Genomic DNA, 72,089 nt, shown 5'->3' on the forward strand with positions numbered 1-72,089 from the left:
TCCTAAGAAGGAACTTTTGTCCTCTACAGTCTATAGGACTATTTGTGGAAATAGTTCAGCACTTTCTCTTTTAGCACATTTTCCAAAGTATTTTCTGCCTTGAACTTCCAACACAATGTGGCATGACTTTTTCTCTTTTCCCCTGCCATAGTCAATAGTGGTTTGCAGCAAAAAAAATAAGTAAAAATCTGATGGAAAGCCACCTTAAGTCAACCCCAAACCCTTGAGGAATATTATCCATATGCAAGTTCATAGGAGTTTTAAATGGTACTGCTTCCAGTTACATGTCATATATGGGTCCTTTAACACACAAACACATTCATAACAAACACACACACACACACACACACACACACACACACACACACACACACAGACTTCAAAGAAAGTGTACCCTGTGGCTGCTTTCTGGAGTCCTTGAAGACTCAAGGACTTAAATTTAATATGATGAAAAGTAGTTTTATGGGTTGCTAATTTGGAATTCAGTGGGTATAAAGAAAGGGTGATTCTTGCCACTCAGACTTGTTCTTCCTGCCAGATAAGAAGCACAAGGGTGCATCTCTTAGTTCTCAGAAAAGTTGGAAAATGGATTCATACATAAGCTAAGAGTTCATATCATCTCAAATAATCCTATGCTTTTGATGGAACTGTTTCCTTTGGCACAAGAACTGGTAAACTACAGAAAAGCAGGTGGCATTGTACTCTTCCTCAGCAATAAATAGAAGTGTAGCTACTGTATTATTGCAAAACCACCAGCAAAAGAAACAGACATGTAAAAAGGGAAGAGATAGAGGAGGTGGGAGAAGGGGAGGAAGAATATTAAAAATATAATAAATATCTGGGAAAGACACATGGGGAAGTGATGGAACAAAAGAAGTAATTTAAAAACATTCCAAAGCAGTATCTGCATACTGATCTGTTGTTCAGGTTGACAGACATTGAGAAGATAGAGAGCAGATACCCAGCAAAGAGAATTATTCATAAGTCCTGATAAATTAAAAATATCATGGGCTATGGTCAGTGGAAAAACTCCACATTAACTGGGCACATATCCTGAGATCTGCCAAAAAAATATAAACTGCAAGAAAATCAATGATGTACAGATAGTAAAAGGCCAGCAGCATTATGAAAAAGAAATCCACAAATATCTCTCTACCCCATGACAGATATTATACAAACCTAGGAAAAGGATATTCAATGATGGTATTATTTTCTCAGCTTTCTGATATGAGTTCTGAAAGTATTAGATTTGCAGTCCAAGGATACAGTTGCAAATTCTGCCCCTATATTTTATTAGTTAATATGACTTTTGACAGTTTCTTGATCTGTAAAATGAGATGAGACTAAAACGATGGGAAAAGTCCCTTTCAACTCTTCATCTATGATACTATCAACTTGTGTTTTCAGTTTTCTAAATCCATCTGCTTGTGAAGCAGAGTAGATGGGCTGGGGCTCCCTTTACAACCTTCCCTCTAACCTTACATCACCCAAATGCCTGGTATCACCATCCTCTCCTTCACCTCAGTCTTACACAACTTCTCTCTATGCACCAGCAATCCCATTCTAGATCATTTCCTACAGCAGATTGCTGCTATATCATTCCCACTCTTTTGCTTATCTTTTATTTCTCCAGGTTAATTGGATGCTTTCCCAATGTGTACAATCAGATGTAGGTTTTCCCAATCTTGAGAACAATCTGATTGATCCATCTATTCCTGCTACCTATCATCCCAAATCATTTCTCGTTTTTGTGGCTTGCAATCTACAAAACTATTTTCTTTCATTTCACTTTTCATCTATATTGTATGATACTATATGATACTACACAATACTATGTTATACTGTACTGTACAGTACTGTACAGTACTGTACTATACTATACTATACTATACTATACTATACTATACTATACTATACTATACTATACTGTACTATACTGTACTATACTGTACTATACTATGTTATACTACATACTGTTTTATCTCCAATGTGATCATTCAAATGAAATTGTTATCTCCAAAATAACTAATAAGTTATTAAGTACCAAAGATAATGTGTTTTTTCCTCAATGTTCATCATTCTTGATCTCTCTCTAGAGCCATTGACACTCTCAGTCTCATTCTTATTCTTGTTAAAGTACTCTAAGTTTTTGTGGCACTACTCTCTTACATTTCTTTGAATTCGATGGACAACTCCCTTTCAGTTTTCTTTACCAGGTCTATTCCTACACAACATCCCTGAAAACTGTGGGTATTCCACAGTGATCTGTGCTGAGCCATCTTCACATCTTCCTATACACTATTTCATTTGATGATCTCAGCAGCTTCCCTGGGTTCCATCTCTATGTCAAAGTCTCTTAAATCTACTAATCTAGCCCTAACTTCTCTGCTGACCTCTAAGCTTATATCTTCAGTGACATATTGGATATCTAGAACAAGATGTCCCAAACCCTCCACATCTCTATATACTCATTACTGTCAAGAGTACCAGAATCATCCCAGACCCCCAATATTCCAATTAGGGAATCATTTTTGACTAACTCTCTCACCCACACCAATCTCCAATCTGTTGTCAATTTTACCTTCTTAAAATCACTCATTCACTTCCCTCTCATCATCTCTGACACTATCACTTCTGATGCAGGCCCTAATCACCTCTTTCCTGAACTACTAAAACAACCTACTGGTTGGTGTATTTTCCAGTCTTCTTCCTCTCCAATCCATTTTACTCTCAGTTTGGTCTTACTAAAGTAAAAAATTGACTATTACATATCATCTCCATCCCATCTTTCAATAAACTCCAATGGCTTTTATCAGTTTTAGAACCAAATGGCATTCAAAACTCTTCATAAACTTTTCCTACTTTTCTAGTCCAGTTACAAATTTTCTCCTTTCCACCCTCTAATCTACACATTCAATACTCAAAGTGGCACTGACACTGGCCTATTTAGTGTTACTTCCATAAAACTCACCATATCTTCTCACTTTGTTCCATGTCTTGATTTCTTTGCTTCCTCATTTCTGTTTCCTGACTTTCTTCTAGTTCTGACTTAGTCAAAGCCTGCAAAAACGCTTTTCCAGATTACCTGGGACTTCCCTTTTGGTTACTATCTCCAATTCATTCTTCATCGAATTTGCTTGTTATTAGTTGTTTGCATATTGTCTTCCATAGTAGACTGTGAGCTCCTTGAGGTAGAAAATATCTTTCCCTTTATAACTCTAGAGCCTAGCATAGAGCTTGAGATATAGTCAATGTTTAAAATATATACAAGGATTTTTGACTGACCAAAAGCATTTTTACATATTATATTTGTGTTATGTTTAAATAATACATACTCACATTAGATATATTCATGTATATATATATATATATATGTATATATATACATATATATGTGTGTGTGTATGTATGTATGTATGTGTGTATTTTTCTGTTTACATAAAAACGATGCCTGGCAACAAAACTTATCGTCCTGATTTCAAATTGAGCCTCCGACAATTAATAGCTATTTGAGCTGTATAAGAACATTAACTTTATTTGATGCATTGCTTCATCTGTAAAAATGAACTGAAAATGAAAATTGAAAACAACTCCAATTTTTGGACAAGAAAATTCCTAAAAGGATCATGAAGAGTCCAGATATGACTGAAAAATGGCTAATCAGAAATGAATTCCTAGATGAGAGAATTTTTTTTATCAAAGTGGGTCAGCATTTTGTCTGAAATAGAATATCAGAGAATAGATGGAGGACTAAGCTAAAATTCTCTTACTAGGATTACATACCCAGTAAGTTTTGAAAGCAGAGTTTGCATCCTGGTCTTGTGTACAGCAGTGTATTCTGTATATCTCTCAAAGAAGTGAAGAAAAAGTAAAAGATGAACAAAAAAATTAAGAAGTTCAAGCACAAGAATAAGAATAGCAAGAAAAAGGAAAAGAAGAGGAAGAAGATGATGAGGAACAAACATAGCAAGAGCAGGAACAAGAAGAAAGGAGAAGAAAAAGAAAAAAGAGCAACAGCATTAATATAAGTCTTTAAGGTTAAAGAACAATGAAAACTGACATTGATTTCTTGAAGATACACTCTAAGGAAAATGGTTCAAGCTCATTCCACTTAGTCCAGAAGAATCAAATTTTGAGAAAAACAGTATAACCCAATATCACAAATAAATTTGTAAAATTAGTATTTTATTAAGCAAGCTATAAGAAAGAAGCTAGAAAGCTGGCTGGGCTTTACCCGGTTTCCCTCAGAAACAACATTGAATCAAACTGCTAAGGTAATTTTGGAGCAACAGAACCCACAAAAACACAGAGTGAAACAGTTTTGGAATCCAATATACCTTTAAAAAATTCATGAATACTCTTACTTACTTGGGTAAAAAGGAAGCACAAGTCTGCACAAGTGGTATCAGGTCAAGCCAGAATGAAGCTCTTAGCAAGACCACAGATTAACAATCAAGATCCCAAAGTCCTGACTTAGCAAATCAGTAACAGAAAATGGTCAATTGTAAGGACCCCAGCTCCAGTGTAGCAGCCAAATTCACAGCCCTGGAAGCAAGGGCACAACAGGGGTGAATAGACACGGCAGGTACAGCACAGTGGGCAAGCTACCAGCCCCAAAGGCACTAGGGTACAGAAAGCTAGAGACCAATCCCACGGCCCAAAGTGCAAGACTTTTGGTACAGGTCTCCCTATACCCCAGGAGCTGAGCACAACTTTTTACAATCAAGATTAAAAAGAGCCCAACATAGAAAGCTACTCTGGTGGTAGAGAATATCCAAACACAAACTCAGAAAAGGACAAAAATGTCGAAATGGTAACAATGCAAAGTCTCAAAGGGGAATATGAATTAATCTCAAGTCCAGAACGTTTTCTTGGAAAAGCTCAAAAATAACTTTAAAAACTGAGTTAAATAAGCATAGACCCACACCTATACCAAAATAAGATAAAATGGGTGTAGGATTTAGATATAAAAAGAAACAGACCACAAAATATCCCATCAGTCAGATCTAAGAAAAGGGAAGAAATTTATGACCAAGCAAGAAATAGAGTACATTATAAATTACAAAATGGATTATTTTGACTATATTAAATTTAAATGTTTTTGCACAAATAAAAACAATGCTGCCAAAATTAGAAGGAAAAGAGATAGCTGGAAAATAATGTTCACAGCTAGGGGTTCTGATAAAAGTCACATTTCTAAAATATAGAGAGAATTGAATTTATGTGGTTACAAGTCACTCACAACTTGATAAATAGTGAAAGAATATGAATAGAGAGTTTTCAAATAAAGAAATTAAATCTATATAGAATTATAGGAAAAATGTTCTAAATCATTATTGGTTAGAAGATGCAAACTAAAAAAAACTGAAGTTTCACCTCACACCTATCAAATTGACAAAGATGACAAAAGGGGAAAGGATCAATGCTAGAGATGTGGGAGTATTGAGACAGTAAGGCATTTTTGGTGGCATTGTGAACTGATCCAGTCATTCTGGCATTAGGGAACTATGCCCAAGAAAACTGATCATGCCCTTTGACTCAGAAATTCTAATACAGGCCTTTATCCAGAAGAAATCATAAAAAACTGGTAAGAGTTACACATGTTTCAAAATGTAGCAGTTCTTTTTGTGGCAAAGAATTGGAAATTGAGAGGATGCCCATCAGTTGGGGAATGGCTGAACAAGTTATGGTATATGAATGTTATGGAATACTATTGCTCTATAAGAAATCATGAATGATCAGACTCTAGAGAAGCATGGAATAAAGTACAAGTTATGATGTTGGTGAAGAGAGCAAAACCAAGAAAACATTGTACAAATGAACAACAATGTGAGTTGATCAACCTTGATAGATGCTGCTCCTCTCAGCAGTTAGAGAGCTAGGACAACCATAGTAGACCAGTCATGGACAATGTTATCCCAAGTCAGAGGAAGAGAAACATAAGAAAACCAAAGAAACACTTCTGAATCTGAATGAACACTAGATTCACTTTTTAAAAATTTCTCTTATGTATTTATTTCCCCTCTCATGATTTTCATTCTTTTCTCTTAATCCTAATTTCTCAAACCAAAAATGACTAATCTTTAAACAGGTTAAACATGAATTGATATGTTCAAAATTCACCCAACTGTTCACTGCTGGAGGAGGTTGGTGGGAAGGTGGGGGGGGGAATGAATTATGTAATTTAAAAGCATGCCTATGCATGTGAATTAATGTTAAAAAGTTCAAAACATATAATTAGAAAAATTAACTTAAATCTCATTAACAAACTAAATTTTTTAGGTAAAAAAATAGAAAAAGAAATGAGAGTGATCCAAGAGAACTTTGAAACAAACATTTACAATTTGGAAAAAGAAGCACAAAAATTTTTGAAGAAAATAATGTCTTAAAAAATACAGTTGTCCAAATGGAAAAGACATTAGAGGATAAACTTCCTGAAAAGTAAAATTTTAAAAATGGAAAAGTAGTTTAAAAAGGTAACTGAAGAGAATAATATCTGAAAAATTAGAATTGAACTAGTAAAATCTAATGAATCTAAGCGATATCAAGAATCAAGCATATGAGGGACAATTGGGTGGCATTCATTATAGTTACAGAAAAATTCATTATACTTAAGGATGTGTGAGTGATTATTGTAATAAGAGCAAAAGATTAAGTCTGCTTTTATTTCAAAGTCACTTGATAAGGATACTCTTTAATATGATTGTCTAATGTATATGTTTCAAGCTCAAGCAAATTTAGCAATTTTCAATGAATTTACTTGTGCAGTGAAACAATTTTGTGGATATTTATTTTGTTAAAATGAGGCATGTATATCAGTATGACAGTGGGTAAGTCAAAATGTAATTTGTTATGATCTAAGAAGCTCCGAATTTTAGTGCCTAGTGATGAAAATATGAGTATTGATCCGATTAAAATGTTCTGGTAACAAGGTCTTTTTTTCCAGAAAGGAAGGGCCCTACAAATCACCTGAATTGGAGAGGATGTTTTGGGGAACAGACTCTGAAGATTCAGAAGGACATCAGAAGTCTCCAGAAGAAAGAAAATTGCACAAGAAGTTTATGTTACGTTTTAGTATATCAGATGATAAATTGTACTGATTATCACAGGGATTGCTCCCTTTTAATCTCTGTAACTTTCCCCTTAATTCTGAAAGTGCATCATTCATTCTTATGCCCCCCCCAGAAGATAAATCTCATGTTTCTTGCCTGCCCATTGCTAAGAAGTAGAGTTGGGATTATCAAACTCAATATATCTTCCCAACAGACTCAAAAAGGTACAGGCAGTAATAAAAGTCATCACCATCCAAAGGATAAATGTATAGATAAGGCATGAAGAGGATTGTGATTTAAGAAAAAAATCACTAATAAAGTGGGGAACCCAAATTTTTATTACAAAGACTGGTAGCTGGCTGTGACTCTTGGTGCATAGATACATCTATGGAAGACAAAAGAATTGACTCCAATCTGATCAGACCTAATATTAGATCAGGTGTCCTCCATCTGGTCTTGAGTTAACTTAGGGTACTTGTCCTTTACATAAAATTATATATTAGTGCTCATTAGTCTAAAAGCCACAGAAGGGAAAACACATTATTAGAGAGGAGTATAAGGGGTTAATTTTTTTAACTTGAAAGCAACTGAGTTAAGTGACTTGCCCAAGGTCACACAGCTAAGAAATTATTAAGTGTTTGAGGCCGTATTTTAACTCAGATCCTTCTGATTCTAGGGTCGGTGCTCTATCCACAGTGCCACCTAGTTAACCCAAGGGGTTAAATTGCAATCCTGACCAAAGTAAAGGAACAAGTCTGTCAAACTGCACATCTGACTAGACAATTCCATGCCTTTCTCATTAGGAGAAATGGTTCTTTTCTGCAGAAAAGTTTATTAATACAGAGTTATTTTAAGCACTCTGCACTAAGTAGTTATAATTATGAGTCATTCATAAGAGTTTCTAAGATCCCCTCCAGGTTGAGATATCTGATCCTGTAATGGTTGTGTTCCAAATAAGATTTTCACATGAAAATAATGCAAAATTCTTTATTCTCTGCTTTACACTCATCTCAGACCTGATGTCCTAGAACCTCTGCTCTAAGTCCCAAATCAATTACAATTTTTTGTGCTTCAAGATCTAAAATCCCTTTCTCAAAAGAGATCTAGAAACACAAGGAGCTCCAGATGTTGCTGACAGAACAGTGTGGTGAAAATCAATTTAAAAATTTAAATCGTCTTTTCCCCCAAAGGAAGCAGAGGTAGAATGGAGACCAAATAATTACCTGGTGTTTATCTCTAACAAGGGGCTAGGGGAATTGATTCCCTGGGTCCAGGGACTCCTTGTAAAATACTTGCAATGATGCCCATACATTATTCCTAGGCAACAGAATAGACTCCTGCTCTCCTACACATTACCTCCTAGAAGAGTCCACAGCTTGGGTTATTTACCTCTTTGAAACTTATCTGTCACTAAGGGCCCAGAGAAAACAACACCTTGGTCCTTCAAGAACAGAAGAGAAGGCAGAGGTCAAACACCCAAGTAAGTGCAGAGAGGTAAAGGGCATTTTCTGTTCATTTGAAGGTCAGTCTCACACAAAGGGTTTCTGAGAATTTGTCTAAGAAACTTATGCCTAAAAGAAATTTGAGAATACAGAACGTTAGTACTAGATGAGCCGTTGGAACATAAAAATAACATTTCAAAGACATGAAGGACTTAAATTATGAATCAGATAGATTCAACCTTAATATTATAAAATGTTCAAACTCAAAAGGTACTTAAAACATTGAATGTCAGAACTGCATTGGGCTAAAAACAATCTGCTACTTATTTTCTTTTTTTTTGGGGGGGGGGGTTGCAAGGCAAATGCAGTTAAGTGGTTTGCCCAAGGCCACACAGCTACATAATTATTAAGCATTTGAGACGGGATTTGAACCCAGGTACTCCTGACTCCAGGGCCGGTGCTTTATCCACTGCACCACCTAGTCACCCCTGCTAGTTTTTTTCTAACTAAGATGGACATGAAAATAGAACTTGACCTCTTGCTTCAACTTAGTTGTATCATTTGTAAAATGATACACTGGTTCTGAGGCTAAATAATTTCAAACTTCAAGACAGGGAGGATTGTTGAAGCAAAACATGTCAAATTTCTGACAAGATAAAATGTAAGAGCCAGAAGGGGCTTTGATCAGAGCTGTCAAAACCTCATGGCAGGAGACATATATATGACTCACAACTCTCACAAGTACTGTCTGAGCCAAATTAAAACACAATTGGCAAATATTAAAAAGTAAACAAATAAAATATAACAATAGATAATAAAACATAAATAACATTACAATTTGAAAGTTAGTCATTTTGCAGCCTCTAGAAATCTTTATGAACCCATTTCTACTTCAGTTTAGCTTCATCACTTTAGAATAGATGTAAAGGCCTTTAGAACACAAAAAAAACTGAATGTCAGAGCTGAAAAGGACTTGAAACCAGGAAATAGAGAATTTAGAACTGAAATATCAGAGATGCATGGTACTTATACATTAGACTATCAATCATGGAAAGAATCTAAATATCAACTTAGGAAAATTGAGATAACAGATACAAAAAAGCTAAATCAGTTCACAAAATCTATTAGTAGAAGATCTGAGATTAGAATCTAGGTCTCCTGATTCCCATTCCAGTACTCTTTCACCCACACATTGATGACGTTGTTTCTCAAACCTCAAAATTTAGAGAAGAATACAATGTCTAGACAAGGATGAAGAAATTATCATTTTTAAAATCTCCTGGCATATCTCCCTCCTAGTCTACCTAAAGAAAAATCCTTATTAAGCAACATAATTACCTTCCTTGGGTCAATTAGCACAAGAGAAGAATGAAGGACTTTTCCAGAAACTACTTCAAGTATCAGGTTCCAGTTGACAAGGTCTGATGAACAGAACTGTATGGCATGGAACTGGAAACACTTGGTCTCAGTTTCTATGTAAAATCATACATTTATTTCACCTATATTTTAAGAAAGGAATTACAAAGTTTCTCATTCACATTCCTGTGGATAGCAAGCAGAGATGTGGATTGAGATACTAATACAAAAATATTCTTCCTTGGGATATAAGTCTCTCCAAAGGTCTTTACTTGAAGGTGACAAGACCATTTAAGAGAATATTATAAAGGGGATTTCTATTCAAATGAAGGGGGACTACACATTAAGACTATGATACTAAAGTTGCCAATTTAAGCCTAAAATCTTGAATGGTGAAAGCATAGAGCCCAGGGATTTTAAGGATTTATTATATAAGATTCATTATAAAAGCCTACAAAGTGTGCAGATTAAAATCTTTTTCTTCACCTGGAGAAGCAGCAAGTTGTTGGTAAGCTGATGGAGGGAATGGAGAAAAACAAAAGAGTAGGCAATATTTGTTTGAGAGAGACAGACAGACAGACAGAGACAAAGACAGAAAGATAGGCAGAGACAGTGACAGACAAGAGAACTGACTGGATTGAGACTGGACCTAGTATGCAGGCCATGAGGGGAATCCAGCCCTGGCTTTTATAGTCTTGCCCATTCTCTGGGTACTGCGGGCAAAGGGGAAAATCACCCCCTCTACATGACTGTAACTAGGTAAAAGTCTGAAAGTTGGTTATGTGGTAATGAGGAGACCTTACAAATTTACATTTAACAATTGAACAATAGGAGTCAATTTCCATCACATGAATAGATAACATTTTCCTTACTAGACAAGTATTTCTGTCTTTCTCCTCAGACAGAATTTAACAGTGTAAAAAAATGCAGTTTTTTTTTCCCAATTACAAATCTCCTATGTCCACAACTCCCTGTGTCATTTGCCCATAACTCCAGGAATCTATAAGAGTTGAACAAATTCAGGAAACCTTGGAGGTGGAGATGAGGAGGGAGAAAATGGCATATGGAACAATCAGGGAAAATGCCCAAAATCAGAATGATTCTTCTGTAAAAAACAGCAAATGTCATTGGGTCACATAATGAAGAGGATAGGAAAGTAAAATGTAAGAACACTAGAAAGGTAGAATGGACTGGATTATGAAGAGCTTTAAGCATCAAACAGGATTTCACATTTGATTCTAGAAATAACAGGAAGTCATTGGAGTTGTTTGGGGATTATTTGTTTTGGTTTGGTTTGTTGTTTTTTTTTTAAATCCTGAGGTGGTGACACTGTCAGTCTGGCATTTTAGTATGATCAGTTTGATAGCTCAGTGGAGAATGAATGGAGTAAGGAAGGCTAACCACCACCTGATGAAGGCAATATCACAGGGAAGAAAGAGATATATAAGAGAGATTGACAGGACTTGCCACAAAATATTTTATACGGGCTAAGGTGAGATGAGAGTGAGGCAGGAGTGGGACCTGGGAAGAATGTAGTTGTGCCTTTAATAGTAATAAAGAAATTAGAAAAAAAGCAAAGAAGATACTGAGTTCATAAATGGACATGGCAAATTTAAGATATCTTCCCTAAGTTAATAGCTATGAGTCCATGGGCAAATCACTCAACCCTGTTTACCCTCATTTGTAAAATGAATTTGAGAAAGAAATGGCAAACCACTCCAGTATCTGCCAAAAAACACAAATGATGTCAGGAAGAGTGAGACATAACTAAAATAATTAAACAACAAGTAAGAAGACATCTAGTTCAATATGTCCAGTTGGCAATTGAATATGGGAGTCTAGAGATCAGGAAAAAATGTGAGGGCTAGAAGAGAAAATTTCAGAATCATCTGCAAAGTGATAATAAATGAATCTCCCTTGTTCCCTACATCTCTTTCTTAGATTTCTTTGAACAAAGATATTGTCTAATTACTTAGTGCTATTGAACATGCATTCCTTTCTGTCTTTTGTCCTTTTATATAAGGTATACCTTATTAAAGTCATTATAGTCAGGGATCTTTCTCCACCAAGTCTCAGGGATACAATTTAAATTGTGTATCCTAATGCAAGAATCTCTAGTTCATCTTACTACTCAGCTACACTTTGTTTATAGACATATGAGGCCATAGTCTTGGCTGTGTAACCTTTGAAGTTATTCTGTGCTGTGAGTTATTGGTTCTCTACCGCTCTTATTCTTCCTGGCTCTAGTAATAGCTCACACACTTTTAACAAAATGCTAAGATCACTTCTCAGCTATAATAAACATGTGTGTATACTTGTCTCTATGTGTTCAAGTCCAGTGCTTTCTCCAATCTCAGTGGATAAAACACTGGTCTTGAGGTGAGGAGGACTGGAGTTTGAAACAGGTTTCAGTCACTTGAGACAAACTGTGTAAGCTTGGGCAAGTCACTTAATCCTGATTGCTTTGCATCTAGTACCATCTCCAGTCATCCTAATTCAGATCTGGCCATTGGCCCATATGCATTGATAGTAGAAAGTGAGACTTGTGTTAGCCCAGCACCCCCACACTCAAATCCAATTCATGTGTTTGTCATGCCATCACCTTCCTGTAGTCATGGCCCTCTTTTAAACCAAAGAAGAAGCACCACCATCATCCCTGAAACACTCTACAATGCTCCACACCAATAACATACTCATGAGGTTGAAATGCACCTATTTTTGGTCTCAAAACAATATTCACTGCCAAAATCAAAAGATCTCAAAGTTCCCACAGTGATGCATGGAATTGGTGTATATTAGTCAAGAGTTGGCACAGTTTTTGGTAATTTTTATCATTCATGATTTTTAATAATTTCCAAGGCACAATGAGTGACTATTGCCATTACAGTCTTATAATCTCAAATTATGTGCAGTCCCTTTTACTGTAGAAGCGGTTGAGTACACATGAAGTAGTGCTCAACTGCATGCTTATCACTTAATAGCTATGAGTCCATGGGCAAATCACTCAACCCTGTTTAGCCTCATTTGTATATATATTATGTTATATTTTCAGCCCTATAATAATTTGGGGGCAATTATAATGATAGTATAATTATATATTATAATGATAGTATAATTATATATTATAACAATCTTATCTAATATCATGATTATAATTTACATTATAATAATTTTATAATTAATTTTTTCTTTTTTGAGATGAAAATTAGAGATCACTAGTTGAATCAAACCCCTATGATTACTAAAGTACATTAATGATCTATCATCTCATGTTCATGTAAATTAAACATAGTTTAAAAATCTATATCTTCATTGAGTGATTATTAAAAAAAATCAACATCTTTGGAACAATTGGATAAGGACACTCACAATTCAAATTGACTGGTCCTTAAACATTAAACAAACATTCCATAACCACAAAATACATTTCCATTCCCTCTTTCCAGACTGAAACCTGAATTTTGGAAAATAAAAACATTTAAGTAAAAACAAGCTATAAAAAATTAAGGTGATGGCTTAAGTATTATTCTTAACTATAATCAAATAAAGTGCATTTTTGTAAAATGTAGGAATGATGAAACTCAGTTTTGAATGAGCTCTATAAGGTCCTCATTATTTTTCAATGATGTTTCTCTGGTTTGATATTCATTTTGTTCCCCTTGATCTACATACAAAGCAGTCTTATATAATAGACAGAGCATGGAACCAGCAGTCAAGATGCTCAGATTTAATTCTTTTTCTACTACATCTTGCCATTATGATTGTGAACTAATCTTCCTGTTCCTTACTTTTCTTATTCATATGATTTAAAGAAAATTATTAAGGGTGAACTTCTGAAAGTTAGATACAATAATAGCAAATACCAAGAATCAATAGCCATTTTCTACTTTGTTTTCATGTATTTGTTAACATAAAAAGATGGTATCACTTTATTTTCATGAATTCTTGAGTTTTATTGCTGCTTTTGCCTTCCTTGGGAAACAAGCCTGGTATTGATATCATTGATATAAAAAACATGAAGAGTTTAGTCAACTATATGGAGAAAATTCAAATGAAAATGATTATGTTTGCACTAATTCACAGCTCTCCCAAATTGAAAGAATCATGCCTATCTTCCAGCAGTACCTCCAATGCTGATTATCCTTCTGTTTTGTAATCCCCACCAATGTTCAGAGTATGAAGTAAAAACTAAAAATTATTTTCATTCAAATTCCTATTATTGGAAGCAATGTGTTTAGTGTAATTATCATTTGAAATTTTCTGAAAAATAATTATTTTGTTAATCCTTTTCCATTTTTCAATTGGCAAATGCCTCCTTGTGTGGGGCATCATTTCTTGATCTCTCTCTCTCTCTCTCTCTCTCTCTCGCTATACATATATATATATATATATATATATATATATATATATATATATTACATCAAGTTCTATTAACTTTGATATTTTCTTCCATAAAAATATGCTTCAACTATCCTATGTCTTTTAACTTTATCTTCACTGATTTTAATTTTTAAAAATTTTAAATAAACTTGCTTTAAATTTTTATTTCTTTTTTCCCACATACGCTTCCCAATAGATCCATGGAAGGGGAAAATCATTCAAGAGTATCTGAGTTCATTCTCCTGGGCCTTTCAAACCAGTCAGAGCAGGAGAGCCTCATGTTCATTGTATTCCTGATTATATATATGATCACAGTGCTGGGGAACATTTTCATCATTCTGGCCATTAGAATTGACTCTCGTCTCCACACCCCCATGTACTTCTTCCTTACCAACTTGTCACTGGTTGACATCTGCTTCACCTCCACTACTATCCCCAAGATGTTGTTTAATTATATATCTGGGAACAAAGCAATTCTTTACATCAGCTGCATGGCACAAGTGTTCTTCTTTGTTTGGTTTGTAGGATTAGATAGCATCATTCTTGCCTCCATGGCCTATGATCGCTACATGGCTATCTGTGCCCCATTACACTATACCACAGTCATGAACCCAAGGGCTTGTGTTCTTCTGGTAGCAGTGTGTTGGCTTTGGGGTTGTGTTAATGCTCTTACACATACTATTCTGCTGACCCACCTCTCATTCTGTGGACACACAGAAATCCCTCATTTCTTCTGTGACCTTAATGTGGTAATAATATTGGCCTGCTCAGATACCTTCATCAATAACTTAGTGATCTATACAATGGGAGGACTGACAGCTTTAATTCCCTTCATTGGCATTCTGATCTCCTACATTCAAATTTTTGTGTCTGTGTTGAGAATCCAATCGAGTAAGGGGAAATGGAAAAGCTTTTTCCACCTGTGGTTCCCATCTCATTGTGGTCTGTCTCTTCTATGGGACAATCATTGGAGTATACTTCAGTCCAACAACCACACACACAGCACAGCAGGACACAGTTTCAGCCGTGATGTACACTGCTGTCACCCCCATGATGAACCCTTTCATCTACAGTCTAAGGAACAAAGACATGAAACAAGCTTTGAGGATTCTCCTCACCAGAACATCAGGTCTCTCTTTCTAACTATGAATAAAGATATTGGGCTTTCTCACACTGCAATTTCACTTTGATGAAAAAGGGTTTTCATTGAGTCCTCTCTAGTCTAAGATTTAATCTGTATGCCCCTAATATTCTCAAGAGGGAATGCAATGTGATGAACGGAGCACAGAACCAGTTGTCAGAATGCATGGTTCTAGTCCAGTTATCTCTTCCTGGTTGTGTAACTGAGTTACTCTGGTCTTCAGTTTACTTATTTATGAAATAAAGGAACAGCTAGTACAATTGTGCTTCATGTTGTTGCTCAATTGCTTCAGTCATGCCAGACTCTTTGTGACTACATTTGGGCTCCACATGACAGTGACCCTGTACAGTTCCCATTTCCTTCTCCTATGGTTTAAAACAAACAAATGTTAAATGACTTCCCCAGGATCACATCTGGGTCAGATTTTAATACAGGTGTTCCAGATTCGAGGCTGGTGATTATCAAATGTACCACATTTTTACTAAAATTAGACAAAATAATAACAAAGTTCATTAGAGCTACAAAATATATAAGGATCTTGAGGATGGGGCAACTAGTGGCCCAGTGGATGGAGCATCAACTATAAAGTCTGGGGATCTGAGTTCAAATGTGACCTAAACCCCTTAACACTTACATAGCTGTTTGATTTTAGGCAAGTCACTTTACCCCCATTGAATTGCAAAAACAAAAAAACAAAACAAAGAGATCCCAAGGAAAATAATTATTTTTTCAACTTCAAAAATGATGTCAAAATAAAGGAAGACTAGTTAAGTTATGAATAAGTTTAAGCTTTCTGGATGGCAATTTAAAATCATGCAAATGAAGAAAGTAAAGTATCTTTGAATCAGAGTTTCATATACAACAATGAATCAGAGGTCATATACAACAAAATATCAATAACTGCCATTCTACAGTAGAAAGGACTAGAAAACAAAGATTCACATCAAACAAGGAATCTCTAAACAAACAGTTCATCAAAAATAATCTATTAATTATGATCAATCATATAAAAATTGTGTTATATTTTAAGTGGGGAAAAAGAAATGAAAATCAATACAAATATGAAGCTTTCTATCATACCCAGCAAATTTGAAAGAAAACAAAAATGTGAATAGCTAGAACTGGATGTGCTATGGAAAGAAAGGTACAGAAATACCCCATTCATGGAAATGTGAATTGACCACCATACTGCACAGTTCTTTGGTCCATTCAAAGTATGAATGATAACCTGTACAGAAAGATAGAGTTAGGAAGTGGAGAATGATATGTAAGGAAACAGCAAAAAGATCTATTTGGGTGTATTGAAAAGTGATTGAATGAGAATCATGTGCAATAAAGCTAGAAAGGTAAATTGGAGTCAGGCTGTGAATTGCTTCAATACCCAAATCACTAGGGATTATTGAACAGAAGAATCAAATGAAAAGATCTGGGATTTGACAGTATCAAGTTGACAAGCATGTGGAAAATTGATTGGAGAAGAAAGCAATTAGAGACAAGATATCAAATTTATGGTAGTTATCATAAGAATCATATTGTTATAACTATCCTACCCTAGGGTGGAAACCACCTCCAGTAACATTGAACTACACATTGGTAGTTGATGAAAAAGCAAATACAAAGATTGGACAATGGACTTGTCCTTGCCCCGCCCCCCAGCAATGACCTATTTCATGCATAAAAGGAAAGATTCCATGGTTTGTTGGATTTGACACCACTTAAGTAATAGAACATAAACAATGTCTCCTTCCTCAACAACATGTACTTTGTTAAGGAAACACTGACAGACTCCTTCTGAAGGTGGCAGAGAGAATCCAGGCACTATCCTCAATCTCTTGGCTTTCCCTCAGAACTAGCATGAACTAAGTCTCTTAACAGAATTTGGATCCACAAAACCCAGAAAAGAAATCAGGAGAACATCTGCCAACAAAATCTGTCTTAGGGGAATGTGGCTGAGGAGCAAAGAGTAGGGGTGGCAGGATGAATCCTGGGAACTAATCTGAGAACAGCCAAGGAAGCTTCGGCTGTGTGAGGGTTCCAGTGAGGTTGGCCATAGAGTTCCAGCACAGCAGGTGAGAGAGCTCCATCATGTGGCTAGATATTGATCTGATCAGCTCTTCTGGTCTGGGAGACCAGGGCTGCAAGTCCATATTTTCAGTGGAATCCCCAGTTTTCCACTATTTCCAATCCTCCCTATTTCTTTGTGAAAAAGTGACTCTTCCCTGAACAAGCACAGTAACATCTCCTCCATGCCCTCCTGGTTCAGGTGGGGCCAGCAGATTTCCCCAGTACTGAGTGAGGATTAAGGAGGACCTGAGGACACAGTCCACAGTGTTTGAATTAATCAGGATCCTGCTGTACCCCACTCCACCTTCCCCCCAGGCCTGGAGAATGGGAAACTAATCAAGATCACACACACTCCAAAGAAAATTTCTAGCATCCTCCACTGGCCTGCCCACCTGGAATTGTGAGAAAAGCCTCTAATGATATCCACAACAAAGGTCTGTGAACCAGCCCCTACCCCCAACACAAGATCTTAGGAAAATGAAGAAAAGCCAGCAGTGGGGGGGAGGGGTCCATTGAAAATTACCTAGAAGAAAAGATCCTAACTCAGAGAGTTCTAAAACTTCTGAGGAGAATATTAATTGGTCTCCAACCCAGAAAGAGTTCTTAGAAGAAATAGTGAAGGAGTTTAAAAATCAAGTGGAAAAAATCAGGAAAAGAAATGCAAGAGAAAATTAACACTTTGTAAGGGAAAATTATCTTGCAACAAGAAAACAAAAATCAATTGGACAAGGGCAAAAAGAAAATGATTCTCTCAAAACCACAATTGGACAGATGGAAAACTCCTTCAAAAATAGAATTGACCAAAGTGGGAAAGGAATTGCCAAAGATAAATGAAGGACATTCTTCTCTAAAAAATGATTAGCCTTTGTGGAAACTAATGACTTCATGAGACAACAAGAAACTGTCAAATAATCAAAAAAAAACAGAAAAGAAAGAAGAAAATGTAAAATATCTCAATGGCAAAACAACTGACTTAGAGACTAGATCCAGAAGAGACAACTAAAGAATCATTGGGCTTCCTGAAAACATTGAGGAGACAAAAAGCCTGGACTCAATACTTTAGGATATAGTGAAAGATAATTACCTTGATTTTATAGAACCATAGTGAAAAATAGTTATTGAAAGAATATATCAATCCCCTCATCAAAGGGATCCCCAAATGAAAACACCAAGGAATATTGTGGGCAAACTCCAGATAAAAAAAGAAAATCCTGCAAGGAGTCAGAAAGACAATTTAAATACCAAGAAGTCACATGATGGATTACACAGAACCTGGCTCCATCAACATTAAAAGATTGAAGGGCCTGGAATATAAAATTCCAAAGAGCAAGGGAACTTAGAATGAAGTTAAGAATTCACTATCTGGCAAAAGAAAACCTTCTCTTCAAAGGGAAAAGATGGATATTTAACAACATAGGAGACTTCTAACTTTTCCTGAGGAAAAGTCCAGAGACAAATAGAAAATTTGGATTTCAAACAAGAGACTCTAGAGATATATAAAAAGGCAAAAAAGGGGAAAAGAAAAAATCCAGTTATCCAATAAGATGAAACTGACTATGCCCCCACCTGGGAGAAATATTCTCATAACTTTTGAGAATTGTAGCTCTATTGGAAAGAAAATACTTAGCCAGAAGTAATGAAATTTTTTGACTTGTCCTTGACTCTGATAGAATGATTTTAAAATAATATCTCCTTAAAATGGGCAACATTAAAGAGATGCAAGAATGGAGGAGATTGAATGGGATAAATTAAATTTCATGAAGAGATACAAAGGAAAAATTTCAATAGAAGGGAAGAAAGAGGAAGGAGAGAAACCTCTTGAATCTTCCTCTCATCAGATTTGGGTCAAAGAAGTATTAATAGAGGCAGCTAGGTGGTGCAGTAGATAAAGCACCGGCCCTGGAGTCAGAAGTACTTGGGTTCAAATCCAGTCTCAGACCTTTATTAATTGCCTAGCTGTGTGACCTTGGGCAAGCCACTTAACCCCATTGCCTTGCCAAAAAAACCTAAAAAAAAGAATGATTAATGTACACACACGCAGTAAAAGTTTAGAAACATATCTTACCTTTCAAGTAATAAGAGGGGAAAGGGGGATTGGAGAGGAAAAGAGGAACTGAGAGAAAGAAGGGAAGGAAGAAGGGGCAAAGGCTAAGAGTAAAGAAAGGGGGAGGTTGTATATAAGGGGGAAAACACACTAAAGGAGGTTGTATTCAAGAACAAATACTGGGAATATGGATGAAGTGAAAAAGGAGGAAAAAGAGAAACAGAGAAAAGATAGCATGGAGGACAATAAACACTTAGAAATTATAACTCTGAATATGAATGTGATGAATCTGTCCCATAAAATTTAAGTGAATGGAAGAATGGATTAAAAACCAGAATCCTACAACATGCTGCTTCCCAGAAACTCATTTGAAGAAGAGAGACATATCCAGAGTAAAGTTAAAATGTTGAAGCAGAATATCTTGTGCTTCTTCTAAAATGAAAAAGGCAGGGGTAGCAATTCTTATCTCTGACAAAATGGCTGCAGAAAAAAGATCTCATTAAAAAAGATAAGGAACGAAACTATATCATCCTAAAAGGTAGCAAAGAGAATGAAGCAGTTTCAATACTAAATATATATGCAACAAGTGGTATAGCATACAAATTATTTTTTTATGTTATATTATTAGAATAATCTTGTGTACTTCCAGACAAGATGGTGGAGAGAAGCCAAGCTGTGTACTAAGGTCTCCTGATCTTCCCTCATATATAAGATGAAACAAGCCTCTTAATAGAAAAACAATCAACAAAATCCAGAAAGATTAGCTAGGAGAAGAACACCTATCTCAAGGACTGTCTTCGGGGATTGTGGGTGAGCACCATGCAGAGAGTAGACCGCCAGTGGGGGGAAGGATGAGAGCTGGAATAATCTAAGATTAGCCTAGGAGGCTTTCACTGTGGGAACTGCTATGAGAAACAACTGGAGAGTGGAGGTGTGGTAGTGGTACTGATGGTCTGGGACTTACTGGAAAGGCTGAAGGTTGAGTTCCAGCCTCTAGCACTCCCTTCTGGCCTGGTGGAATTATTACACTCAGTGACAAAAGGCTCTAATCCCACCTACTGGCAAGCTGGAGATATTACATTCAGGGAGCAAAGCCTCTAGCACTGCCTACTGGCCAGCTCACATGGAATTACTAAACCCAATTAGTAAAGTCTCAAGGGAACCCAAAACCAAAGCTCTGGGAACCAGCACCTGCACAATACAAAATCATAGAAAAATGAAGAAAGGCCAACAGAAGGGCAGGGGGTCCATAGAAAAATTCCTAGAAGGAAAAGACACTAAATGAGAGATGTAGAGCCTCTGGGGAAAATGTGATTTGGTCTCCAGCACAGAAAGATTTCCTTGAAGAAATCAGGAAGGAGTTTAAAAATCATTTGGAAAATTTGGGAAAAGAAATCCAAGAGAAGATTAACATCTTGCAACAAGAAAGAAATTCCTTGGAAAATACAATTGGACAAATGCAAAAAGAAAGTGATCTCAAAATCTCAATTGGGCAAAAGGCAAACTCTTACAAATATAGAATTGACCAATTGGAAAAGGAATTGCAAAAAGTAATTGAAGAAAATTCTTCTCTAAAACAAAAAAAATGGAGTCTGTGGAAACCAATGGCTTCATGAGAAAACAAGAATCTGCTAAACAAAACCAAAAAATGAAAAAAGAAGAAAATGTAAAATGCATCATCAGCAAAACTACTGACTTCAATGATAGATTGAGGCAAGATAACCTAAGAATTGTTGATCTTCCTGAAAACACTGAAGAGAAAAAAAATGCCTGGACTCAATATTACAGGATTTGGTAATGGAAAACAACCCTGATATCATGGAATAAGAGGGCAAAATAGTTATTGAAAGAAGACATCGATCCCCTCCAGAAAGGGATCCTAAAATGAAAATGCCAAGGAATATTGTAGCCAAATTTCAGAACTATCAGATGAAAGAGAAAATCCTGAAAGCAGCCAGAAAGAAAAAATTAAATACTAAGGAGCCACAGTAAGGATTGCACAGGACCTAGCAGCATCAACATTAAGCTACTGAAAGGCCTGGAATGCAATATTCCAAAAAGTAAGGGAGCTTGGAATGTGGCCAAGAATTCATTATTCAGCAAAACTGAGCCTTCACTTCCAAGGCAAAAGATGGACATTTAATGAAATAGGAGAATTCCAACTTTTCCTGATAAAAAGACAAGAGCTTAATAGAAAATTTGGACTTCAAACAAGAGACTCAAGAGACATATGAAAAGGTTTAAAAAAAGTGGGGAATGGTTAAAAAAAAGAAAAAAGACTGTTATCCAATATGATGAAACTGGCTATATCCCTACCTGGGAAAAAGACTTTTATAACTCTCAAAAACTGTCATTCTATTAGAGAGAATATTCTTAGTTAGAAGTGATGAACACTCATATCCTTTCTGTGACTCAGATAGAATGATTTAAAAACAATACCTCCTTAAGAAATGGGACTATAAAGAGATGGGAGGATGTAGGAGATTGAATGGGGTAAATATTACAGAAAGAGGTATAAAAGACCAATTGCAATAGAGGGGAAGAAGGGAGGAGGTGAGAACCGCCTGAATCTGACTTTCATCAAATTTGGCTTAAAGTTAACATACAGACACGCAGTTAAGTTAAGAAAGTTATGTTACCTTTAAAGTGGTAAAAGAGGAAAAGGGGAGGGGGAGGAAAGGGGAATCAATGGAAAGAAGAGAAGGTAGCAGGGGTAAAGGGAAAGGGGAAAGAAGGGAGGGGTGGTTGGATATAGGAGGGCAAACACACTGAAGGTGGTGGTATTCAGAAACAAAATACAGGGGAATATGAATAAAGGGGAAAATACAAGGAAGATAGGATGGTGGGCAATAAATAGTTACTGATGATAACTTTGAAGGTGAATGGGATGAACTCTCCCTTAAAACATAATCAAATATCAGAGTGGATTAAAAACCAGAATCCTATGATATGCTGCTCACAAGACACTCATTTGAAGCAGAGAGATACATACGGAGTCTTTACTCCAAAGGTTAGAGCAAAGTATATTTTGCTTCAGCTGAAGTGAAAAAAGCAGGGGTAGCAATCCTTAGACAATAAAGTAATTTCAATACTTAATATGTATAAACCCAATGGGATAGCATCCAGTTTCTTAGAGGAAAAGATGAAGTAGTTACAGGAAGACATAGGCAGCAAAAGTCTACTGGTGGGAGACCTCAACCTCCCGCTCTCAGATTTAGATAAATCTAACCATAAAATAAACAGGAAGGAAGTTGAGGTAAATAAACTATTAGAAAACCTAGATATGCTAGACCTATGGAGGAAATTGAATGGGGATAGAAAGGAATATACTTTCTTTTCTGCAGTACATGGCACTTACACAAAAATTTACCTAGGGCAAAAGAATCTAATAATCAATTTCAGAAAGGCAGAAATAGTGAATACATCTTTCTCAGATAATAATGCAATAAAATTCACATGCAATATTGGGCCAGGGAGATATAGATCCAAAACTAATTGGAAACTAAATAACCTAATTTTAAAAAATGAGTGGATCAGGCAACAAATTATAAAAAAGAATAAATTATTTTATCCTAGATAATGACAATAATAAGACAACATAGCAAAACCTATGGAATACACTCAAAGTGGCTGTCAGGGGATATATTATATCTTTAAATGCTTATATAAATAAATTAGAGAAAGAGGAAATCAATGAACTAAATATGCAACTAAAAAAAATTAGAGAAAGTACAAATTAAAAACCCCCAATTTAATACCAAATAAGAAATTCTAAAAATTAAAGTAGAAAATAATAAAATCTAAAGCAAGAAAACTATTGAACTAATAAATAAAATCAAGAGCTGGTTTTATGAAAAAAATAAAATTGATAAACCTCTGGTCAATTTGGTTAAAAGAAAGAAAGAAGAAAACCAAATTGTGAGTATTATAAATGAAAAAAGGTGACTACACCACCACTGAGGAGGAAATTAAAGTAATAATTCAGAATTATTTTGCTCTACTCAATGCCAATAAATTTGATAATCTAAGCGAAATGGACAAATATTTACAAAAATATAAATTGCCCAGATTAAATGAAAAGGAAATACAAAACCTAAATAACCCTATCTCAGGAAAATAAATTCAATAAGCCATTATTGCATTCCCTAAGAAAAAATCTCCAGGGGCAGATGGATTCACAAGTGAATTCTATCAAAGATTTAAGGAAAAATTGGTTCCAATTCTATATAAACTCTTTGGAAAACTAGGTGAAGACGGAACTCTGCCTAACTCTTTCTATGACACCAATATGGTACTGATAACTAAATCAAGAAGAGTAAAAGCAGAGAAAGAAAATTACAGACCAATCTCCTTGATGAATATGGATGCAAAAATCTTAAATAAAATCTTACTAAAATGACTGCACAAGTTATCACTAGGTTAATACATTATAACCAAGTATGATTTATCCCAGGAATGCAGGGTTGGTTCAATATTAGCAAAACTGTCATTATAATTAATTATATCAATAACAAACCTATCAGATATCATATAATTATAACAATAGATGCTGAAAAAGCTTTTCCCAAAATACAGCACCAATTTCTACTAAAAACGCTAGAGATCATAGGAATAAATGGATTGTTCTTTAGAATAATAAGCTGTATCTATCTGAAATCATCAACAGGCATTATACGCAATGGGGGATTGGCTAGAGGCATTCCTGTAAAATCAGGGGTGAAACAAGGATGCCCATCATCACCACTGCTATTCAGTATCATATTAGAAATGATAGCTTCAGCAATAAGAAAAGAAAAAGAAATTGAAAGAATTATAATTGGAAAAAGGAGACAAAACTCTCACTCTTTGCAGATGATGTGATAGTATACCTAGAGAGTTGGTGGAGCTTTGAAATCATCCAGACTTGCTTGAGACCAATTTGGAATTATGCCCAAAAGGCAAAAAAAAAATGTGCATACCATTAATTGGTCTATACCTTGAAAAGATTATGAAAAAGTGTAAACATCACTTGTACAATAATATTCATAGAAGCTCTGTTTGTGGTGGCAAAGAATTGGAAATTGAGTGAATGTCCATCAAATAGAGAATGTCTTAACAATTGTGGTATATGTATGTGATGTAACATTATTGTTCTATTAGAAACCAGGAAGGATGGGAATTCGGAGAGGCCTGGAAGGATTTGTATGAACTGACGTTGGGTAAGATGAGCAGAACCAGAAGAACAATGTACACCCTAATCGCAACATGGGAATGATTATCACCCTTAATAGACTTGCTCATACTAACAGGGAAACAATCAGGTACAATTTGGGGGCATTTGTGCTGGAGAATGCCTGCTGTATCCTGAGAAAGAATTGTGGACTTGGAACAAAGACCAAAGACTATTACCCTTATTTTTTTAAATGTTATCTTATGTAATTCTGCTATATCTCATACTTTATGTTTCTTCCTAAAAGATTTGATTTCTCTCTCATCACATTCAACTTGGATCATTTCATACCATGGAAACAATGAAAAGACTAACAATCTGCATTCTGTGCAGGCGGGAAGCAATATTAGGGGGAAAATTGTAAACTTCAAAATAAATGAAATCTTTCTAAAAAAAGAATAATCTTGTTAAACATAACCCCCCCCCATGAGATGAGAAACCTCAAGAATAGTGAGAGAGAAAAAATGTCCTTCAGTGTGTGTTTAGATTCCAATGGCTCTGTCTTTGGTATTGCCTTCTTTAACATAAGTCCACCAGAGAAGTTGCTTCAATATTTCTCCCACAGTTGGCATTACAAGCTGTATTTTCCTCCAGTCTATTCCTCCCCACTCTCATTTATTCTATTCTCTCTTTCCTCTCATCCTGTTCCTGTCCAAAAGTGTGTTGTATCTGACAACCCTCTCCTACAATCTTCCTTCTCTTCTATTACCTATTACCCCCTTCCCTTCCCCCATTCCACTTTTTCCCATCCCCTTCTTTTTTTGTCCCATCCCCTTCCTCTCATTTTTTTCTAAGGTAAGATATATTTCTATACCCTATTAAGTGTGTATGTTACTTCTTCAATGAGCAATTTCTTGATGAGAATGAAGGCTCACTCATTCCCCACCCCTCATTTTCCACAATTCCACTCCATTGAAAAAGCTTTTTCTTGACTCTTATGTGAAATATCTTAGCCCCTTCTTCTTCTCCTTTCTGTCCTCCCAGTATTTTCTTTTATCACCCATTGACTCCATTTTTACTATATTATTACATTATATTCTGCTCTTTCCTGTGCCCTATGTATGCCCCTTCTAACAGCTCTTATAAATGAGAAAGTTCATATGAGTTATCAATATCTTCTTCTCATGCAGGAATACAAACAGTTCAACATCATAAAGTTCCTCATAGATTGTTATTCTTGTCCATCCTCTCTATGGTTCACCAGAGTCCTGTACTTGAAGATCAAGCTTTCTGTTAAGCTTTAGGTGTTTCAATAGGAAAGTATGAAAGTCCCTGTTTCATTGAAAGTCTGTTTTTTCCCCTGAAAGAGTATGTTCAGTTTTTCTGGGTAGTTGATTCTTGGTTGTAAACCAAGACCTTTTGCCTTCCAGAATATCATATTCCAATCCCTACAAGCCCTTAATGTAGATGCTGCCAGATCCTATGTTTTCCAGACTATAGAGTTGAATTTTTTTTCTGGCAGCTTTTAGTATTATCTCTTTGACTTAGGAGTCTGGGAATTTGGCTTCAATTTTCCTGGAAGTTTTTCTTTTGGGATCTCTTTGGAGGTGACTGGTGAATTCCCTGAATTTCTATTTTACCTTCTGCTTCTAGTTCTCAGGACAATTTTGCTGTATTATTTCTTGAAAAATGAAGTCTAGGCTCTTTTCCTGGTCATGACTTTCAGGTAGCCCAATAATTTTTAAATTATTTCTTAGGGATATGTTTTCAAAGTTGGTTGTTTTTCCAATGAGATATTTCATATTTTCTTCTAATTTTTTGGATTTTTGGGAAGAATTGTATTTCTTCCTGATTTCTCAAAATGTCATTAGCTTCCTTTAGTATCATTCTGCATTTTAAGAAGTTATTTTCTTCAGAGAGCTTTTTTTTAATCTCCTTTTCCAGCTGGCCAATTCTGATTTTTAAGACATTCTTCTCATTTGCCTTTTGCTTTGCTTTTTCAATTTGGCCTAAACAGGTTTTAAACATATTATTTTCTTCAGTAGTTTTTTTTGTATTTCTTTCACCAAACTGCTTATTGGATTTTCATGATTTATCATTGCTCTTATTTCTCCTCCCAATTTTTCCTCCACCTCCCTTAATTGCTTTTCAAAGTCTTTTTAAGCTCATCCATAGACCAAGCCCACTTCCTATTTCTCTTAGAGACGTTGGTTACAGAACCTTTGAATTTGTCATCTTCTGAATCTTCCATGAGACAAAGTAATTTTCTATGGTCAGATTCTTTTTTTTTCTTTTGTTTACTCATTTCCTTCACTTAAGATGAACTTACCACACTTCCAAGGGTTTGGGGTGTTTTGAGGACACCCCACTGGAATCTTTATTCCTCCAGTCGTATGCTCTCTTGCCTGTGCTTTGATATGTAGATGACCACAGTTTTCCCCTCTGCCCTGGAGTCAGGAGGACCTGAGATCAAATCTGACTTCAGACACTTAATAATTACCTAGCAGTGTGAGTTTGTGCAAGTCACTTAACCCTATATCCCAGTAAATATATATGTTGTCCAGGTTAAATGAAAGGAAACTAAATACCTAAATACCTAAATAATCCTATGTCAGAAAAATAAATTCAACAAATCATCAATGAACTCCTAAGATTAAATCTCTGGGACCAGATGGATTCACAACTGAATTTTATCAACCATTAAAGGAACAATTGGTTCCAAATCCATATAAACTCTTTGGAAAAATAGTTGAAGTGGGAACTGTGCCTACTTGCTTTTGAATCATCATTTTGGTACTGATACCTAAACCAAATATCAAAACAGGAAAAAGAAAATTGTAGACCAATTTCCCTAATAACTATGGAAGCAAAAATCTTAAATAAAATCTTAGCAAAGTGATTACACCAAGTTATCACTAGGATAATACACTATGACCAAGCAGGATTTATCCCAGGAATGCAGGGTTGGTTCAATATTAGGAAAACTGTCAGTATAATTGACTGTATCAAAAACAAGTCTAACAGAAAACATATTATTATCTCAATAGATGCTGAAAAAGCCTTTGATAAAATACAGCACCCTTTCCTACTAAAAACACTTGAGAGTTTAAGAATAAACAGATTGTTCCTTAGAATGATAAGCACTATCTCTCTAAAACCATCAACAAGCATTATATGCAATAGGGTTAAGCTAGAGGCTTTCCCAATAAGATCAGGGCTGAAGCAAGGATACCCATTATCATCATTACAATTCAATATTATATTAGAAATGTTAGATTCTGCAATAAAAGAAGAAAAAAAGGAATTGAAGGAATTAGAATTGGGAAGGAAGAAACAGAACTCTCACTCTTTGCAGATGGCATGATGCTATAACTAGAGAACCCTAAAAAATCATTTAAAACTGCTGGAAACAAATAGCAATTTCAGCAAAGTCACAGGATATAAAATAAACCCACATAAATCTCAACATTTCTATATATTACTGTTTGTATATATTACTAACAATTACTAGCGATCCTTTCTATATATCTCTAGCAGCAAGAGCTAGAAAGAGAAATCCCATTTAAAATAACTTCAGACAATATAAAATACTTAGAAGTCAGCCTGCCAAGGCATACACATAAACTCTATGAAAACAACTGTAAAACACTTCACACAAATAAAATCAGATTTAAATAACTGGGCAAATATCAACTGCTTATGGATAGACTGAGATAATATAATCAAAATGATAATTCTACCTAAATTACAATTCTTATTTAGTGCATCCCCAATCAAACTTCCAAAAAATTCTTTTAATAAGATTAGAAGAAATTGTAACTAAATTCATGTGGAGAAATAATAAGTCAAGAATATCAAGGGATTTAATGAAAAAGTACAAAAGAAGGTGGCTTAGCATTACCATATCTAAAATTATATTATAAAGCATCAGTCATCAAAACTGGCTGCTATTAGCTAAGAAATAGTGGTGGATCAGTGGAATAGACTACAATAGGTGCAAAGGAGACAGCAGGTAGTGATTATGATAATCTGCTGTTTGATAAACACAAAGAGGTCAACTTCTGAGATAATAACTCTCACTCTTCAATAAAATCTATTGGGAAAAATTGAAAGATAGTATGAAAGAAACTTGTATTAGACCAACATCTCACACCCTATACCAAGAAAAGATCAAAATGGGTGCAGTATTTAGACATAAAAGAAAATATTATAAGCAAACTAAGAGATCAAGGAATCATTTACCTGCAGATCTATAGAAAGGGAAGCAGTTTCTGACCAAGGAAGACATAGAGAATATCATTAAAAACAAACTGGATAATTTTGATTACATTAAATTTAAAAAGCTTTAGCACAAACAAAACCACTGTAACCAAGATCAAAAGAAATGTAGCAAATTGAGAACAATTTTTACAACTAGTGTTTCTGACAAAAGAATCATTTCTAATATATAGAGAGAACTGAGTCAAATTTATTAAAAAAAAATATATGTAAGCCATTCCCCAATTGACAAATGGTCAAGGGATATGCAAAGGCAACTTATAGAGGAGGAAATCAAATTTGTCTATAGTCACATGAAAAATTGCTCTAAATCATTACTGATTAGAGAAATGCAAAATAAAGCATCTCTGAAGTACCACCTCACACCTTTCATATTGGCCAGTATGACCAGAAATGGCAATGATCAGTATTGGAAGGGAAGTGGCAAATCTAGGACACTAATATATTGTTGATGTAGCTGTGAACTGCTCCAACCTTCCTGGAGAGTAATATGGAATTATGCCCAAAGGGGGAAAAATGCATATCCTTTGTTCTAGTAATGCCAGTAGTGGGTCTGTACCCTGAAGAGATCATGAAAAAGGGTAAAAACAACACTTCTACAAAAATTCATAGCAGCTCTCTTTGTGGTGACAAAGAATTAGAAATCAGGAGGATGTCCATCAATTGTGGAATGACTTGAACAAATTGTGGTATATATTTAAACAAAGACCAAAGATTATAACCGTAAATTTTTTTTAAAGTTTTCTTATGTGCTACATAATTTTGCTCTCTCTACTATTTTATTTTCTCCTCAAGGATATTTATTTTCTCAATACAATCAATTTTGATCAATACATAGCATAGAAGTAAAGATTATCAGAAGACCTTCTGAGAGGGGCAGGAGAGAAGGGAGACAGGGGAAATTGTAAAATTCAATACCTTACAAAAATGACAGGTAGAAACCATCATTGTATATAATTGGAAAACAAAGCATTTATATAATTTTAAAAATTCCTAATAATAAAATGTAATAAAAAGACTGACAAATTCTCAATCAGTAGTTGGGTTGTCTTGAACATGATTGATGATTATGAGGCAGTGGACACAAAATTCTGAGAAAGAACTTTTGTCCTCTATAGTCTAAAGAAAGATTTGTGGAAATAGCTCAACACCTTTTCTTTTAGCACCGTTTCTAATGTATTTTCTGACTTGGACTTCCAACACAACATGGTATGAATTTCTCAGTGTTCCCCTGCCAGAGTCAATGGTGTCTTGCAGCAAAAGTAAATAAAAGTCTTATGGAAAGCCTTCTTAAACCAACCCAACCTCTTGAGGAATATTATACATGTCATTCTAGTTAAGTTCATAGGCACTTCAAATGGGACTGCTTCCAGTTACATGTCATAGATGTGTCCTTTAACACACAAACACATTCAAATACACAAACATGCACACACACACACACACACACAGACTTCAAAGAAAGTGTACCCTTTGACTGCTTTCTGAAGTCCTTGATGACTCAAGGACTTAAATTTTATTATGATGAAAAGCAGTTTTTTAGGTTGCTAATTTGGAACTCAATGGGTATAAAGAACAGGTGATTCTTGCCACTCAGGCTTGTTCTTCCTGCCAGATAAGAAAGAAGCACAAGGGTGCATCTCTTAGTTTTCATAAAAGATGAGAAGTGGGTTCAGACATAAGCTAAGGGCTTATACCATCCCAAATAATCCTATGCTTTTGATGGAACTGTTGCCTTTGGCAGAAGAATATTAGAGAATAGATGTAAGACTGAATTTAAATTCTCTTCCTACATCCAGTAAGTTTCAAAAGCAGAGATTGTGTCCTGGTCTTTTGTACAGAAATTTATTCCCTTTATCTCTCAAGGAAGTAAAGAAAAAGAAAAAAGCAGAACAAAAAAAAAAAAAACAAAAAAACAAGAAGTTCAGGAACAAGAATACGAATAACATGAAAAAGAAAAAAAAATGGAAGAAGATGATAAGGAATAAAGATAACAAGAGCAAGAACAAGAAGAAAGAAAAAGGAAAGGAAAAGAAAAGTAAAAAAGAACAACATTAATATGGCTCTTTAATGTTAAAGACCAATGAAAACTGACGTCATTTTATTGAAGACTAGTTCTAAGGAAAATGGTTCAAGTTCATTCCATTTAGTCCAGAAGAATCAAAATATAAGAAAAATAGTATAGCCCAACATCCCCCCGAAAAATTACTAAATTAGTATTTGGATGAGCAGGATATCAGAAAGAAACCAGGAAGTTGGCTGGACTCTACCAACTTTCCCTCTGAAGCAACATGAAATGAAACTGCTACATAATTTTGGAGCAACAAAATCCACAAAAACACAGAGTAAAACAATTATTTCAATCCAATGTGCCTTTAAAAAAATTCAGAAATTGCCCTTCTTACTTCAGTAAAAAGGCACCACAAAGGGTAAGCCAGCATAAATGTCTTAGCCACACAAGAGGCCCAAAGTCCTGACTTAGCAAATCAGTAGCACAAAATAGTCAATTGTAAGGACAGTGTAGCAGGCAAATTGCCAATCCTGGAAGCAAGGACATAACAGAGGTGACTAGACTGGGCAAGTACAGCACAGTGGGCAAGCTTCCAGCTTCAAAGGCATTAGGGTGCAGAAAGACAGAGACCAGTCCCCTGGGCCAAAGTGCAAGATATTTGGTACAGATCTTTCTATACCCCAGGAGCTGAGTTCAATTTTTTAAAATCAAGGATAAAAAGAGTCAACTATTGAAAGCTACTGTGGTGGCAGAAGCAATCCAAACACAAACTCAGAAGAGTTCAAAAATGTCAAAATGGCTGCTTGCAAAGTCTCAAACAGGAATATAAATTAATCTCAAACCCAGAAAGTTCTCTTGGAAAAACTCAAAAATAATTTTAAAACTGAGTTAAATAGGCATAGACCTACACCATACACCCTATACCAAAATAAGGTAAAAATGGGTGTAGGGTTTAGACATAAAGAGGAATAGACCAAGAAATAATCCACCTTTCAGGTCTATAAAAAGGGAAGAAATTTATGACCAAGCAAGAAATAGAGTACATGATAAATTGCTAAATGGATTATTTTGACTATATTAAATTTAAAAAGTTTTTGCACAATTAAAAACAATGCTGCCAAATTTAGAAAGGAAAGAGATAGCTTGGAAATAATGTTCACAACTAGGGGTTCTGATAAAAGTCTCATTTCAAAAATATATAGAGAACTGAATCAAATTTATAAGGTTACAAGTCACTCCCCAATTGATAAATAGTGAAAGGATATAAACAAACAGTTTTCAAATAAAGAAATTAAAGCTATATGAAATTGTATAGCAAAATGCTACAAATCATTATTGATTAGAGGAATGCAAATTAAAAAAAAACTATTAGACACCACTTCACACCTATCATATTGACTAAGATTATAAAAAGGGAAAAGGATTAATGCTGGAGAGGTTGTGTAAGGATTGGGACATTAAGACATTTATGGAGGAGATGTGAACTAATGCAATCATTCAAGAAAGCCTTATGGAAGTATGCTCAAAGAGCAAGAAAACTGATCATACCCTTTGACTTAGAAATTCTAATGCTAAGCCTATATCCAGAAGAAATCATAAAAAAATGGTAAACGTCTCAGAACAGAATCCATAAAAACACAAGTCATTGCCTGAATACTCTTTATTGTAAGATGATTGTCAAATGTATATGTTGCAAGTTAAAGCTAATTTAGCCATTTTCAATGAGTTCACTTGTGTAGTGAAGCAATTTTATGGAAGTTTGTTTTGTTAAAATGAGGTATGTATGTTAGTATGACAGTAGACAAGTCAAAATGAAAATTGTCCTGATCTAAGAAGTTCCTGAATTTTAGTGCCTAGTAAGGAAAATTTGAGTATTCATCTGATTAAAATGTTATGGCAACAAGGTCTTTTACCAGAAAGGAAGATTGCTACAATTCACTTAAATTGGAGAGGACATTTGGGAAACAGACTCTGAAGATTCAGAAAGAAATCAGAACCCTGCAGAAGAAAGAAAATTGGACAAGAAGTTTGTTATATTTTAATATACCTAGTGATAAATTGTACCGGTTATCACAGGCGACTGCTCCCTTTTAATCTCTGTAACTTTCCCTTTGATTCTGTAAGTGTATCACTCATCCTTATGCCCCCTACTTGAAGGGGGTTGCCTGACCATTGCTAAGATGGTGAGAGAGGTCTATTAAACTCAATTTATATTCCTAACAGACCCAAAAGAGTACAGGCAGTGATAAAAGTCATCACCAACCAAGGGAAGAAGATTTTGATAGAAGATGATGAGGACTGTGAATTAAGAAACAAATCATTAATAAAGTATGAAACCTAAATTCTTATTACAGAGACTGGGATCTGGCTGTAGCTCTTGGTACCTAGATGCAGGTATGGAAGACAAAAGAATTAACTCCAACCTGATCAGACCTGATGTTAAATCAGATCTGCTCCATCTAGTCCTCAGTTGAACAAGGGTCCTTCTCCTTTACAAAACACATATAACTGTACATTACTGCTCATTGGTATAATAACCAGGGCAGGGAAAACATATTATTAGAGAGTGGTAGAGGGTGTTAAAATGTAATCCTGACCAATAGATGATCCAAAGGGAAGGAACAAATCTGTCAAATTGCACATCTGACTAGGCAATTCTATGTCTTTCTCACTAGGAGAAATGGTACTTTTAGGCAGAAAAGTTTATTAATAAAGTTATCTTAATCTATCTGCACTAAGTATTATAATTATGAGCCATTTATAACAGTCTCTAAGATCCACTCCAGGTCCAGAACTGTGATCACATAATGGTTGTGTTCCAAATGAGACTTTCTCATGAAACTAACATTCTTTATTCTTTACCTAATGCCCTTCTCAGAATGGATGTCCTAGAGGCTCTGTTCTAAGTCCCAAATCAATTACAATTTTTGTGCTTCAAGTTCTAAAATCCCTTTCTAGAAAAAGATCTAGAAACACAAGGAGCTCCAGATGATGCTGACAGAACAGTGTGGTGAAAATCAATTTAAAAATTTAAATCATCTTCTTCCCCAAAGGAAGCAGAGTCCAAAGTAGAATGGAGACCAAATAATTACCTAGTATTTATCTCTAACAAGTAGCTCAGGGAATTGATTCCCTGGGTCCAGTGACTCCTTGTAAAATACTTACAATGATGTCCATACATTATTCCTAGGGAACAGAATAGGTTCCTGCTCTCATGCATATTACCTCCTAGAAGAGTCCAGAGCTTGGGCTATTTACCTCTTTGAAACTTATCTGTCATTAGGAGCCCAGAGAAAGCAATACCTTAGTCCTTTAAGAACAGAAGAGAAGGCAGAGGTCAAACACTCAAGTAAGTGCAGAGAGGTAAAGTACATTTTCTGTTCATTCGAAGATCAGTCTCATGCAAAGGGATTCTGTTAATTTGTCTAAGAAACTTATTCCTAAAAGGAATTTAAGAATGCAGAATGTCAGAAATGGATGAGCTGTTGGAACATAAAAATAGCATTTCAAAGATATAAAGGACTTAAATTGTGAATCAGCTAGATTGAACATTAATATTATAAAATGTTCAAACTCAAAAGATACTTAAAACATTGAATGTCTGGGCGGCTAAATGGCGCAGTGGATAAAGCACTGGCCTTGGAGTCAGGAGTACCTGAGTTCAAATCTGGTCTCAGACATTTAATAATTACCTATCTCTGTGGCCTTGGGCAAGCCACTTAGCCCCATTTGCCTTGCAAAATCCTAAAAACAAAACATTGAATGTCAGAAATGCAATGGGCTAAAAATAATCTACTAGTCGTTTGCTAACATGGGCATGAAAATAAATCTTTACCTCTGGTTTTTACTTAGTGGTATCATTTGTGAAAAGATACACTGGTTCTGATGCTAAATAATTTCAAACATCAGGAGATGCAAAACTGGGAGAAATGTTGAAGCAAAACATGTCAAGATTTCTGACAAGATGCAATGTAAGAGCTAGAAGGGATTTTCAGTGGAGCTGTCAAACCCTCATGGCAAGAGACATAGGGCTCACTCTCACGAATACTGTCTGAGTCAAATTAAAACACAGTTGGCAAATATTAAAAAGTAAATAAATAAAATGTAATAATAAATAATAAAATGTAAATAACATTACATTTTGAAAGTGTTATTTTGCAGCCTACAGAAATCTTTATGAACCCATTTCTACTTTAGTTTCACCACTTTAGAAGAGATGTAAGAGCCTTTAGAACACAGAAAAGCTGAATACCAGAGCTGGAAAGGATTTGAAATCAGGAAAAAAGAGAATTTAGAACTGAAAAATCAGACATGCATGTTACCTTATACAATAAATTATCTGGCATGGAAAGAATCTAAATTTAGAGAAGAATCCAATTTCCAGAAAAGAATAAATAAATTATCATTTTCAAAATCTCCCATTAGACCTCCTTCGTACTGCACTCAAATAAAAATCCTTTTTCAACAACATAATTACCTTCCTAGGGTCAATTAGCTCGGTGGAAGAGTGCAGGACTTTCCCTATCCCACTCAAAGTAACATTTGGCAGGATATGATGAACAGAAGCAAATGGCATGAAACTGTAATCACTTGGTCTCAATTTCTTTGTAAACACATAAGCTTAATTCACCTATATTTTAAGAAAGTATTTGCAAAGTTTCTCATTCAAATTCTTTTGGGTAGGAAGGGGAGATGTGGACAAGATAGTAATACATTGAAATAGTTCTCCTTGGGATGTAGTGGGTCTCCCATTTCCGAAGGTCTTTAAGTGAAGTTGACAAGACTATTTAAGAGAATATTATAGAAAGGATTTCTATTCAAGTGAGGGTGAACTGAACTTTTGAGATTATGATACTAATGTTGCTGGTGATTGGTATCATCAATTTACGCCTGACTTTGAATGATGAAAGAATTCACATAGAGTCCTGGGATTTTAAAATTGCTCAGGATTTATTATACAAACCTGCAAAGTATACAGATTAAAATTTTCTCTTCTCCTTGAGAAGCACCAAGTAAGCTGGTAAACTGCTGGAGAGCAGGAGAATAACGAAAGAGTAGGCCAGATTTGTTTTAAATTTGTTTTTTTTTTTTATTTTTGCAAGACAATGGTGTTAAGTGGTTTGCCCAAGGCCACACAGGTAATTATTATTAAGTGTCTGAGGCCAGATTTGTTTTAGAGAGACAGGCAGAAATAAAGACAGAGACATGGGCAGAGACAATGAAAGACAGAAGAACTGACTGGGCTGAGACTAGAGCTAGTCTGCAGGCCATGAGGGGAATCCAAGCCAGACTTTGATAGTCTTTCCCATTCTCTGTGTACAGAAGGGTCAGGAGCTGTTAGCAAAAGGGAAATCCCTCCAACTCTACATGATTGAAACTAGGTAAAATTCTGTAGGATAGGGAGTGTGGAAATGAGGAGACTACAAATTTACATTTAACAATAAAACAATAGGAGTCAATTTACATCAAAAGATGAGATAACATTTTTCTAACTAGACAAATATTTCTATCCTTCTCCTCAGACATAATTTAACAGTGTAAAAAATGCAAAAAATTTTTCCAATTACAAATCTCCTATTTTCATAATAACTCCCTGCATCATAATCCCATAAATCATGGCATCTCTGAGACTTAAAGGAATTCAGGAAAATTTGGAGGTGAAAATGAGGAAAGAGCAAATGGTATATGGAATAATCAGTGAAAATCCCCCAAATCACAGGATGATTCTTGTGAAGGATACAACAAATGTCACTAGATCACAAAATGGAGAGGATAGGAAAGTAAAATGTGAGAACACTAGAAAAGTAGGAGGGAACTGCATTGGGAAGAACTGTAAGCATCAATCATAGGATTTTATATTTGATCCTGGAAATAACAGGAAGTTATTGGAGTTGTTTGGGTTTTTAATTTTTTTTGAAATGAAGAGGTAACATGATCGTTTTGGCACATTAAGAAGATGAGTTTCATAGTTCAGTGGAGAATGAATGGAATGAGGAAGACCAACCAACACCTTACTGTAATAATACTCATGTGAAGTCATGAGGGTCTGAAGCAGAATAAGGGCAGTGTCATAGGGAAGAAAGAGATAAATGAGAAAGATTGACAAGACTTGCCAAAAACGATTTTATATGGGCTGGGATGAGGTGAGAGCAAGGCAGGAGTGGGACTTGGGAAGAATGTTGTTGTGCCTTCAATAGCAGTAAAGAAATTTTTTTTTTGAAGAGTGAAGAAGATAGTGAGTTCAGAAATGGACATGGCAAGTTTGATATCTGCCCTCAGACTGTTACTAGTTAAGTGTCTGTGGGCATGTCATTTAACCCTGTTTGCCCTCATCTGTAAAATGAGCTTCAGAAGGAAATGGCAAACCACTCCAGTATCTCTGCAAAAACAAACAAACAAAAAAAAAACAGCAAAAGAAGTCAGGAAAAGTCAGACATAACTGAAACAACTAAACAAGCAAGAGGACATCCAGTTCAATATGTCCAGTTGGCAGTTGGATATGGGAGTCTAGAAATCAGGAAAAAGGTGAGAGCAAGATGAGAGAATTTCAGAACCTGCAAAGTAATAATAATTTTATCTTCCTTGTTTACCACATCTCTATCTTAGATTTCCTTGCACAAATAGATTGTCTAATTATATAGTTCTATTGAACATACATTCCTTTCTGTCTTTTGTTCTTTGGTATAAGATATAACCTATTAAAGTCATTTTAGTTATTGATCTCTCTGCACCAAGTTTCAGGAATACAATTTAAAATGTGTATCTTATTGTTAGAATCTCTAGTTTATCTTGCTACTCAACTACACTTTGTACATTTTATATACATATGAGACCATAGTCTTGACTGTATGTTCCCTTTGAGATTATTGTTCAATGGGAATTATTAGTTCTCTACCTGGCCTATACTTATTCTTCCTGGCCTATACTTCCTCCTAACTCTAGTAGTATCTTACACAATTTCAACAAAATGGAGAGATCTTTATGGAAAAGCGGAGAATCACTTCTCAGCTATAATAAACATGTGTTTATTCTTGTCCATATGTGTTCAAGTCCTTTGCTTCCTCACATCTCAGTGGACAGAGCACTGGTCTTGAAGTGAGGAATACTGGAGTGTGAATCGTGTCTCAGTCACTTGACACAAGCTGTGTGACCTTGGGCAAGTCATTTAAAACTGATTGCTTCACTTCCAGGACCATCTCCAGTCATCCTGATTCAAATATGACCACTGGCCCATATATATCCAGAGGAGAAAGTGGGTCTTGTTATAATCTAGCACTAAGTCCAAATCATATGTTTGTCATAGCATCACCTCCCTATTGATATGGCCTTCTTTGAAAACAAAGAACAAACATCACCATCATCCCTAAACCACTCTACAATGCCCCACACCAGTAACGTACTCACAATGTTTAAATGCATCACCCTGATTTTTGGGCTCAAAAACAATATTCACTGCCAAAGGCCAAGATTTCAAAGTTCCCACAGTGATGCATGGAATTTGCCTATAAAACAATGTTAGTCAGAAGTTGGCACAGTTTTTGGTATTTCCAATCTACATGATTTTTGACAATTTCCAAAGCAGTGTTTCTTATTTCAATGGAAAGCTGCACAATGAGTGACTATTGCCATTACTGTCTTATGATCTCAAATTATGTGGGTTCTCTTTTAATACAGAAGCAGTTGAGTATATTTGAAACTTAGTGCTCTCTAGCATGTTTATCACTATTAGAAATTGTTTCAAAATAGAATCATGCTATCAGATGTTGCAGAAAGGACATGAAGGAACTTTTCTTTCTATGCTTCCAATCAATGGCTGGTATTATAAAATATAAATTGGAATAACTATAATTATTTAACAGTAATCATAATATAATTGTATATTGTAATAATTGTAATAATCTTATGTGATATTATGACAATTATAAGAATTTTCTGATTAATTTTTTATGTGATTTTGAGATCAAAATGATAGAGATGACTGACTGAATCAAACTGTTACAAGGATTCAGTCCTGTTACCTCTTTGTTAACTAAAGTACTTTAAGGATCTGTCATCTCATGTATACGTTGATTAAAAGTAGATAAAAATCTTCTATAACTTCATGTATTGGAATTATTATCAAAAAACAACATCTTCAAAACAATCTGATAAGGACACTCACAATTCAAATTGCCTGGTCCTTAAACATTAGACACACATTTCATGACCACTAAAGAAATTTCCATCCCATCTTTCCAGAGTGAACCCTGAATTTTGACAAATAAAAACATATAAGTAAAATCAAGCTATTAAAAAATTATGTTATAGATCAAGAATTATTCTTACCTAGAATAAAAAAGAGTGTATTTCTTTTTGTAAAATGTAGTAATGATCTAGCTCGGTTGAATGAGTTTCATAAGGTCTGAAGTATTTTCAGTGATTTTTCTCTGATTTGACATTGATTTTGTTCATCCCCTGATCTACCCACAAAGCAGACTGATGAGATAGATAGAGCAACAAACCAACTGTCAGGATACTCAGATTTAATTCTTCTGCCACTTCCTGCCTTTATGATCATGAACTAATCTTCCTGTTCCTTAATTATGTTATTTATAAAATTAAAGGTAAAGTATTAATAGTGTACTTCCTTATGCAAGGCAAAAATAATAACAAATACCAAGAATCAATAGTCATTTTCTACTTTATTTTCAGGTATTTGCTACTAAAAAAAAGATGGTATCAATTTATTTTTAGAAATTCTAGACCTTTATTGCTGCTTTTACCTTCCTTGGAATATATGCCTAGTACTTAAATCTTTGAAATAAAGGACACGAAGAGTTTAATCAACAATGTTGAGAAAATTCAACTGAAAATAATTATATTTGCATCACCTCACAGCTCTGCCAAAGGACAGAACCATGCCTATCTTCCAGCAGTAAGTCCAATATTGGCCATCTTTATTTTCTGTCATCTCCACCAATTCTCAGATTGTAAAGAAAAGTCTAAGAATTATTTTCATCCAAATAACTATAATTGTCAGTGATTTACTTCATGATAGCATGTGATTACTTATTGTTTGAACTTTAATCTGAAAAATATTTATTTTATTATTTTCATTTTTCAATTGGCAAATACCCCTTCTATGGGGGTAACTTTTCTTGATTTTCTGTATATATATTACATCAAGATCTATAAACTCTGATATTTTCTTCTGTTCAAATATTTTTTTCCACTATCCAATGTCTTTTAACTTTATCTTCATTGACTTTTATTTTAAAATATATTTTAAAACAACTTATTTTAAATTTTTATTTCATTTTTCCCACGTGTTTCCCAATAGATCCATGGAAGGGGAAAATCATTCAAGAGTCTCTGAGTTCATCCTCTTGGGTCTTTCAGAACAATTAGAGCAGGAGAGCCTCCTGTTCCTTGTATTCCTGATTATGTATCTGATCACAGTGCTGGGGAACTTGTTCATCATTCTGGCCATTAGAATTGACTCTCGTCTCCACACCCCCATGTACTTCTTCCTTACCAACTTGTCCCTGATTGACATCTGCTCCACCTCCACCATCATCCCCAAGATGCTAGTTAATTATATATCTGGGAACAAAGAAATTCTTTACATCAGTTGCATGGCGCAAGTTTTCTTCTTTCTTTGGTTTGTAGGATTAGATAGCATCATCCTTGCCTCCATGGCCTATGATCGCTACATGGCTATCTGTGACCCATTACACTATACCACAGTCATGAGCCCAAGGGCTTGTGTCCTTCTGGTAGGAATGTGCTGGCTTTGGGGTTGTGTTAATGCCCTTACACATACTATTCTGCTGACCCAAGTCTCATTCTGTGGTCATAATGAAATCCCTCATTTCTTCTGTGACCTTAATATGGTAATAATATTGGCTTGTTCAGATACCTTCATCAATAATGTAGTGATCTACACAATGGGAGGATTGACAGCTTTAATTCCATTCATTGGCATTCTGATCTCTTACATTCACATTTTTGCTGCTGTATTGAGAATTCCATCAAGTCATGGGAAATGGAAAGCTTTTTCCACCTGTGGTTCCCATCTCATTGTGGTCTGTCTCTTCTATGGGACAATCATTGGAGTGTACTTCAGTCCCACATCCAAACACACAGCACAACAGGACACAGTATCTGCTATAATGTACACTGTGGTCACCCCTATGATGAACCCTTTCATCTACAGCCTAAGGAACAAAGACATGAAAAGAGCACTGAGGATGCTCCTCATCAGAAAATCACGTCTCTCTTTGTAACTATGAGTCAAGATACTGGACTTTCTCACACTGCAATTTCACTGCAATGAAAAAAGGTTTTCAATGAGTCCTCTCTAGTCTAAGATTCATACTGCACACCCCTAATCTGCCCAAGAGAAAATGCAATGTGATGAACAGAGCACAGAACCAGTCTTCAGAATGTATAGTTCTAGTCCTGTTACCTCTTGCTGGTTGTGTTACCCTGAGGTACTCTGGTCTTCAGTTTACTTATTTATAAAATGAAGGAACAGCTAGTAAGGTGGTGCTTCATGTTGTTGCTCAATTGCTTCAGTCATGCCAGGCTGTTTGTGATTCCATTTGGGCTCTTCTTGGCAAAGATAGTGGAACAGTTTCCATTTCCCTCTCCTATAGATTAAAGCAAGCAAAGGCTAAATGACTTCCCCAGGGTCATACCTGGGTCATATTTGAATTCAGGTCTTCCAGACTCTAGGATTGTGATTGTCAAATGTATCACATAGTTACTAAAGTTAGACAAAATAATTAAAAAGTTCATTTAGAGCTACAAAATGTGTAAGGATTTTAAGGATAGGGTAACTAGGTAATCCAGTGGATGGAGCATCAGTCCCAGAGTCAAGAGGACCTGAGTTCAAATTGGAACTCAAACACTTAATAATTTTATAGCTGTGTGACTTTAAACAAATTACTTGACCCCATTGCATTGCAAAAACAAAACAAACTGATCACAAGGAAAATAATTATTTTTTCAACTTTAAAAAACAAATGTGGACATAAAGGAAGATTCAATAATTACTAGAAAAGCTATGAATTAGTTTAAGCTTTCTGGAAAGCAATTTGAAATCATGCAAATTAAAAAAGTAAAGTACCTTTGATCCAGAGTTTAAATTCTAGCAATAAATAAATATTAAAGAAGTCACCTTCATATACAACAAAACATCAATAACAGCATTCTACAGTAGAAAAGACTAGAAAACAAAGTAGATTCCCATCAATCAAGAAATCTCCAAACAAACAGTTCTTTAAAAAACTCTGTAAATTATAATCAACCCTATATAAAAAGTGTGCTATTCTACAAATAGTAAAAGAAATGAAAATCAATTCAAATTTGAAGTTTCTTCTCATACTCAGCAAATTTAAAAGGAAAACAAAAATGTAAATAGCCAGATTTGGAAGTGCTGTGGAAAGAAAATTACACAAATAGGCCATTGATGGAAATGTCAATTGATTCAAGCATTCTAGATAGTGCTTTGGTGCATTCAAAGAATGAGAGACAACCTGTACAAACAGAGATAAGAAGTAGAAAATAATAAGGAATCAGCAATAAGGTCATTTTGGGAGAATTGAAAAGTGACTGAATGAGAAATGCAACAAAGCTAGAATTGTAAATTGGAGTGAGACTAAAGTTCTTTAAAACCCAAATCACTGGGGATTATTGAGCAAAAGAAGTTATATGATAAGATCTGGGTTTTGACATTATCACTTTGACAAGCATGTGCAAAATTGATTGGAGAGTAAAGAAATTAGAGGCATGAGAACAAATTTATGGTAGTTACCATAAAAGTTCAGCATACTGTTATGATGTCCTAGGGTTCTACCTCAGTAACATTCTACAGTAACAGCTACACATGGGTAGTAGAGGAAAAAGTAAATGCTAAGATTGGACAATGGACTTGCCCCCACACACACAAATATCTGTTTCATGCATGACAGAAATGAGTTCATGGTTTGTTGGATTTGACACCACTCAGGGAACTGAATATAGCCGATGTCTCCTTCCTGAACAACATGTTCTTTGTTCAGAAAACACAGGGAAATTTTCATTGGTGTCCAGTAGTTGATCTGTTTCAAAGATGACTGATGATTGTGAGACAGGGGACGCAAACTTCATGAGAAGGAACTTTTCTACCCTTTGGAAGATTTGTGGAAATAACTCTAACCCTTCTTTTTTGGATAATTTCCAAAGTATTTTTCGGTCTTAAACTTCCAAAAACAATATGGCATGAATTCCTCAACAGGTTCAATGGTGGCTTGCAGCAAGAGTAAATAAAAGTTGCCAACCCCAATCCCTGGTGGAATATTATAAGTATGCAGTCTAATTAAGTTCATATAAGGTTCAGATGGGACTTCTTCCAGGTACATTTGATAGATAGGCCCTTTAAGATACAAAGAGAGAGAGACAGACAGAGAGAGAGAGAGAGAGAGAGAGAGAGAGAGAGAGAGAGAGAGAGAGAGAGAGAGAGAGAGAGAGAATGAGAGAGAGACTTCAAGAAAGTGTACCCTGGAACTGCTTTTGGGAATACTTCATGACTCAAAGACTTAAATTTTATTAGGATGAAAAGCAGTTTTACAAGTATCTAGGTTGGAACTCAATGGGTATAATAAAAGGGTGATTCTTGCCACACAAGCTTGTTCTTCCTGCCAAATAGGAAACAGACAGATGTATCTCTAAGTTCTCAGGAAAGTTGGAAAGTAGGTTCAGACATAAGTTAAGAGCTCATACCATCCAAATTATCCTATGCTTTTGATTGAACTGTTTCCTTTGGCACAAGAACTGGTGAATTACAGAAAAGCAGGTGGTATTGTACCCTTCCTGGGCAATAAAGTATAAGTGTAGCTACTGACAGTGTGGCGGCAAAGCCACTAGCAGCAGAAGCAGACAGGTTGAAAGGGAAGAGACAGAGAAGGTGGGTAGGTGGGGGGAGGGAGGGAGAATAATAAAAATAAATAAAGAACAAATGTTGAGGAAAGATACATGGGGAAGGGAAAGAACAAAAGAAGAAATTTAGAAACAGATTCCAAAGAAGTATCTGTATCTTGATCTGTTGTCCAGGCTGTCAGGGTTTGAGAAGATAGAGAGTAGATACTCTGCCAAAGAGAACTACTGATAAGTTCTAATAAATTAAAAGTATCATGAGCCAGAGTCGGTGGAAAAAAATCCATATTAACCAGGCAAATATCCTGAAATCTGCCAAAAATATAAACAACAAGAAAATAAGTGGTATAGAGATAGTGAAATGGAAGTAGCATTATGAAATAGAAATCCACAAATATCTCTCTATCCCATGACAGATATTGCACAAACCTCAGGAAAGGGATATTAGTGATGGTATTTTTTTCTCAGCTTTCTGATATGAATTCTGAAAGGGTTAGATTTGCAGTTAAAGGACACAGTTTCAAATTCTGCCTCTACATCTTATTAGTTAATATGACCTTTGACAGTTTCTTAATCTGTAAAATGAGAAGATGAGAATAAATTATAGCAGAAGTCCCTTTGAACTCTCCATCTATGATACTATCAACTTGTGTTTTCAGTCTTCTAAATCCATGTGCTTGTGAAGAAAGTAGGTGGGCTGGGGCTCCCTCTGCACCTTTCCTTCATATCTTACATCACCCAAATGTCTTCTATCACCACCTCTTCCTTCACTTCTGTCTTACACAACTTCTCTCTATGCTCCAGCAATACCAATCCAGAGCATATTCTCCAGCAGATTGCTGCTACATCATTCCCACACTTTCACTTATCTTCTATCTCTCCAGATCAATTAGATGCTTCCCCAATGCCCACAAACAGATGCATGCTTTTCCAATCCTGAGAAAATCTGACCTGATCCATCTATTCCTGCTATGTATCATCCTAAATCATTTCTATCTTTTGTGACTTGAGAAGGCAATCTGCAATCTAATTTCTTTCATCTCATTCTTCATCTATCCTATCCTATCCTATACACACTATACTATACTATACTATACTATACTATACTATACTATACTATACTATACTACACTATACTATACTATACTATACTATTCAATACTATATTATACTACCCATACTATTCTATTCTATACAATACTATATTATACTTTACTATACTATACTATACTGTACCATGTCACCCCACACCACACCATACCATAGTATACTATACTAAACTATACTATACTATACTCTACTATACTATACTATAATATACTATACCATACTGTACTAAAGTGTACTATTCTGTGCTGTATTATACTATAGTATACACTAGAATGTTATTCTATACTACATATTTCTATAATCTCCAACATGATCATTCAACTGAAATTGTTCTCTCCAAAATAACTAATAAGTTATTTTTTTTAGTTTTTGCAAAGCAATGGAGTTAAGTGACTTGCACAAGGTCACACAGCCTAGGTAATTATTAAGTGTCTGAGGTCGTATTTGAACTCAGATCCCCCTGATTCCAGGGCTTTTACTCTATAGATTGAGCCATCTAGCTGTCCAAAAATAAATAATAAGTTATTAAATACCAAAACTAATGTGTATTTTCCTCAATGCTTATTCTTCTTGACCTCTCTGCTGCCTTTGACACTCTCAGTCTCACTTTTATGCTTGTTAAAGTCTTCTAAGTTTTTGTGACACTACTGTCTTACAATTCCTTCAATTCATCAGACCACTCCTTTTCAGTTTTGTTTTCTAGGCCTATTCCTACAGAACATTCCTGAAAACTGTGGGTATTCCACAGTGCTCTATGCTGAGCCATCCTCGATTCCTGATATACACTATTTCATTTGATGGTCTCTACAGCTTCCATGGATTCCATCTCTATATCAATGACTCTTAAATATACACATCTAGCCCTAACTTATTTGCTCACCTTTAAGCTTATAATGTCAACTACATATTAAATATCTAGAACAATATATCTTGTAAAAATGTTCAAAATTAAACTAGTTATCTTTCCTTCCAAACACTCACCATCTCTATGTGGAAAACAAAGCTTTTCAAAAACTCACTGGACTAAAAAAGACCTTGAAAGATACAACCTGTTGGTTGTATAATTTTCCTATAACAAATCTTTACAAATGTGATGGATGACACTTCAATTCATTCATATTTTGTTATTGGAACACAATTTTAAATTTTCTAATTTAAATTTTAAATTTTCAAATTTAATGTTTAAATGTTTGAATCTGTTCTTATACAAAGTTTACATAACACATTTCAATTTAGTGTGTTTCCTTTACTCCCTAAAATTTTGCAAAAGAAAATTCTTAAGACCAGATATTTCTAAAAAGTTTTATGATTACAAGATTTTCTTTATAGTTATCTTAATAATCTTATAAATTCCAAAACTCATATTCAAAATTTTCTTAAATCATTTTCCTATTCAAAGTATAAAAGTTTGCAAATTCTTCTTATCTGTATCAGTGCTATTATAACTTCTTAGTGCTCTAACTTATAAGAGCTTTCTATCCTCACTGATAAAATGATGTTCTAGGAATTGGAGATTCCCCACATTTTGAGATATCAGAATAGTATGTACTAATTCTTTACCTTTACTGTTTATCATTCCCCGGACACCCCAAGTTTTTCGAATACATGAACTATATCCCTCTTTTTAGCAAATATAAAACCTGATTAAGAGCACTTAACTCAGAAGTCTATGCTAACAAAGGTTTTGGCAGACACACAGCCTCTATCAAGGCCATTCTGACCCTATCTGTTTTAGCATTCCCATTAGTTCTTTTTCCTCCTATGACTTTGGAGGAGACAAAAAAAATTATAACCAAAAAAAATCAATATTTTTTTACAAATCCCTTAAATCAGTTACATGTATTTTCAGATAACTTTGTACACAGGATTAACATATTATAGAATAAACCAATTTGAAAAAATGAGTTAACATTTACCTAGCAATTTCATATCAAACTTTTCATTTTTTGGAATATAATACTTTTGCAGATAATCTACTGCCAGCTATTGCAAAAGTGACAGTTAAATGCAATTTTCAGATTACCCCAAAACACATATCTACATATAGTCTTCTAGCTCTCTATACTCTCTTCTCTTCTTACAATGATTTGTAAATAACTTTTCAAAGTTTCAGAACACCATCATCTATTTATACAAACTTCACAAATCTTTCAAAAATCCCAGGTCTTACAGAACCCATTGCTCAGACTGAATGACTTACATTTTCCTTTAATGTACTATTCCATTATTCTTTTCCATAAACTTTTTTATTAAGACAAATCAACAAAAAATAATTTTAAGGATAATTACAATTTCTACTAGGTCCCTTACAAGTATAATTTGCCAAATCAGTAAGTAAAACCCTGTTAGACAATCAGACCAGAAAACAAATAGAAAATAAGAGAAAATAATAGAACCTCTTCTTTCCCCAAAAAACATGATTTTTAGCACTGAATCATGAGTTTTGGGGATAAGAAAAAGACCCAATTTTGAAAAGAGAGAAAGTAATGAAAACAAAGACATGATAGCAGACCTGACCATGCAGAGACAGCTAAGAGCTTCCCTCTGCCTGTATTTTAAAACAAACACATATAAAATACAACAAAAAGAGTCAGAGCACTTCGAACCAGAGAGGACCCCAAGCTCTGGGAAAAACTCCACCTAACTCTCACACTAGAAGAAAAACCAGAGAACATTCCATTTATCACAATGCATTTTTCTATACGGATTATTAATATTTAACACTTTTAGATTTTAGCTGGTATAACTTTTGAGAAGGAAAACAGTCATTCAAAAATCCCTCAGCCTAATTGGAATATCCCTTGTCTCCTACATCAACTAGAATAAAGCAAATAAGTTCTTATTAAGGGGAAAATGCTAAGTCTTTTCTGGGGTGAGGGTGAGGGGGTGGAATCTTCTGGGGTTTTTTTAGGATTTTTCAAGGCAAATGGGGATAAGTGGCTTGCCCAAGCCCGCACAGCTAGGTAATTATTAAGTGTCTGAGGCCAAATTTGAACTCAGCTACTCCTGACTCCAGGGCTGGTGCTCTATCCACTGCGCCACCTAGCCACCCCAAATCTTCTGTTCTTAAATCCTCACTTAACCCATAATTTCCTGAAATAACTAAGATTATCACAATCTATATTGATAAATTACTGAAGCTATAATGTTATGGTATCATTCTGGTATAAATTAATTATTTGGTTTCCCCTTATTTCTTTTATTTATTTATTTTTGGCATTACTTAGTATCCAAATTATAGACTTTAGAATTAGCCTGACTCTTCTGTCTTTCTGGAATTTACTTCCCCAAAACTTTATCAAATTAAAAATAATATTTCTTTTTATGATTTCTTTATATAACATATTTGATAATATATACTGTCTCCAGATTCTTTTAACTCCAAATAAATTTTCTTTTTAACACTCACTTATCCATATCTTCATGAAGTAATTTTCTTTCTCTCTCTCTCTCTCTCTCTCTCTCTCTCTCTCTCTCTCTCTCTCTCTCTCTCTTCTAGCTAGGGCTTTTTCTAAAAATCTTATTTCTCCTAACTTCAAGGTCAAGAGATAAGAACCAGAACTGCAGGTGGACAAGCCATGGATAGGCAGAGGGAAGGGGGAAAGCATTCTGGTAGAATCAAAATGAAGAAGTGGGGAAGAACATTTTATCAAATTAATATTCATTTATCTGTTCAGACACTGTTCCCCAATCATATAGATTCAAAGTACCTCCTAAGTTCAATTCTCCTTTCCTTGGGAAACATGTAGAACATTCATAAATGATCTATAAAAATTTATCTATTTGTTTTTTGATTTCTAAGACCTCTTTAGCCAGTTTCTTTAAAATATTTACGTCTTTAGATAGTTCCTTCTCTATTACACCCAATGTACTACCTCAGGAAAAATGAAACTGAAAGCCTTGCTATATTTGACTTTCTTCCAAGCCTCCTCCTTACCCTTAATTCATCTGGGCACTTTTGATGGCTCCTCCACAAGGGGTTTCTTCTCCTGAAAGACTCTCTCAGTCTCCTGACCACTTCAAGACCCTGACTTGTCCCACGTTAGGGGTGCCAAATAATAGAGGCCCCCCTGACAAGCAGGGGGATTAGTACGGCTCAAGATAGAAATGAAATGTTCACACACAGGTAGGGGTGCTAGCAGGACAACTAGCAGAGCAGCTAGTTGGAGCATCTAGGTGAACTAATTAATTTGAAACTAAATAATCTAATTCTAAAGAATGAATGGGTCAAATAAAAATTCATATAAAAATCAATAACTTCAAGAGAGAATGATAATGAGACAACATATCAAAATTTATGGGATGCATAAAAAACAGTACTTAGGGGAAATTGTATATCTCATAATGTTTCCATAAATAAAATAGATGAAAATGAGATCAGTGAATTCAATATGTAATTTCAAAATTATAAAAAAGAAAAATTTAAAAAATTCCAATTAAAAATCAGAATAGAAATTTTGGAAAATCAAAGTAGAGATTAACAAAATTGAGGAACTTTTAAATAAAAGTAAGTCTTGGTTTTATGAACAAAACAATAAAATAGATAAAGCTTTAGTTAATTAGATTTTAAAAAGAAAAGCGAATAACTAGCATAAAATGAAAAGGATGAATATGCCACCAGTGAATAGGAAATTAAAGAAATAATTAGGAGCTGTTTTACCCAACTGAATGCCAATAAAACTAATAATCTAAGTGAAAGAATATTTTTTAAACAAACTTAAGTTTCCTAGAAAAAGAAAAGAGAAACTGAACTACTTAACCCCATTTTAGAAAACAGAAATTCAATAAGTCATCAATAAATTCTCTTAAGAAAAAAATCTTCAGACTTAGAAGGATTCACAAGTGAATTCTACCATACATTTAAAGTACAATTCATTTCAATACTATGGACTCATAAGAATATGAAATCAGACCAACCACTGTGAGAAGATTACCAATTTCAGATACTTCTATGTTTGAAAAATTCTGACAGGAATTCTAAGTATCTAGGAGTTAGACCAAAAGTTTCAGTCTTTGAAACCTAAGTGTTATATTTCTGAGTTATGTGACCTTAGACAATTTCTTCAACTTCTCTTGGGATAGGTTTCCTCAGTTGTATAATGATCACTAACATTCTATTAAACAATAAATCTGTGATCATATTACCCTGTATTGTCAGCTCTGAGAAACTGCCTTGGGAGGGAAAGGTGGTCACTTTACCTGGTTTGGAGTATTTCCTGTTTACCTGACTGAGAAGGAATTAATTGTAATTAATTGTATGTACTTGAAATTAAACATAAAAGAACCAAAATTTAACTAGGCCCTTTGGGTTTCTTGACTATGACTTGGGTAGGCAATGAGATTCAGGGAAAAGATCACTGATCCTGAGATTAGTTAGCATTGTGTTTCACCTTGAGGATATCATTTAATTAAAATGTACTTTCTTTCATTAATTAGTAAATTGGACTAAAGCGATGGAATCTATGAGCAATGTAGGTTGTTTGGCTTGAACAGAATCTAGGAGGAAATTGTTACTTTACATATGTGTGTGTTTGTATATATACACATATATATGATATATCATATATAAATATGTATATATATATATATATATATATATATATAATATATGTATACACATTACTATGAATGGGGTCTGCCTTTAACTGTTGTTGCCTATGTGCAAGTTTGAGAGTGGAAAAACAAAGGAACTGACCGCAACTGGATCAGACCAAGTCTGCTCCAACTGGTCCTTAGTTGACCTAGGGTCCTTGTCCTTTGTAAATGACATACAACTATACACTCCCCTGTGCTCATTAGTATAATAACCAGGGCAGGGAAAACATTATTAGAAAGTGGTATGGATTAGATTGTCTTTCAAACTGCCTATAAGATTGGACATTGTCATGATTTACTGACTTTCTTGGTAGGAGAAATGGTCCTTTTCTGCAGAAATGTTTATTAATAAAGAGCTATTTTTATAACTCTGGACTAAGTATTTATAATTATGAGCCATTTATTACAATTTTCAGGTCTCATTCATAATTATAAATCATAATCCCTTGAAATTTTCCTGGAAGAACGTAGGAAAGGAGACCTCACACCTACTTGGATTCAGGCAAATAATCTACTTTTTTCCCAGAGAAATATCTAGGAGATTTCTAAAAAAGTGGAACCAAGTGATGAAATGCTTAAGGGTAAAAACTAAGGTATGGGACCATCCCTTAAGGTTGTAAGGTAGTTGCAGAAAACTACCTTAAAGACTGGTTGAGAAGTCCTTCTGCTGTGCAGGGGCCCAAGACTGGGAAACTGGAACTCAAATAGAGCCCAGGGGATGGGAAGAAAAGGTATGCAAAATTGGATGGGGAAGTCAGGGTTCCCCTCCAGGAATTTCCCCAAAAGAAAAGGTCTACAGTGTGGGAAAGTTCCTAGCTGACCAGAGAGGCTGGTGTGGCTCAGGACCAGAAGTACTGGAAGGACAACCAATCAAATCCAGATGGTTGCGTGTCTGTGTGTGTGTGGCATTAGTGCAAGTCTTTCAATTTCATGTCATCTTCTATTGTCTATGATTAACTGTTGCCAAGCTGTTTGGGTCAGTTCTAACCTTGAATTTTTTCAGGGTCAGGGGCCTGGTTTTAATTTTCAAACTGTGGGGGGCTAGGACATGTGCCTGAGAAATTTCAGGAGGTGGAGGGAGGAGGTGAGGTCTGTAGTTTTTTGAGTCTCCCTTTTGATGCTCATCTTCTCCCCCACTGACCTGGTGGAGCTGGGTTTGGAGTCGGAGAAGGAGAGGGAGAGAGCTCTTAAAGAGACAGCATCCTTAGAGGTTGTTGCTTTCATCTCATAGGGGATTTTGTGCTGTGGTATTAAGAGAATTTTAAAAAAAAGAATAAATTTTCAAGGTTAGGAGAGAGGGGAGATGATTTGGGGGTTGTGAGGGATATAAGGGGAAGCCTAAGAAGGTATGGGAGGGCAGGATTCTAATTCCCATGGCTGTCTGAGGAATCCTCTGCATTCTCCCTGGATTGGGGGGAAAGGGGGGCTGTGCACGTGGTAGCTTAATCCCATCCCCATCTCCTTAGGAATTTTAACTCCAGTCTGTCCAAGTGTTTAGGAGGTCAAACAGGAGGAGAACTCCACCCTTGGAGAGAGAGGGCAGGAGAAGCAACTTAACTTTAATGACTTTAATCCATTAGCTGTGAGGATGGAAAGCAAGATGCACCTGAGATGTGTGGTGGGAAAGCATGAAAATAAGGAGGCTGGAGGCTTGAATATCTTTTAAATGAAAATTTCTTTAAAAAAAAAGAAAAATGCTAACTTGAAATTTAAACTAGTTGACTTTGTGAGGCCACTTTTTAAATTCAGCACTTAAGAGGAATTTGAGTTAGAGTTGTTTGTATACATATACATACATATTCATACACATATATATGTATGTATATAAATATAAATGTATGCATGTATGTATGTGTTTATATAATTATATAAAAGTTGTTAATTTAATTATATTAATTAATAAGGAATATTTTGAAAAGAAATTGTTAAATTGATCCATCTTCTTTCACCTATATAATTACAGTTTATCTTCTGATTTAAGGAAAGAAATGTAACTCATCTAAATATATCAGAAAAAAGATAACATGGTATTTTTTGGAAATATTTTGGGGAGAAAAATTCTTTGCAGTTAAGGATGTTTGAGTCATTGTTGTAGTAAGAGCAAAAGGTTAAGTCTGTTTTTATTTCGAAGTCACTTGCTGGATACTCTTTAAGATGGTTGTATAATGTATATGTTTAAAGCTTAGGCTAATTTAGCAATTTTCAATGAGTTCACTTGTGTAGTGAAACAATTTTATAAAAGTTTATTTTGTTAAAGTGAGATGTGTATATCAGTACAACAGTGGACAAGTCAAAATGTAAGTTGTCATTACCTAAGAAGCTCTATAATTTTAATGTCTAGTGATGAAAATATGAATATTGATCTCATTAAAATGTTATGTCAAGAAGGTCTTTTACCAGAAAGGAAGTTCTCTCCAAGTCACTTGAATTGGAAAGGATATTTTTGGGAACAGACTCTAAAGAATTAGGACATCAGAAGTCTCCAGAAGAAAGAAAATTGGACAAGAAGTTTGTGTTAATTTCAATATATCTAGCATTTAATTGTACTGGTTATGACAGATGATGGCCCCCTTTTAATCTCTGTAACTTTCCCCTTGATTTTGCAAGTATTTCACTTATCCTTATGCACCCTCCTTGAATATAAATCTCATGTTTGTTGTCTGCCCATTGATAAGAAGGAGAGTTGGGATTATCAAACTCAATTTATATTCCCAACAGACTCAAAACAGTACAGGCAGTGATGGAAGTCATTACTAACCAATGGATGAAGGTCTTGATAAAAATTTATGAGGATGTGATTTATGAAAGAAATCACTAATAAGATGTGGAACCCAAATTCTGATTACAAAGACTAGGATCTCACTGTAGCTCTTGGTGCTAGATACAGCTATGGAAGACAAAAAAAATTGACTCCATCCTGAGTCCTGAGATTAGTTCAGGTCTGGTCCTGAGTTGACCTAGGATTCTTGAGCTTTACAAATAACATATAACTATATACTCCCCTGTGATCATTAGTATAATAACCAGGGCAGGGAAAACATAATTATTAGAGAGTAGTACAGGGGTTAGATTGCAACCCTGACCAATGGATGGCACAAAGAGAAGGACAAGTCTGTGAGATTGCATATAAGACAAAGAAAATTCCCTGCCTTTCTGAGTAGGAGAAATAGTTCTTTTTCTGCAGAAAAAAAATATTAATACAGAATTATTGTAATCACTTTTCACTAAGTAGTTATAATTATGAGCCATTTAGAACAGTCTAAGATCCCCTCCAGGTATAGAACTGTGATTGTGTAATGGTTATGTTCCAAATGAGATATTTACATGAAACTAACATAAATTCTTTATTCTTTGAGTTATGCCCTTCTCAAATCTGATGTCCTAGAATTTCTGTTCTAAGTCCCAAATAAATTACAAATTTCTATGCTTCAAGATCTAAAATCCCTTTCTTGAAAGAGATCTAGAAACACAAGGAGCTCCAGATGTTGCTGACAGAACAGTGTGGTGAAAATCAATTTAAAAATTTAAATCATCTTCTTCCCCAAAGGAAGCAGAGTCCAAAGTAGAATGGAGACCAAATAATTACCTAGTGTTTATCTCTAACAAGGGGCTCAGGGAATTGATTCCCAGGGTCCAAGGGCTCCTTATAAAATACTTACAATGATTCCTATACATTATTTCTAGGGAAGAGAATAGGCTCTGGCTCGCATGAGCATTACCTTCTAGAAGAGTCCACGGCTTGGGTTATTTACCTATTTGAAACTTATCTGTCACTAGGGGCCCAGAGGAAGCAACACCTTGGTCCTCCAAGAACCGAAGAGAAGGCAGAGGTCAAACACCCAAGTAAGTGTAGAGAGGTAAAAGGGCATTTTCTGTTCATTTAAAGATCAGTCTCACACAAAGGGATTCTGTGACTTTGTCTAAGAAACTTATTCTTAGAAGGAATTTGAGAATGCAGAATGTCAGAACTGGATAAGCTATTAGATCAAATAAAATAGCATTTCAAAGACATAAAGGACTTAAATTATGAATCAGGTAGAGTAAACCTTAATATAAAATGTTCAAACTCAAAAGGTACTTAGAACATTGAATGTTAGAACTGCATTGGGCTAAAAATAATCTGCTAATTGTTTAATAACTAACTTGGGCATGAAAATTGAACTATACCTCTGACTTTAACTTAGTTGAATCATTTGTAAAATGAGACACTGGTTCTGATGCTAAATAATTTCAAACATCAGGGGATTCAAAACTGGGAGGAATGTCAAAGCAAAACATGTCAAGATTTCTGACGAGATAAAATGTAAGAGCCAGGAGGGGTTTGGGGCAGAGCTGTCAAACTCTCATTACAGGAGACATATTGCTCACAGCTCTCACAAGTACTGTCTGAGCCAAATTAAAACACAATTGGCAAATATTGAAAAATAAATAAAAATAATATAATAATTAATAAAACAAACAATATTACATTTTGAAACAGTCATTTCACAATATACAGAGATCTACTTGAGTTTAGTTTCACCACTTTAGAATTGAAGTAAGAGCCTTTAGAACATAGAAAAAGTGAATGTCAGAACTGAAAAGGACTTGAAAGCAGGAAATACAGAATTTAGAACTGAAATATCACAAATGCATGGTACCTTACACAATAGATTACCAGAAACAGAGAGGAAAAAGCCGATCCAGTTCACAAAATCTATTAGTGGAAGATCTGAGGTTAGAATCTAAGTCTCATGAGTCCCATTCCAATACTCTTGCCCCTACACATTCATGACTTTGTTTTTCAAACCTCAAAATTTAGAGAAGAATCCAATTTCCAGACAAGGATAAAGAAATTATCACTTTCATAATTTCCTGTCATGCCTCCCCCTACTCCTCCCCAAAGAAACATTCTTATTCAGCACCATAATTATGTTCCTAGTATCAATTAGCTTCAGGGAAGAATGAAGGACTTTCTCCTATCCCATGCAAACTAACAGGATACAGTTCACAGGGAACAGAACTCTATGGTATGGAACTGAAAACACTTGGTCTGAATTTCTATGTAAAGCCATTGACTTACTTCACCTATATTTTAAGAAAGTATTTGCAAAGTTTCTCCTCCTAATTCCTGTGGATAGCAAAGGAAGATGTGGACAAGATATAATACAATGAGGGGGCGTTAGGTGGTGCAGTGGATAAAACACCAGCCCTGGAGTCAGGAGTACCTGGGTTCAAATCCGGCCTCAGACACTTAATAATTACCTAGCTGTGTGGCTTTGGGCAAGCCACTTAACCCCCAGTTGCCTTGCAAAAAAAAAAAAAAAAAAGATAAAATACAATTAAATAGTCCTCCTTAGGATGTAGTAGGTCTTCCATCTCTGAAGGTCTTTAAGTGAAGGTGACAAGAAAAACTATTTAAGAGAATATTATAGAAAGGATTTCTATTCAAGTGAGAGTGAACTGTACTTTTGAGACTATGATAATAACATTGCTGGAGATTGCTATCACCAATTTAAGACTGAGATCTTGAATGGTGAAAGAATTAATTTACAATCCTCGAATTTTAAAAATGGCTCAGGATTTTATTATACAAGCCTGCAAAGTATATAGATAAAAAATCTTTTCTTCTCCTGAAGAAGCAGCAAGTTTTTGGAAAGCTGCTGGAGAGCAGGAGAATAGCAAAAAAAAAGGAGGCAGGGTTTGTTTGAGAGAGTGAGAGAGAGAGAGAGAGAGAGAGAGAGAGAGAGAGAGAGAGAGAGGGAGGGAGACAAGTAAACACAGATGTAAACAGAGGCAGAGACAGAGAAAGCCAGGAGAACTGACTGGGCTAAGACTGGAGTGAGTCTGCAGGTCATGAGGGGAATCAAGGCCAGACTTTTATTGCCTTTCCCATTTTCTGGGTAAGAAGGTACCTTCTACACAACTGAAGCCAGATAAAACTCTGGAAGCTAGTGGGTGTGAAAATGGGGAGACTTTACAAATTTACATTTAACAATAGAACAATAGGAGTCAATTTACATCACAGGAAGAGATAACATTTTTCTTATTAGACAAATATTTCTATCATGCTCAGACAGAATTTAACAGTGTAAAAAAATATAATTTTTTTCCAGTTACAAACTCTTATGTCCATAACTCCCTGCATTATATTCCCATAACTCCAGGCATCTTTAAAACTTGAAGGAATTCAGGGAAAATTGGAGGTGGAGATGAGGAGGGAGCAAATGGTTTATGGAACAATCAGTGAAAATGCCCAAAATCAGAGGATGATTCTTGTGTAAGAAACAGCAAATATCACTGAGTCACAAAACTGAGAGTTTAGAAAGTAAAATGTGAGAATACTAGACAGGTAAGAGGGGACTGGATTGTGAAGAGCTTTAATCATCAAACAAGATTTTATAATTGATCCTGGAAATTACAGAAGTCATTGAAGTTGTTTAGGGTTTTTTGTTTGTTTTCTTTCTTTTTTAAATACAGAGAGGATGTGGTCATTCTGGCACTTTAAGAAGATCAGTTTTATAGCTCAGTAGAGAATGAATGGAGTGAGGAAGACCAACCACTACCTTATTGCAATAATACAGGCTTGAAGTCATGAGGGTCTGAAGCAGGATAAGGGCAGTGTCACAGGGAAGAAAGAGATATATGAGAGATTAAAAGGATTTTTCAAAAAAAGATTTTATATAGGCTGGGATGAGGTGAGAGTGAGACAGGAGTGGGTCCTGGGAAGAATGTTGTTGTGTCTTCAATAGTAGAAAAGAAATTTTTTTTAGAAAATGAAGAAAATAATGGGTTCAGAAATGGACATGGGGAGTTTACGATATCTGCCCTCAGAAAGTTACTCATTATGAGTCCATGGAAATATCACTTAACCCTACTTGCACTCATCTTTAAAATGAGCTTGGAAAGGAAATGGCAAAACACTCCAGTAAATTTACCAAAAAATAAAAAAATGAGGTCAGGAAGGGTCAGACATAACTGAAACAACTAAACAACAAGAAAAAGGGCAACCACTTCAATATGTCCAGTTGGCAGTTGGATATGGGAGACTAGAGATCAGGAAAAGGGTTAGAGCTAGAAGGGAGAATTTCAGAATCATCTGCAAAGTTATAACAATTGAATCTGCCTTGTTCACCACATCTCTATCTTAGATTTCCTTGCACAAGTATATTGTCTAATTATATAGTGCTATTGAACATGTATTCTGTTCTGTCTTTTGTACTTTTGCATAAGGCATAGCTTATTAAAATCATATTGTAATGAATCTCTCTCTACCATGTTTCAGGGATACAATTTAAAATGTGTATCCTATTGCTAGAATCTCTGGTTCATCTTGTTACCCTTGTTACACTTTGTACATTTTATAAACATATGACTGTGTGTTCCCTTTGAGGTTATTCTTTACTGTGAATTACTGGTACTCCACTGCTCTTATCCTTCCTTTCCTATACTTCTACCTAGCTCTAGTAGTAACTCACACAATTTGAACAAAATGAAAATATCTTTATGGAAAAACAGAGAATCCCTTCTCAGCTATAATAAACATGTATGAATACAGGTCTATAGGTTTTCAAGTCCTTTGTTTTCTCACATCTCAGTGGATAGAGCACTGATCTTGAAGTGAGGAAGACTGGAGTTTCAATCAGGTCTCAGTCATTTGACACAAGCTGTGTGACTTTGGATAAGTCACTTAACCCTGATTGCTTTGCATCCAGTACCATCTCCAGTTGTCCTGATTCAGATCTGGCCATTGACCCATATATATCTAGAAGAGAAAGTGAGGCTTGTGAGAGCCCAGCACTCCCTCACTCAAATCCAATTCAAGTGTTAGTCATGGCATCACCTCCCTATCGTCTTGTCCTTCTTTGAGACCAAAGAACAAACATCACCATCATACGTAAGCCATTCTACAATGCCCCACACCAGTAACATACTCATGATGTTGAAATGTAATACCCCAATTTTTAGTCTCAAAAACAATGTTCACTGACAAAGGCCCAAGATCTCAAAGTTCCTACAGTGATGCATGGAATTATTCTATATAACAATGTTAGCCAGAAGTTGGCACAGTTTTTTGTATTTCTATCATTCATGATTTTTGATGATTTCCAAGGTAGAGTTTCTTATTTCAAAGGAAAACAGCACAATGAGTGACTATTGCCACTATAATCTTATAATCTAAAATTATGTGCAGTCTCTTTTAATACTGAAAATATTGAGTACACATGAAATATAGTGTTTTCTAACATATTTATCACTGTTAGAAATCTTTTCAGAATAGAATCATACTATCAGGTGATGCAGAAAGGAGATGTTGGAACCTTTCTATGCCTCTAATCAATAGCAAATCATAAGAATTTGATAATGAAATATTTGTTTATAATGTGATTTTGAGATCAAAATGATAGGGATAACTGAGTGAATCAAATCAAACTCCTCTGGCTACTAAAGTACTTTAAGTATCTATCATTTCATGTATATGTAGATTAAATGTAGATTGAATATTTTCTATAACTGCATTGAGTGGAGTTATTATAAAAAAAAAATCTTCAGAACAGTCTGAAAAGAACACTTACAATTCAAACTGAATGGTCCTTAAACATTAGACACACATTCCATGACCACTAAAGACATTTCCATGCCATGTTTCCAGAATGAACCCTGAATTTTGAGTAATAAAAACATTTAAGGGAGCCGCCCAGCAGAAGCCACCAAGGAGCTGCTCCTTGATTGTTCAGCCCATGGAAGGTAAGGGAATAGAGGGAGATTGTCAAGGTCTGTCCTCTGTCCCTGGGACAGGACTCTGGGGCTTTGACCATATTCAGACCCTGGTCACAGTCTGGGGCCCCAGAGGGGAGAACTTATGCCCATCCAACAGATGAGGAGAGCAGTCAGAGCCTCACATTCTGAGGTCCTTGCAGGGTTGTCCCAATAATACTCAAAATCTCAGGAGCAGCCCAAAAGCAGACATAGGTTGGGGAAATGGGTAAACAGGAAAAAAGGAGCCTGACCATAGACAATTACTTTGGTCCCATGGAAGACCAAAATACACAGTCTGAAGATGTGTAAGTCTGAGCTTCTAAAGATTTCAAGAAAGTTGAGCTCAGGCTATGACAGAGTTCAAATAAGATTTTTAAAAACAAGTAAGGGAGGTAAAAGAAAAATTGGGAAAAAAAATGAGAGAGACTGGGGAAAAACATGAAAACCAAGTCAGCAACTTAGTCAAGGAGATCCAAAAAAAAATGTTGAAGAGAATAACATATTAAACACCAGTTTAGGTCAAATGGATAAAACATTTCAAAATGTTATTGAGGAAGAGAATGTTTTAAAAAGCAGAATTGGTCATATGGAAAAAGAGTTAAGAAAGCTCTTTGAGGAAAACAAATCCTTCAGATGTAGAATGGAGCTAGAGGAAGTTGCATACTTTGTGAGAAATCAAGACACAATAATTCAACATCAAAAGAATAAAAAACTAGAAGAAAATGTGAAATATCTCATTGAAAAAAAACAACTGATATGGAAAACAGATCCAGAAAAGAGAATTTAAAAATTATTGGGCCACCTGGAAGTCATGATCAGGAAAGAGACTTGGCCTCATTTTTTAAGAGTTTCTACAGGAAAATTGCCCTGATATCCTAGAAGCAGAGGGTAAAATAGAAATTGAGGGAATCCACCAATCTCATCCAGAAAGAGTCAAAAAAATAACAACCCAGAGGAATATTATGGCCAAGTTCCAGAACTCCCAAGTCAAAGAGACATTATTAAAAGTAGCCAGAAGGAAACAATTCAAATATTGTAGAGCTATAGTCAGGATTACCTAGGACTTAGCAGCATCTGCATTAAGGGTTCATAGGGCTTGGAATATAATATTCCAGAAGGCAAAAGAGCTTGGAATGCAACCAAGAATTAACTACCCAACAAAACTGAACAACCTCTTCCAGGGGAAAAGATGGATTTTCGATGAGACAGGAGAATTTAAAATCCAGTTGAAATGACCAGAACTGAACAAAAAGTTTGATCAAGTACAGCACTCAGGTGAAGCACAGACAGAGTGGACAAGTAGGGTAAATTATGAGGGTCTTAATGATTATGAACTCTATATTCCTGCATGGAAAGATATACTGATAATACTCATATGAACTTTCTCATTTAATAGAGTAGGTAGAAGGAGCTTTTTATGGATGAGGTATAGTAGAGAACTGAGTATGAAGATATAATATATAGTAAAAATGGAGTCAATGGGTGAAAAGGAAATGTACTGGGAGTAAGAGATCAGAGAGGTGCAATACACTAAGATATTTCATATAAAAGATATTTCATGTAGCTTTTGCAATGTTATGGAAGGGGGGAAGGTGAGGAGGAATGAGGGAGCCTTCATTCTCATTAGAAATGGCTTAGAGGCGGCTGCTTTCCCCAGCGCAGAGCAGCGGCGCCAGTCCCGCCAGCCCCAGCGCTCCCAGGCCGCCCTGCCCCGAGCCCCGAGCCCCCCAGTCCCCATGGCCGGCCTCAACTCTCTGGAGGCGGTGAAAAGGAAAATCCAGGCGCTGCAGCAGCAGGCGGATGAGGCGGAGGACCGAGCCCAGAGCCTGCAGCGGGAGCTGGACGGCGAGCGGGAGCAGCGGGAGAAAGCTGAAGGAGATGTGGCAGCTCTAAATCGACGGATCCAGCTAGTTGAGGAAGAGTTGCACCGGGTCCAGGAACGTCTGGCCACAGCCCTGCAGAAACTGGAGGAGGCAGAAAAGGCAGCCGATGAGAGTGAGAGAGGAATGAAGGTGATTGAGAACCGGGCAATGAAGGATGAAGAAAAAATGGAAATTCAGGAGATGCAGTTGAAGGAAGCCAAGCACATTGCAGAGGAGGCTGATCGAAAATATGAGGAGGTAGCCCGTAAATTGGTCATCCTTGAGGGTGAGCTGGAGCGAGCGGAAGAGCGTGCTGAGGTTTCAGAACTTAAATGTGGTGATCTGGAAGAGGAGCTGAAGAATGTCACCAACAACCTGAAATCCTTGGAGGCTGCATCTGAGAAGTATTCTGAAAAAGAAGATAAATATGAAGAAGAAATCAAACTTCTGTCTGACAAACTTAAAGAGGCTGAGACCTGGGCTTAGTTTGAAGAAAGAACTGTTGCAAAACTGGAAAAGACCAATGATGACCTGGAAGAAAAACTTGCCCAGGCCAAAGAAGAGAACGTGGGCTTACATCAGACACTGGATCAGACATTAAACGAACTTAACTGTCTATGAATCAAAAGAGAAGAATTTTGTTTGACAGAAACTCAAGAACTCCATGTTGTCCCCTTCCCTTGTAAGAAGTTTCTTCTATTATTGCATCTTTTCTTTACTGGAAATGTCAATCAAATTATGAATACCTGACCAATATTTGTTACCAGAGAGGCTTTGGGCACCAGTTAAATCTAGTTTCTCCTTTCAAACAGCACACTAAAGCTCCTAGTTGCCTTTTTTTTTATCCTTAAATTGCATTTTTTTTCCCTTAGGCAGGCAGGGTATTTAACTTAGGCCAAAATCTTCAAGATTGAGGGCATTCTGTTACACTATAGGCAATAGCAGGGAACCCAGCTGAGCTACTGGATCATGCCTGGGTTTTAAGCATTCCATGATACCCTTCTGTAAAATGAAGGGCAGGGGCCAGCTCATAAAATGGGTGGGGACTTTCCATCCATAGTGAAAAGGTTGTTTTAGGAAGTCATAAACCACAAAGAATGGCCTAATTATTGTGGCCCTTCCTCCCTCTCTTTACTACAGGGCAAACATCCTCTGAACAGTCACTGAGAAAATACTTTTAAAAGATAACCAACATCTACATTTTTTTTCTGGATGAGTATAGGAAAATCTGTTTTTGTATTGGTCCAAACATAGATGGCTTGCATAAAGACCCAAATGTGGCCTACAATTGTTACTTTTACTGTACGCCAAGACTTTTTTCCTTTAAAGGAAACCTCATTTTAGGAATTTAAGTGAGCTCAACCTATATTTGAACCAGTATGGTATTTTACTAACTTCTCATTTAGTAGTTGACTTCTGCAAAGCAATTGAAAGTCTCATTACAAATAAGGAACGATGTTTGCTCTGTTCCTTGATTCTGTATGACTGAGCACCAGTAACAAAGTCAACCAGCAATTAGTAGAAATTAATTTGACAACCTGTCTCACCAATGGATGTAGCATGCTAGTGCTTCCTGTGGTTGATTCCAGCCCTTTTTCCATGCCACTTTCTGTGTCCATGAATCTGTTGGCTAGAAATACAGTTCTAATGGTGCCTCACTGTCACTAAAGGAGAAATAAATTCAAATTGTCTTGATTTTATTTTAGACTGCCATAGTACAGTGAATAGAAGATTGTTCTGTTTCAGAGGGATTTTAATCTTTATTTTTGGGACCAATTCATAAAGACCAAAAACCTCCTGATTTAACTGGATACAGAGAATCAAATACACAGTACCTCTTTGACATTGTTATACAGTTTTCCTGTGTACAGCTCAGTGCTAAAACATTCCTTATTCCACAGCAGTGTGGAACAGATATGAAGACTCAAGTTTACAGTTGTGTTTAAAAATTACCCTGCTTCTGATTACTATTTATTGAGCATCACACTACCCAGAAACACACTAGGAAATGTGAAGTTGAATGAAACCAGTACTTTTCATTTAGATCTTTACCAAATGTATCATTTGTAATAGTATCACCTTTTTCTAGCTTTTGGTCAAATAAATTTTTACATAAACTGTTAAAAAAAAAAGAAATGGCTTAGAGAGGAAACAGCATATATGCTCAATAGGGTATAGACATCTAGAAGAAAAAGAGAGAAGGAGGAGAGGGGAGGGAAGGCATGATGTACATGATAGAGGAAAGGACAGATCATATTAGAGAATAGTTAGATATAACCCATTTTCTTTTTTACTTTTCTGAAGTAGTGGGATTGGGTGACCTATCTGGGTCCACAGGGCCAGGTGGTTGCTGGATGTCTTGGGTGGGATGTAGGCTTGGGGTCACTTGGCCCCAAGGCTGATGCTCTGTCCACTGCTCCACTCGACTGCCCCACAACACATTTTTGAAGAGGGACAGAATGAAAGGAGAAAGAAAATATAATAGATGGTAGTGGGGAGGAATGGATGGAGGGAATTACAGTCAGCAACAGCAACTGTGGAAAAATATGGAAGTAACTTCTATGATGGACTTACAATAAAGAATGTGATCCACCCAAGACAGGGTTGATGGCATCAGAACACAGACTGAAACACATTATTTTTCTCTTTCTTTCACTTTATTTCTCATGAGGTTTTATATTTTTGGGGGGGTAGGGGGTATTATTTTTACTCTTAAACAAGAATATTTTAGTATTGCTTAAATAAATTAAAGAAAATTTTTAAAAATTTTAAATGTACCATGTGGAACTGAAAAAACAGTTTAAAACCATTTAAGAAAATCAAGCTAAAATAGGGTTATAGCTCAAGCATTATTCTTATCTAGAATTGAAAAAAATTGCATTTTTTATAAAATGTAGGAATGATGCAGCTTAGTTTATAATGAGATCCATAATGTCCTTATTATTTTCCAATGATTTTTCTCTAGTTTGATATTCATTTTGTTCACCCTTTGATCTACACACAAAGCAGTCTGATATGATAGAAAGAGCATGGAACCAGCTGTCAGGATGCTCAGATTTAATTCATCTTCTACTACCTCCATTTATGATCATGAAACTAATCTTCCTGTTCCTTAATTTTCTTTTTCATATATTTAAAATTATTAAAGGTGTACTTCTGAAAGTTAGGTACGATAATAACAAATATCAAGATTCAATAGTCATTGTCTACTCTGTTTTCAGGTATTTGCTACCACAAACAATTGTATCAATTTCTTTTTATAAATTCTAGACTTTTATTGCTGCTTTTGCCTTCCTTGGGATACATGCCTAATACTGAAATCTTTGAAATAAAGGACATGAAGAGTTCAGTCAACTATGTTAAGAAAATTCAATTGAAAATGATTATATTTGCACCACTTCACAAATCTGCCAATGGACAGAACCATGCCTATCTTCCAGCAGTAAGTCCAATACTGAGCATCCTTATCTTTTGTCATCTCCACTAATTCTCAGATGGTGAAGAAAAAACCCAAAATTATTTGCATTCAAATTCCTATTATTGTCAGTGATTTGCTTCATGACAGTATGTGATTGCTTATCATTTAAACTTTTTTCTGAAATATATTTATTTTTTTAGTCCTTTTTCATTTATGCAATTGGCAAATGCCCCTTCTATGGGGTAACTTTTCTTGATTTTCTGTATATATTACATCAAGATCTATAAACTCTGATATTTTCTTCCATTGAAATATTTTTTGCACTATCCTATGTCTTTTAACTTTATCTTCATTGATTTTAATTTTAAAAAATCTTTTAAAACAACTTGTTTTAAATTTTTATTTCATTTTTTTGACATGTGTTTCCCAATAGATCCATGGAAGGGGAAAATCATTCAAGAATCTCTGAGTTCATCCTCCTGGGCCTTTCAGACCAGTCAAAGCAGGAGAGCCTCCTGTTCCTTGTATTCCTGATTATGTATCTGATCACAGTGCTGGGGAACTTGTTCATCATTCTGGCCATTAGAATTGACTCTCGTCTCCACACCCCCATGTACTTCTTCCTTACCAACTTGTCCCTGATTGACATCTGCTCCACCTCCACCATCATCCCCAAGATGCTAGTTAATTTTATATCTGGGAACAAAGCAATTCTTTACATCAGTTGCATGGCACAAGTTTTCTTCTTCCTTTGGTTTGTCGGATTAGATAGCATCATCCTTGTTGCCATGGCCTATGATCGCTACATGGCTATCTGTGCCCCATTACACTATGCTACAGTCATGACCCCAAGGGTTTGTGTCATTCTGTTTGGAATGTGCTGGCTTTGGGGTTGTATTAATGCCCTCACACATACTATTCTGCTGACCCAACTCTCATTCTGTGGTCACAATGAAATCTCTCATTTCTACTGTGACCTTAATATGGTAATAATATTGGCCTGCTCAGATACCTTCATCAATAACTTAGTGATCAACACAATGGGAGGACTGACAGCTTTTATTCCATTCATTGGCATTCTGATCTCCTACATTCACATTTTTGCCGCTGTGTTGAGAATCCGATCAAGTCAGGGGAAATGGAGAGCTTTCTCCACCTGTGGTTCCCATCTAATTGTGGTCTGTCTCTTCTATGGTTCGATCATTGGAGTATACTTCAGTCCCACATCTACACACACAGCAAAACAGGACACAGTATCGGCTGTAATGTACACTGTGGTTACTCCTATGATGAACCCTTTTATCTACAGCCTAAGGAACAGAGACATGAAACGAGCACTGAGGATGCTCCTCATCAGAAAATCAGGTCTCTCTTTGTAACTATAAATCAGGATTCTGGCTTTCTCATACTGCAATTTCACTTTGATGAAAAAAAAGGTTTTCAATGAGTCCTCTCTAGTCTAAGATTCAAACTGCACACTCCTAATCTGCCCAAGAGAAAATGCAATGTAATGAAGAGAGCATGGAATCACTTAGTTCTGTTATCTCTTCCTAGTTTGTAACTCTGAGGTACTCTGGTCTTCATTTTACTAATTTATAAAATAAAGGAACAGCAAGTAACGTGTTGCTTCCTGTTGTTGCTCAATTGCTTCAGTCATACTAGACTCTTTGTGACATCATTTGAACTCTTCTTGGCAAAGATACTGGAACAGTTTCCATTTCCTTCTCCTATAGATTAAAGCAAGCAAAGGTTAAATGACTCCCAGGACCACACCTGGGTCACATTTGAATTCAGGTCTTCCAGACTCTAGGCTTGTGATTATCAAATGTGCCACATTTGCCTAAAATTATGCAAAATGCTAACAAATTTCATTTAAAACTAAAAATAAGGACCTCAAGGATGGGGCCACAAGGTAGTCCAGTGGATGGAGCATCAGCCCTAGAGTCAGGAGGACCTAAGTTCAAATTTGAACTCAAAGAACTAATACTTATGTAGGCTGTGACTTTAGGCAAGACATTTAACCCCATTGAATTGCAAAAGCAAAGAAACAAAACAGAAAGGTTTAGAGGTAAATAATTATTTTTTCAACTTTATAAATAAATATGGAAATAATGGAACGCTCATGATTTACTGGTAAAGCTGTGAATTGATTTCAGCTTTGGAATCATGCAAATAAAGAAACTAAAGAATCTTTGATTCAGAGTTTCCAAGCTAGTAAAAAATATTAAAGAGGTCCCTTTCCTATGCAATGAAATATCAATATCTGTCATTCTGTAGTAGAAAAGACTTTAAAACACAGTAGACTGCAATCATTCAAGGAATCTCTAAACAAACAGTTCTTCTTTAAAAACTTGTAAATTATAATCAACTTATAAAAGATTGAGCTATGCTACAAATAGGTAAAGAAAATCAACTCAAATTTGAAGCTTCCTTTTTAAACAGCAAATTTAAAAGGAAAACAAAAATGTGAATAGCCAGATTTCTAGATGCTATGGAATGAAAAGTACACAAATAGCCCATTGGTAGAAATGTCAATTGACTCAACCATTCTAGATAGTTCTTTGGTACATTCAAAGAATGAGAGACAATCTGTACAAATAGAAAGAGATAGGAAGTAGAAAATGATGTGTGAGGAAACAGCAATAAGGTCGATTTGGTTGTACTGAAAAATGACTAAGTGAGAATCATGTACAATAATAAAGCTAGAAAGGTAAATTGGAGTCAGGTTGTGAAGTGTTTTAAAACCAAATCACTAGGGGCGGCTAGGTGGCATAGTAGATAAAGCACCGGCCTTGGAGTCAGGAGTACCTGGGTTCAAATCCGGTCTGAGACACTTAATAATTACCTAGCTGTGTGGCCTTGGGCAAGCCACTTAACCCCATTTGCCTTGCAAAATCCTAAAAAAAAAAATCACTAGGGATTGTTGAACAAAAAAAGTCATATGATAAGATTGGGGTTTTGACATTCTCACTTTGACAAGCCTGTTTAAAATTGATTGGAGAGGAAAGAAATTAGAGGCAGAGGACCAAATTTATGGTAGTTACCATCATAAAAGTTAAACATGTAGCTATGACAATCCTGCCCTAGGGTGATACCTCAGAAACATTCAGCTACACATGAGTAGTAGAGGAAAAAGCAAATGCTAAACCTGGGCAATGGACTTGCCCCCTCTCCCTCCCCCCACAATTACCTAATTCATGCATAACAGGAATGAGTCCATGGTTTGTTGCATTTGACACCACTCAAGGAATTGAATATAGTCAATGTCTGCTTCCTGAACAACATGTACTTTATTTAGAAAACACTGGCAAATTCTCATTTGTACCCCCTAGTCAGTCTATATTAAAGATGACTGATGATTGTGAGGCAGAGAACACAAAACTCCTGTAAAGGAGCTTTTCTCCTCTATAGTCTATGGGAAGATTTGTGGAAATAGCTCTACTCCTCTTTTGGCACTTTTTCCAAAGGATTTTCTGCCTTGAACTTACAACATGATATGGCATGAATTCTTCACCAGGTTCAATGGTGTCTCACAGCAAGAGTAAATAAGTTTGATGGAGAGCCTCCTTAAGTAACCCCAATCCCTTGTGGAAAATCATTAGTATGCAGTCTAGTTAAGTTCATAGGAGGTTCAGATGTGATGGCTTCTAGGTACATGTGACAGGTGGATCACAAAGTCACAAACACGTACACATGCACATACAGACTTCAAGAAAGTGTACCCTGGTACTGCTGTCTGGAATCCTTGATGACTCAAGGACATAAATTTTATGATGATGAAAAGCAGTTTTATCAGTAACAAAATTGGTAGTCAGTGGGTATAATGAAAGGGGGATTATTGCCACTCAAGCTTCTCCTTCCTGCCAGATAAGGACCATAAGGATGCATCTCTAAGTTCTCAGGGAAGTTGGAAAGTGGGGTCAGACATAAACAAAGAGCTCATACCATCCAAATAATCCTATGCTTTTAATTGAACTGTTTCTTTTGGCTTAAGAACGGATGAACTACAGAAAAGCAGGTGGAATTGTACCCTTCCTGGGCAAATAAAGTAGAAGGGTAGCAACTGACAGTGTGGTTACAAATCAACTAGCAGCATAAGCATACAACTAAGGGAAGAGACAAAGAAGGTGGGGGGAGGGAGAATCTTAATAAATAAATAATAAATAACGAAGAAAGACCCATGGGGAAGTGACAGAACAAAAGAAGGAATTTGGAAAAGGATTCCATAGAAGTATCTTTATCTTGATCTGCTGTCCACACTGCCAGGGTTTGAGAAGATAGAGAGTAGATACTCTGCAAAAGAGAACTACTGATAAGTTCTGATAAATTAAAAGTATCATGGGCCAGAGTCAGTGGAAAAAATCCATATTAACTGGGCACATATCCTGAGATCCGCCAAAAGTATAAAATGCAAGAAAATCGTTGATGTACAGATAGTGAAAGAAAGGGAAGTAGAATTATGGAAAAAATCCACAAATATCACTCTACCCCTTGAGAATATTGTACAAACCTCAGGAAAGGGATATTCCGTGATGGTATTGTTTTCTCACCTTTCTGATATGAATTCTGAAAGTGTTAATTTGCAGTCAAAGGAGTTTCAAATTCTCCCTCTACATCTGATTAGTTAATATGACCTTTGACAGTTTCTTAATCTGTAAAATGAGATGATGAGAATAAATGATGGCAGAAGTCCCTTTGAACTCTCCATCTATGATACTATCAACTTGTGTTTTCAGTCAGTCTTCTAAATCCATGTGCTTGTGAAGGAGAATAGGTGAGCTAGGACTCTCTCTGAATCCTTCCTTCTAATGTTACATCACCCAAATGTCTTCTGTCACCACCTCTTCCTTCACCTCTATTTTACACATCTCTCTATGCTCCAGCAATACCATTCCAGCCCATATTCTCCAGCAGATTGCTGCTATATCATTCCCACACTTTCACTTATCTTCTATCTCTCCAGATCGATTGGATGCTTCCCCAATACCTACAAACAGATGCATGCTTTTCCAATCCTAAGAAAATCTGACCTGATCCATCTATTCCTGCTATGTATCATCCCAAATCATTTTCTTTCTTTTGTGACTTGAGAAGGCAATCTGCAATCTATTTTCTTTCATCTCATTCTTCATCTATCCTATCCTATACTACACTATACAATAGTATACTATACTATTCAATTCTATACAATATTATACTATACCATATTCTAGACTATTCTTTGCTATATTATACCACATAATTCTATAATCTCCAACTTGGTTATTCAACTGAAATTGTTCTTTCCAAAATAAGTAATAGTTTATTAAATACCAAACCTAATGGGCTTTTCCTCAGTGCTCATCCTTCTTGACCTCTCTGCAGCCTTTGATACTATACTCTCAATCTCACATTTATCCTTGTTAAAGTCTTCTAAGTTTTTGTGACACTGCCCTTCAATTTTCTTCAACTCATTGGAGAACTCCCTTTCAGTTTTCTTTTAGAGACCTATTCCTACAGAACATCCCTGAAAACTGTGGGTATCCTACAGTGTTCTATGCTGAACTATCTTCACTTCCTGCTATACATTATTTCATTTGACGGTCTCAACAACTTCCATGGATTCCATCTCTTTGTCAATGACTCTTAAATCTACTGATCTAGCCCTAACTTCTCTGCTCACCTCTAATCTTATATCTTCAACTACATACTAGATATCTAGAACAAATGTCCTGTAAAAAATATGTTCGAATTAAACTAATTATCTTTCCTCCCAAACACTCCCCATCTCTATATACCTTAGTACTTTCAAGAGTATTATCATTTCAATCAGGAAATAATTTCTACTCCCTTACCTATACCAATCTCCAATTTATTATCAATTTTACTTTCTTAAAACCACTCATTCACTACTCACTCATCTCCTCTGTCACTACCACCCCCGATGCAGGTGCTAATCACCTCAAAGCTAAACTACTGAAAAAACCTATTGATTGATCTATCTGCCAGTCTTTTCCATCTCCAATCAATTCTATACTCAAATTTGTTTTACTAAAGCAAAAAGCTGACTATTACATATCTCCATAACATATATCTCCATAACATCATTCAATAAATTGCATTGGTTATTATTAGCTTTAAGAACCAAATAAAATATTCTCTTTTTGGCGTTCAAAACCCTTCATAAATTTTTCCCACTTTTTTAGTTCAGTTAAAACTTTTCTCCACTCCACCCTCTCACCTACACACTGTATTCAATGTTGCAATGACACTAGTCTCTTTACTGTTTATTCCACAAGACTCACTATATCTACAGTGACTCTGTCCCATGCTTTGATTTCTTTGCCTCCTCATCTCTGTCTTCTGACTCCTTCTAGTTCTGACTAGTCAAACTTGCTGCAAAAATCCTTTCCAGATTCCCTGGAACTTTCCTTCTGTTTACCATCTCCAATTCATCCTGCATCTAACACGCTTGCTATTAATTGTTTACATATTGTCTTCCCCAATAGACTGTGAGTTGCTTGAGATCAGAGAATGTCTTTTCTTTTATAACTCCAAAATCTAAAATGGTTCTCGAAATAAAGTCAGTGTTTAAAATACACACACACACACACACACACACACACATATACATATATATATATGTATATATATACTGATTTTTTACTGACCAAAAGCATTTTATGCACATTATATATGTTACATTTAAAAACATATATTATCTGTGCATATATATACTCATATTATGTATATATATTCAATTTATATTTAGATATATACACAAATGTGTGTATGTATATATGTTGTATGTATCTATCAGTCTATATAGAAATGATACCTGACATCAGGATGACTGGCTTTCCTAAGTTCAAATTGAGCCTCAGATGATTAATAGTTATGACTCTGGAGAAGAAACTTAATCTCATTTGTCATATTTATTCATCTATAAAATGAGCTGAAAAGGAAAATGGCAAGCCACTCCAATATTTGATCAAGATAATTCCAAGAAGAATCATGAAGAGTCATATATGACTGAAAATGGCCAACCAAAAATGAACCCTAGATGAGAGAAATTCCTTTATCAAAGCAGGTCAGCATTTTATTTGGATTTGAACATTAGGGAATAAATCAGAGGACAGAGATTAAATTCTCTTCCTAAGATTACATACTCAGTAAATTTCAAAAGCAGAGTTTGTATTCTGGTCTTATGCAAAGCAATTTATTTCCTCTATCGCTCAAAGAAGTGAAGAAAATGAAAAAAAGACGAACAAGAAAAAGACGACAAGAAGTTCAGGGAAAAGAATTATAAGAAAAAGAAATGGAAGAAAATGATGAGGAACAAACATAGCAAGAGCAAGAACAAGAAGAAAGGAAAGAAAAGAATAAAAGAACAGCATCAATATAACTCTTTAAAGTTAAAGACCATTGAAAACTTACATCTATTTTTGAAGACTAGTTCCAAGGCAAATGGATCAAGCTCATTCCACTTAACACAGAAAAATCAAAATACAGGAAAAATAATATATCCCAATATCCCAAATAAAGAGCTTGGAGGACTGAGATTAAATGTTC

At 35.5% G+C, this 72,089-nt stretch overlaps 4 protein-coding genes across 4 annotated transcripts; all 4 read left to right on the top strand.

The window, feature by feature from the left end:
* The first annotated feature begins 14,430 nt into the window (after positions 1-14,430).
* LOC141499528 (olfactory receptor 1f45-like) lies at positions 14,431-15,373 on the top strand. The gene is given in 2 exon segments (XM_074202211.1): positions 14,431-15,135; positions 15,137-15,373. Coding segments are annotated over 2 exon segments (942 nt in total).
* Positions 15,374-40,240: 24,867 nt separating this feature from the next.
* LOC141497477 (olfactory receptor 1f45-like) lies at positions 40,241-41,182 on the top strand. The gene has a single exon (XM_074200127.1). It carries the CDS (start codon positions 40,241-40,243, stop codon positions 41,180-41,182), a length of 942 nt encoding a protein of 313 aa, XP_074056228.1.
* A 19,767-nt stretch (positions 41,183-60,949) lies between these two features.
* Positions 60,950-62,091, top strand: LOC141500848 (tropomyosin alpha-4 chain-like). The gene has a single exon (XM_074204346.1). It carries the CDS (start codon positions 60,995-60,997, stop codon positions 61,604-61,606), a length of 612 nt encoding a protein of 203 aa, XP_074060447.1. The 5' UTR covers positions 60,950-60,994; the 3' UTR covers positions 61,607-62,091.
* Positions 62,092-64,975: 2,884 nt separating this feature from the next.
* On the top strand, positions 64,976-65,917 carry LOC141497478 (olfactory receptor 1f45-like). Its single transcript, XM_074200128.1, has one exon. The coding sequence runs from the start codon at positions 64,976-64,978 to the stop codon at positions 65,915-65,917; it is 942 nt and encodes a 313-aa protein (XP_074056229.1).
* Positions 65,918-72,089: the final 6,172 nt, after the last annotated feature.

The sequence above is a fragment of the Macrotis lagotis genome, chromosome X, assembly GCF_037893015.1.
Source record: "Macrotis lagotis isolate mMagLag1 chromosome X, bilby.v1.9.chrom.fasta, whole genome shotgun sequence".
In the NCBI taxonomy this organism is placed as follows: Eukaryota; Metazoa; Chordata; class Mammalia; order Peramelemorphia; family Peramelidae; genus Macrotis; species Macrotis lagotis.

What these genes read in the sequence shown, in the direction of transcription:
- LOC141497477 (XM_074200127.1), top strand. Translation starts at nt 40,241, where the DNA reads ATGGAAGGGGAAAATCATTCAAGAGTCTCTGAGTTCATCCTCTTGGGT.
- LOC141500848 (XM_074204346.1), top strand. Translation starts at nt 60,995, where the DNA reads ATGGCCGGCCTCAACTCTCTGGAGGCGGTGAAAAGGAAAATCCAGGCG.
- LOC141497478 (XM_074200128.1), top strand. Translation starts at nt 64,976, where the DNA reads ATGGAAGGGGAAAATCATTCAAGAATCTCTGAGTTCATCCTCCTGGGC.